This window comes from Corvus cornix, chromosome 20 (genome assembly GCF_000738735.6).
Source record: "Corvus cornix cornix isolate S_Up_H32 chromosome 20, ASM73873v5, whole genome shotgun sequence".
NCBI lineage: Eukaryota > Metazoa > Chordata > Aves > Passeriformes > Corvidae > Corvus > Corvus cornix.
The window spans coordinates 9572749-9625028 of record NC_046349.1 but is presented as its reverse complement, the minus strand read 5'-3'; the positions used below and the strand labels follow the sequence as shown (position 1 = coordinate 9625028).

General features: G+C 47.2%; 1 protein-coding gene and 1 long non-coding RNA gene across 3 annotated transcripts; both read left to right on the top strand.

The window, feature by feature from the left end:
- Positions 1–2031: 2031 nt before the first annotated feature.
- LOC104687643 lies at positions 2032–10020 on the top strand. Its single transcript, XR_002045030.3, has 2 exons — positions 2032–3698; positions 7028–10020. It is a non-coding gene; the product is annotated as an uncharacterized LOC104687643 (long non-coding RNA).
- Positions 10021–25013: 14993 nt separating this feature from the next.
- Positions 25014–51492, top strand: SLCO4A1 (solute carrier organic anion transporter family member 4A1). 2 transcript variants are annotated; one of them, XM_039563603.1, is made up of 12 exons: positions 25014–25079; positions 37159–38137; positions 39372–39462; positions 40387–40508; positions 40806–40917; positions 45307–45461; positions 46145–46340; positions 46893–47058; positions 47653–47825; positions 48193–48257; positions 48801–48949; positions 49736–51492. In XM_039563603.1, exons 2-12 carry the CDS (start codon positions 37312–37314, stop codon positions 49883–49885), a joined length of 2205 nt encoding a protein of 734 aa, XP_039419537.1. In that variant the 5' UTR covers positions 25014–25079; positions 37159–37311; the 3' UTR covers positions 49886–51492. The 2 variants fall into 2 exon arrangements, with proteins under 2 accessions (XP_039419537.1, XP_039419536.1); XM_039563602.1 differs by having other exon boundaries at positions 46893–47319.
- The last annotated feature ends 788 nt before the right edge of the window (positions 51493–52280 follow it).

Below are 52280 nucleotides of genomic sequence, written 5' to 3'. Positions count from 1 at the left end.
ATTATGGGGTCAACACAGCTGGTCCTGAGCTGAATTCAAGCCAACACAACCTTGGAGCACATGCCAAAGGCAGAAGATGAGGAGGTGAGAGGAAACCTTCAGACCTCCAGCCACAGGTGCAGTGCCCTAAGCAAAATTCTTTTTTTCTCTTGGCTTGGCGTTCACGAAACCTCTGGAAATCCTCTGGGGACCAAAAAGCAAGTGAGATTCTACCCCAAATGTGATGTTTCCATGGAAGCCAAGTAAAAGCACTTCTGTGGGTCTGGGGAAAGGTCGCAGCAGGCTGAGCTGAGCATGGGAAGTGGCTGCCAGAAGAGATCGTGAGGTTGGAGCCTGTCAGCAGCAGACTCATGAAAGATTGTTCCTTGAGCCATCCTGCACCCACTGCCATGGTGACCCTGGAATCTGTGCTGCGACTGGCAGTGGTTGGGCTGAGGTTTTCCCTTCTACTGTGCCAGCTGTTTGGGCTGGTGACCTTTCTGGAAGGAGGGAACTTGTAGTGGATGAGCAGGAACAGGCACTGGGGAGTGTGAAAAAGCACAAAAATGTTTCAGGATCCATCCCTATCCCTTGCCCAAGTAAGAAATGAAGCTTTGGAGAAAAGAGCTAACAAATGCACCTACAGAAGTGAGGAGAACTTTAATTGCCTGTACAGCAGAGTCTGAACAAAACAAAAAGCTGGGAATGGCTAATTTATAAGTACAGATTCTTTCCGGAGAGTATGACTTAAACTTGGGGAGAAAATCCATGTGCCTGGAATACTAAAATCAATAGTTTTAACCTATTTAGAAAGAATTGAGTGGGAAAAGAAGGCACAGGAGGGACAATCAATATCAGAAGTGACATTTCTGCATTCTGAGCACCACTAGAAACTGAAGAGAAAGTGACCTCAAACACAAATAAAAACCAAAAGAAGGTGTTTCTCCAGACCATCAACCCTCACTAGAAAACAGGGATTACTCACTTCTTAGTCACATATCTCTAATACTTAAGAAAATTTCCCTGTGCTGTCCTGGGGAACTTCAACTCGAATGATGTGAGCTGGAGAGCTCACAGTGCTGGTTTGGGGGTTTTCTAAATGTGCTAGAAGAGTGTTTCCTAATCAAAACCAGGAGGATCCTCAACAGGATCATCCTGACAGCTGCAGGACTTTACAGACCCCAAAACTGGCTACAGCCAGCACAGAGGTGACCCCGTTTCGATCATACAGGCTGGGCACAGACAAAAAAGCCTGAGCTGACCATGGGTCCCTGTGCTTTTCAGAGCTGTGAGCCAGGTCACCTGGGAGGATTTTAAACAGAAAATGGGAGTCATATCTGGCAACTCCTTGTTTAAAGAAACTCTGGCTTCTAGGAAATCTAGTAAAACCTCAGCATTGGGAAAGAGAAGGTTATTCTGGCTGAAAACTGAAGCTCAAAGGAGAGTGAAAGTAGGTAAACTCCCAGAAAGAAAGAAGGGAAAGTGAATAAAAATGAACATAAACCAGCCCCAAGCAGGAGGCTGTCAGGTGAAACCTGTGGCTAGCAGAGCTGAGGGCAACAGGGATGTGCTCTTTAGATATAAGAGACTCAAAGTAGTTGTCTAGACAAAATAGCAGACATTAAAAAAAGAATACATAAAAGGCAGACACTAAATATTTAATTTCTCTATTTCGGGGGAAAAAAAAGCTGAGTGAAATCGCCATGTAATATGATGATGTGGAATATCTTCTGCTCCAACTCAGGATGTTAAACAGCTGCTACTACAGCTAGGGGATTTTTTTTTGATCAGCAGCTCCCAATATTCAGTGCCTGAGAGTTTTAAAACCTGTCCCAGGAGCACCCCAGGCCAGCACAGAGTTTTCCAGAAGATCAAAGCAGTGTTGACTTTGAGCCAACGAATAAATGTCGATGAGGAGGATGACTTGCGTAATTATAAATCTGATTGTTTGATGTTGATTTTGTGGAAAAAAAAAAAATAATGGAAGAGCTGATAAGGGACTTGATTAATAACAATTTAAGGAGAATAACTAATTACAATCAACATGAGCTAATGGAAAATAGATCTTATTAAATGAAATTGATATAATTTTTCAAGAATGTGATTATAGATTTGATTGATTTAGTACATTTCATCAACACTGTTACGTTTGACTTCAGCGAGGCATTTAACTTAATGTTGTCTCATTTATTAGGAAGCTAAAACAATGTAATATCAACACGGCCCGCGCTAAACGGATGAGAACCCTGGTGATAGGTTTAAACATATCCGAGGAGCATCCCAAGAGGCTGCCTTTCTGTTCAGCATTTTTAGCAAAAGGTAGAAAATCAAAACTCATTACAGTCCAAGTTTGCTGATGAGATTTGGAGTCGGACCATGGCTGGAATGTGGATGGGGCTCTGCCTCAGACCTGCACTGCTGCTGAGCCAGATGGAAGCAAACCCCAGTCGGTTTCACACAAAGCCACACTTCCAGGAACCGGGATTTCACTGCAGGGAGGAGGGATCCTCTTACATAGTGCTGGAAACTTGATAAAACAGTGGAGTGAAATATCTCTGGTGTAACACCTAATGGGACACTGCAGCTATTTCTGGTGCCTGCGACTCCAGAAGGATGGTGATGAATGGGAGAGGGCACACGGGAATGACTGAAGCATCACAAAACATGCCTTATAGTGACAGACTCAAGGACCCCAATGTGCTTAGCTTAACAAAGGGAAGGTTAAGAGATGGCTTAATGACAATCCAGATGTATTCAGACAGGGTACAGGGATGCAGAAAGGGAGAGCCCTTCAATCTAACAGACAGAGCGATAAAAAGAGCTGGTGACTGGAAGCTGACGCTGTTAAATTCCATCTGGGAAGGGTGTGCTTTATGTTTGGGAGAAGTAACAGCAGAACAACTTCCCAACAGATGGTTTCATCATCATCGGCCATTTCAGACTCGTGCTTTTTTTTTTCTTTTGGTTTTTTTAAGCCATATCCTGGATTCACCAAAGATCACTGTGAATCAACACACAGGCGCACATAGTGCCTGAATGGGATGGGCCTTTTTGGGTTTTTAATCTTCCTAATAATAAGTATTTAAGACATCATCCTCAAGCACTGAGTGGAACCATTCCCTTTTCCCAGAGTTATTGGTCTGGCCTTGGTGGGCACTCATGCAGACACCTCAGTGCGATTGGCACTTCATCTTTGCCAGTGGAGAGCCTGGAAGAGTCCTCTAAAACCCCATAAAACAAGCCCAGCCCATATCCCCCTGCTATAAAAAAACCCCCCAAAATGCAGTGCCAAGGAGAGCAGCTCAAAGCATGAAGCACATGCATTCCAGTGGTTCAGTAAAATCCTGCTGATCCCCAGCTGCTGCTGTAGCTTGATGGACTTTTCAGGGAAATGACACCGCCATGTTCCTTAAGAGTTGCTAAAATTGTGAGTGGAAAAGGTGCAGTTTGATAACAGATTCATCTACACCCAGGAAAACACAGAATGAGAGAGTGCTGCAGTCTTGGGGACTTTCTGCAGGAGCTCCACCACGTCTCTGCTCTCTGGTTTGGAAGCTGCTGAAATTTCTCCTTCCATGGAAGTTACTCAGCAGGAGTCTCAGCTACAGACCCCTCAATCAGGAAACTCCAGGAGCCACGCATGGACTTCTCCTGGCACTGCTCTGCAAGCCCCAGCTGACATCTTACTGTGCATCTAGATGTGCTTGGGGACCAAACAGGTATAAATATATATACATATATAATTTATTTTTTGCTTTTCCTTGTGTACTGGGACATTATTTCTGCTTTTTAAGCTTGGAAAACAGTGTCACAAAAAAAATTTTCGTTCCCAAGAAATACTGTGATTGGTAGAGGTGATGAGATAAGAACTGATATCCAAAAGTGGATAACTGAATTTGTTTCACAATTGATTTCTATATAAGGGACTTTATCTTCTGGTGAGGTCTTTACCTTTAAAAGCAGGTCTTTACCTTATAGAAAGGATAGAAAAGAGAGGTCATTTGTTATCTTATCTTGTAATGAGATCAGCAAAGAAAGACTTTTAGGGCCCTCCACAGTTTATTCATGACATCAGTGTGGTTCTTCAATTGCAGAATCAATCCAGGTGTAAATTGGGATGCTGGGACCTCGTCTCATCCCTTCTGCCCACACCAAGGAGCCAGATGGGAATCTGGGACCATGTCCGTGTGTCCTGAGCTGTGCTGGATTTACCTCTGGTTTGATTCAAGCCCTGGCTGCTGCCCCCACCACCTGCCACCTCTCTGCTGCTGTCACCACAGTTGATAACCCAGATTATCAGTGAGTGGGGAGGAGGCAGCACTGCAGGATGTTGCCTGCCACAGTCACTAACCCTGCCCCACACCTTTGTACCTCCTGCTCAGGGCAGAGGCCACCACCCAGAAACTTCTTCAGCAGTTCCAATTCAGTCTGCCAGAGCCCTTTGCTCCTAATGCCATTTAATCCAGTTCCTTGTTAGCCAGCCAACAAGATTTCCACTGATATCAGGTTTTGGCCCAGGAACAGTGCAGAACCTTTTGAACTGAACATCTTAAGCACAACACTTATATTTTGTCGGAAAAAAAGCCTGAACCAGCAGAACTCTTTTACAGCCAGGGCAGCATCATTACCATAGAGGCAAACACTAATTTAATGTGGTTCACAGTAACAACACACCATTTATTTAAATACTTCACCATTTAATTTATTCAGCATTTTATATTGAAGAGTATTTTCATTAGGATTCCACTGCAAAACCAAAGAAGGCATTAAATCATTTAATATACTGACAACTCGCTTAATTTATTTAAGCACAGGAGTCTAATTCAAAAAAGCCAGACCTTATACAGAGCCCTGTCTTTACAGCCCTGGCACACAAGGGCCTATTAATTTCAGGGTAGTGCGTTACATGAATTTATTTTGAGATCCCAGTATGTGCTCTCCTGTGGTCAGCAGCCTGCTGCAGGGCCGCACCTGCCAGAGCTGCCTTCAGGAATTCCTCCCAGTGCACACCAGTCCAGCTCCATGCCTTTTGCTTCTGCTGATGCTGGTGAGCATCCAGCCCTTCGCATTTGTCACCTGGCTGGGTTTGGTCCTTGACGTGCCACAGAGTGTCTGGAGCAGCAGAGATCAGCAGGGAAACAGGCAAATCAGCAAGCCCTGGGGTCATCAGTGATGTCTTCAGTTTAACTCTCATTAATTGGCATTCAGAGCACTTGGTAAAGTCTGGGGGATCCACTGCAATGTATCCCTGACTTGGCTGGTATTGAATTAGCCAGAGACACTCAGTTCTCCAGCTCTGGGGTCTCTGTGGCGAGGCCCCTCCAGCCCTGCCCTGAAGGTGCTGAGTGGCCTCAGGACTGCCCACAGTTGTCACATCAAAGCACTCACACCCTGCCTCAAGCAAACCCTCCCCTTGATATTCTGGGTGCTCAGCTCCTTGGGCAATCGAGCCCTTGTGGCTTATTACTGATGTCCCCAGATGTCCCATAACAAATGGCAGAGAAGAAAATTGTCACCTATGACAAAGCTCTGGGTGATATTGGGGTCCCCAGTGGCTCCTGGTTTGGCTGCTTTCCGAGAGCAGTGCTGAAGCAGAACCTGAGAAACAATAGCACATTTTCAATAGGATGCACAGGGCCACATTAATAAACATTAGGGGGCTTGATATGATCAGGCAAAAGCAGCACAATGAAATGAGGTACCAAAAGCAGGCTGGAGAGGAGGCGAAGGCAACTGAAGAGGGAGTTTAATGACTCACCCGGCTGCAAAATGCAGCTGGGTGCAAGGCTGGGATAGAAAACCTTTTAATGAATTCAACATGTGTGCACCCTTTGAAGGCTTAGCTCCCCATTCCCCAGAGGTGTTTGACCCACCTGAAGATATGGATCATATAGAAAATAATAACCAGTAAGTAATAATAATAATAGTAATAATAGGAAGAGCAGGATCCTCATCTCCAATTCATATTTATAATCCAGCAAATATCTCACCTAAAGCCACAAGATTTATGGGTTTGCATCTATAATTAATATCCTTCCTTAAGCAGGAAAGGGTATGTTTTCCTACAGATAAATCTGGTGCTCTAGACCTGGGTTTTGAAGACTAATATTTAAATCCCCTGCAAGACACAGTTATTGATTGTACAGATGTATACAACAAAGACACAGCATGCACATTTATAGAGATAGCATTGTACAGCTATTTTAAAAAGAAACAAAGTTTCTCTTCTAAATGCAATATATGAAGCTTAATCAGGAAAGAAAAGGATGAAGATGAGGAGGTTAACTTGGTGTCTGCTCCAAACTGTCCCTACTTCCCAAAGATTTCATTTGCATCAGGCCCCTTGCTAAAAGCAGGGCTATTCCTGGGCGCCGAGACACATAAAGGGCTTTGAGACAAAGGTAATCGATTTGGTTTTAGTGTTATGGGGAAAATAAACAGTTAGGCTGATATAACAGTAGAAGTGTCAAACAGGGTCAGGGCTAATGAAGTGACTCACAGCAGGTTGGAATTAAAACACCCTTCCTTTTCTCCATCCTCCCCTGCGTACCTCCCCTCCAGGAGCGATCCCTGTGTATGCCCAAAATCACACCTGTGGGTGACAGCAAAGCATCAGCCAAGGGTTGTTTAGGGCTGGGCACTGGACTTGCCGTGGCTGAAGGTTTCCATGTCCAGCACCAACCTCTGAGCCATGGAAAATTCCATCCAAGGCAAGCTCTGCCCTTCAGCTCCACATCATGCACCACAGCCACTGCACATTGCCAGGGAGGCTCAAAGGTGCCCAGAATCATCCCACCAGAGCTGAACTGGCCACTGGTGGTTGGAGGATCCCTTTAAGGCTCTGTGTTGTAGGCTTGGAGCTTTGCAACCTCAGGACTAGATTGGGTCTCATGGGATAACCACCTTGCTATCCCACAGTGGGTCAAAACCAGCTTGCCCAGCATCTGCTGGCTCTGGTCTGCACTCCAGAGATCTCCTCACCTTCTGAATATTCTCTACAACCAGGTTTCAAAGGGTTCATTTGCTCTTCTTTTTTTTTTTTTCTCAGGGGTTTCTTTTCACTTTTGTGAGTTGTAATGAGCAAAGTAGGAATGTGCTGGGTGAGGAACCAAACCTAGGAAAATACAGCTTCTCTGGAGCAAATATATCTGAAAAATATGGAGAATTACTGGAAATTCAAACGTAGGCACTCATCCAAGGTCAAGAGTGGAAACATCACCTCACTTAATGGTGAACTTCTCAACAGAAGCAAAGCACTTCTGCTGTTCTGTATCCAAAGAGTAAAGACATGAAGAGAGCTCAGACACTTGTATTTGTACTGTCCTAAGGCATATAACACCCCTGTTTATTGGAGATTTTAGTTAGTAATGTTTAAATACTATTCATCACAAATTTTAAAAAAGCCTTTATGCACTCAGTGATTTAAGAAACTCATCAGTGACTGCATGTGAGAGCCTCATTCAAACCTCATGGGGAAAGAGCTTCTTCTCCCCAGATTATGGGCTCCCAGAAGGGAGATTATACCCAGGGGAAGGAGAAGAAGAAGGAGGGAAATGGCAACAACATTTGTGTTGCACCACAAAGGGGTGGTGAGCTGCAGGCAGGCTGGCTGCACCTTGCTTTGGGGAGTCAGCTCCATCACCCATGGACTGGAGATGGTCCTTCACCCAGATGTTACTTTCCAGTGTCATGAAGCCTCTGTGGAAGGAGGGAAAAGAAAAAGCAAAAGAAACCTTCTGGCAAGCACTGTGCTGCTCCAAAGCCTAGCGACCATGGAAGAGCTTTCCCTACAGACAAGCTGCCCAATGCACTCCCTCATGATTTTTATCTGCGTGAAGAACACGGGCTCTGGGTGCCCAGGCACTGCTCTTCTCTGCAGCTCTGAAAGGGAAAGAAATTCATGGCTGTTGCTCTGCAAGGCCAAATACCAGTAGCACAGGGGCTTGGGAAGCTGCAACCAGGGTGGGGTACTCAGCCAAGGCAGAGCTTTGCTGCAACTTGGTTTTCATGATTTAGCATTCCTGCTGTAAATAATTGATACTAATGTAAGTGAGATAAGAGACAGACTGTCTGTGGGCTGGGAGGAAGTGGATCCTGGTGACATCCACCTGGAAATGCGCTTGCAGATTTATCTGAAATAAAAACGTTGAAAAGCCAAACGCAAAGTCCAAGAGGTGGGGAGGGAGCAGGGATGGGAAAGGCAATCAGTGATCAGCTCTGAGCACTCTCATCTCTCTAAGAAAAAGCTACCAATAATAATTTCCTTAATAAGAGAATTCCTGTACTAACAAGCACTTCCTCTCTCCCTGAACATGGCTCTCACACTAGTCCATAAGCTGTGTTCCTGCACTGCCAGAGAGCCGGGTGGGTGTTAGCACAATTTAAGGAATTAAAATGTCATTAAGGGGGTGCGTGGAGCACACCCTTCCCTGTCGGACACCATGCCAGCAGGAAAATGCCAGTGAGCTCAGCGTATCTGATGCCTTTGGCTTAGGTTATCTACAACCAGCTGAGTACCAGGAAGGAGCTCTCCTGAATCTCAGGCTTTGAAACTGGAGAAGGCAAAATTATATCTCTGGTCCTGCGAGGGCGGCCGTGAGACGGGCGATGGAGACAATCCTGCTGGGTGGAGAAGGGGAGATTTCCCTGCTGGGAACCTTGGAATCCAGCACGTCCCCGGGACCATTACACCATATCCATTTCTAAATCCTGATTTGGAGAGTGCTATTGGCATTTCACATCCTCTGAGGAGTCTGTGCCCGGCGGCAAACCGACATTCACTTCCCCCCGCATGACATAATGCCTGTTTTCGTCCTGTCTAGTGGATATAAAAAAAGATAATTTCAGCTGAAAAAAAAAATGACATCACTATTGAGCCACTTTACAGCTCTCTGCTTCTCTCTCTTATGTCTCCTTCTTCACATCCCACCTGCGTTACCTGTTGCTCATCAGCCCAAGGACCTTCCTGTAGCCACTGCACAAGGTACGTGTGCCTGATGGTTTCAACTTGCTGGACGATTCAAGTGCCAAAGTGAAAGGAATTGCAGTGGCAATTCCTTCATTTCAAACTATTTTCTTGTAAACAAAGTGGAGGGTCCCTCATGTCCTCTGTCTCCCATGCCAAGAGCAGGCAGCTTGTTGTACTCCTCTCCTGAAGGCCGTGAGTTTACACATCACTCTGGTAAGCACATATTCAGGGGCTCTAAATTTGTTTTAAAATATACTTCTTAACTTAGAGATTTCATGCAGAAAGGCAGAGGAAAAAAGCTGCTTTGGAAATGTTAGGAAGGAGCAGCATTGACTCATCAGTGATATGAATGGAGAAAGCCAGAGGGACCTTCTCATCTCTAATGTGATTTTATGATTCAGTGAATAATGCATATTAGCATAATACTGACTAAAAAAATCCATACTCATCATAGAATCACAGCTATCAACATTATCCTATTATTAATTATTAACATTTACACTATCAATCAGCCCCTGGCTTACTGATAGCTTAAAATCTTGTATGAAGATTGTTACAACAATAGCCACAGTACATCACGTAATGTGCTTCACAGTCAGGTTGTCATATCCTCATCTATAAAGCTTTTTACTAATGCACTTTACAACATATCTTACAGTACATGGATGAAGAATGTGGCTGCACCCAGTAATAATTCCATTAATTATGAATAAAGCATTTACAAATGACATCCTTATTTAAAATTAGTGATGAACACATTTTGGTTTAATGCAGATGCACTGTGTAATTTGTAATTGGGTAAAAAGCAATGCTGGCAGCACGGGGTAGGGAAAAAGGGCCAAGATCTTATGATTTTTGCATCAGCAAGGAAAGGGGGGAAAAAAACAGTGGAGAAAATGATTGACAAACAACAAAACATTGGCATAAAGCTGACCAAACTCCAAGGTGATAGTTGAAAGCAATGATTAAAGGTGCCCTGCAAAGCTGAAAGGGAAAAATCTTTGCCCACTGACCTTGCATTGCGGTTGTGTTAATAAAACTCACTCCTATATTAATAAAGTCTATGTTTTCATTGCTTTCTCTCATTTCAGTGTTTTCAGCTGGCTGGCAGCTCACCAAGACTCGTTAGCCACATACAGTTTGCCTTTGCAGTACCTTGGTACCGCTTTGTCCTGTAGGCTCCCAGGGATGGCAGAATATTTATTACATACAATATTTCACTGAGGCTACTTACGTCAAGAGGCTATAAATACATTACTCTTCCTAGTTTACTTAAGGGATAAAAAGTGAGTAGCTAAGTTTACAGAGCAGGCTCAAGGTCTATTAATGTGTGGTCTGTTCATTTTCATATAGATCTCAATTGTTTGAAATTATTTTCCAGATTAATGCTGTGAGTGATTCTTGCCTTGCTCATCATTTCCAAGTACTGCTGGTCTACTTGTGCAATGGTCATATTCAGGTTATTACATGCATTATGGAAGAAAGGTTAATTTAAACTCATCAAGCTTTTTGGTAACAAAGCTGTACATATTTATGTGGTCATAGTTTTCCACTGAGAGCCTTGTGCCAAGAACTTTTTATACTGAGGTTCAACTATTTAAATGTGTCCCATCTGGGGATCCAAAAATCCCAGCAGCTCAGTTCTGGTCACACTGGTGGGGGGACAAGAGCTTTGGCGGTCAGCAGAAAGTCAGCAAACTTCTTTTAATTACTTTTTCCCTGAATTTCCCCAGTGTTTACAGCAGTCTGGATCAACAAGGTGCCTGGATAATGCACAGGCCACAGTGTCACGTGTCTGTCAGCATGGAGCCAAAGCTGTTCATGGTGCTGGGTGCTGAGGACAGTGCAAGGTTCTGCAGACTCAGAGAGTCAGAGAAAAGAGACCTGGATCCATCACATAAAGTTAAGGAAAAAAATTGCCTCAGGAAGGACCTAGTTTTGGGTTCAGGCAGACCTTTCTGCAGGTTTTCCAAGGAGATGAGATTGCAAACCAGAGCCAAGCCAGGCAGGAATTCTGTCTGAATTATTTTCACATTCTCTTTTAATGTCCCATCCATGGGTAATATCTAGTGCAAAGCATGACACCTGACATAGCCCTTTCCCCATATTTTCAAGTTAATAAATGTAGTAGAAAATAATATATAGTGTTTATTGCCAGCACTGTCAAGGAGGACACTGTGCATTCCCCCTCTCCACCCAGACCCAGGCAGTGTAGGAGAGGCTGCTGTAATTACAGGTCTCCTTGTGCAAGACTGCTTTGAAATTCCCAGTATTTCTCCAAACCACCAGCAAGCTGGTTTTCGGAGCTGCCAGACAGAGAATTTATTTATTAAGGTCTTGGCTGTTTGCAGCAGTGGCTGGGCAGCAGCAGTTCCGCAGAGTTATCAAAAATCTATTTCCTTGCAGAGTCACAAGTAAAATATCAAACCCCCTTTGAAAAGCCAAGTGCAACATTTACATTTTAATCTCCCCAAACACTTTCGCTTCTGACAAACTGGGTTTTTTGGTCTGTGTGTTATGGAGAGGAAAGGCAGGGGGGCTGGAGGAGGAAGGTTTACAGCCGTGGGAGGGAGCATGGGCTGCTTTGTGTGTGTGACACAGCCAGAGTGGCACAGTGACCTCCCTGTGCACAGGGACAGCAACGACTGTCACCTTTCAGCACTGCTGGGGCCAGGTGAAAAAAAAAAGCAGCCTGGCCCCAAAATTTAGCAGTGCAGGGGCATCAAACACTGAGCTGGGTTAGCAATCACATGTACATGTGTAACAAAGGTGCAGGGCTGGAGGAGCAACAGCCCTGCGCTGTGCTGGGCACAGCCTGCCCTGGCTACCAACAGCCCACACGGCGGGGTCAGCGTGGGCTCGTGTGGGGCTGGCAGTGGCCACTTGCAGCCACTTATCTATAGGGGCAAATAGCCCTTGTGTCACTCTCTGCTCACACCTCTGCCTGCAGGTTAATTGGGATGGAGTGATGGGCCAGCTGGACCCGAGCTCTACAGTTTGCAGTCTGGCAACAAAAGCAACTCTGCCTTTCCCTTGTTATCAGCGGGGCTGAGGTCCTGTGCTGCCTCTGTGGAGTCGCTGCAGCAAACCATGAATTATGGATGAAATGAAAAATCCCAGCCCGGTGCACAGAGGGAATATGCAAAGTGCAGAGCCATCACCTTTGTGTGCCAGCCTTGCTTTGTGCCACCTTCGCATGCACGAGGCCCAAAATGCTGCTCTCTGCTTCAGCCGGAGACTCCCGAGGCCCACAGGGCTCAGGATTCCCTCCTCCCGAGGGATGTGGGTTTTGAAATTACATTCATTAATTTGAAAAGAGTGCCCTTGTGCTTTGTGGGATCTTCCTGGGAGGTAGTGAGGGTGCTGCCTGGATAACCTGTCTGGAGTTCACACACAGAGGTGCAGGCAGCAGGCTGGATGGGTGTCTGGGACAGGCTTGCCTTGGGGAAATTTGGCCCGGTGCAGATCCCTGCTCCAGGTGTGTTCCTGAGCACATGAACGCACATTTGCAGGTTAGGTGATGCAGGAGTTCCCACCCAGGCTGGCTTTGGGAGCTGAGCCTGGCACAGCCTTTCCACACGCAGAGGAGCCCTCAGGGGATCTGCAGAGGCGGCAGTTCCCACCAGAGCTCCCTTTTCTTGAAGCAAAGTGTCGGAAAAGTGCTTGACAGGCTCTGACTTTAAGACTCCGTGATTTGGGGAAGCTCAGTCTCTCTACTCATAACTTCTTCTTCAGAGAAAAGATGCCTTTCAGGAGGCATTTTTAAAATGTCTTTTATTTTTAAATGCTTTAGTTCCTCCCTTGCAAATCCAACTCTCTTCTTTGTGCACCATCTAATAATGTGCTTCCACACAGCCATTTCTGAGTGTGCAATATCAACATCTGTGCTAAAACCAAGCAGAAATTTCTCCCTGAAGCAATATTTTGCTCAGTATTATTGTTACTTTTTTCCTATTTAAAGGTTTGCTTGTCATGGGGCCTCTTCAGCCTCTTATTTTCAGGAAATGAAGGTACTCTGCCTCCACCTCCCTGTCAAAGACACCCTGGCAGGCAAGAGCATCATCACCCGTGTCCCAACTTCTAAAAGCATTTGACTTAGTGCTCACTAAAACTGTGCTGCAGTGAAGCACCTCACTGAACTGGGTGCCTGATATGCAGCAGGTTGGCAGAATTAATTTATTGGTGTTTGTACAGCCTTCTGAACTTCCCGTTACGTAGGTGTCAATAACAATAATAAAACCAAAAATATTATTTGATTATTATTTTTATTGTTATTCTGACTTTCCATCATAACCAATGATGAACATTCCCCTGTGCAGGTATTTAAGCTATCCAGTGTGAGATGCTTTGTTCTTAATTTTGATTATTTTAAGAAGTCCTTTAGCACATCAAATAATCTCCCTAGGCAAGGATTTATAGGAAGGTCTTGAGAGCTCTCAGAGTAATGTTTTTCCAGCAGCAAAAACTCAACCTCCTCTTTGATTTTCATTTCTGTTTTGTCCTGGGTGTAGCTGCAGCGAGTGCTCGGTCACAGCCATCAGGATGGAGGAGATGTGTTGTCAGTTGTTTTATTTTTGATCCCATTTGAATGTGTCAGTCAACTGCCTCGAATCAAAGAAAGTGAGAAGGAGCCTTTAACAGCTGTGATTGAAAACTTCAGACTTACCTTTTTTTCTTACTTTCATAGATACTAAGTAAATGGTTGGCGGGCTCTTGTGAATCATAACATTTCTAAATATATCAGAGGCTCTTTGCCAAGCTGCTGGAGAAGGTGGTGTCTATTCCTATTGACTCCTTTCTCCCCTTCAGATTACTTCTGCATTTAATAATTTCAAATTATAATGCAAAAAATCAGGGACTCTTAACTAGGCTGGCTAAGGCTGTGATTAATGAAAGTGTAATGCAAGCTACTGTACAGCCATTAGAAACCAGTTAGCTAATTAGTGTAATCACAGAGGTGGAAATAATTAAGAGACCATAAAATAGAGGTAACCTAATAACAACATTTTCCTCTGACCCAGAACTGGTGAGAAAAGGATGGTTTGTTAGGTTAGGAACAGAGAGGAGTGAAGATGGAATGTTCTGTGAGTAATCACTGTCAGGGAGGTCTCAGAGCACAGACAAGTAGAACAGAGCAGGTTTTACACCAACATAATCCAGACTGTAGCAGAATCCTCTGGCAATGGTGCTTCACACCTCTGCATCCCTCTCCCATCTTATGCTTCGCCACAATTCAGTGACAGACAATCAAGACAGGGTGAGGCAGGATCTGGCTGCCTTGCTCTTTCTTACTTTTTTTTGTTCCCTTTCTTCATTCCCAGGTTATTAGCAAATGTAGTATTAACTTCAGCTTGCAGTGCCTGAGCGCACCAGGTTTGGTTTCAGGAAAGAGAGAAATCAGTGTCCTAAGGTGTTTAAGAAGAAAATCCCGTTAGAAGATTCCCTGTATTCATAGAGCTCCTCATCTATTTATGTATGGTATTCACTATAGTTTCACAGGACTCTACAGCTGGTTGAAACATCTCATGCTAAGAGGGACAAGTCTTTCTGGCAGAGGAGAGCAGTGCAGTGATCAATGAGGGTGGCAGAGCTGCTCCAGGAGATGGGTGCCAAGCAGAGGTGTCACCCCTTCAACCCTCACCTGCTGCCTTTGTACCCAAGTTGGTGCAGCTCTTTGGGCAGTACCAGCAGACTGGATCCTGAACAACCCCAAAATGTGCCCCAGTGCTCCCCATGCAGGACTGTCCAGGTCAGTGAGAGATATGGGACATTGTGACGGGCTGGATCTCACCCTTGGGGATTAGAAGTGACCTACCCCTGGGTGCTGGATGAAACAGCTCCATGTAACAGGCAATAAAAATTCCTAACCTGCAATTTTCCAGTTGGAATGGGTCTTCACTATGCCCATCTCCATTGGTTCTTAGCATTTCTGCCACGGTTTGTGTGTGTTTCGTTTGACCTGGGTCTAATGAGCAGAGAAGAGGAACGGAGCTGCAGACACACAATCAAGGCTCAGCCGCCGATGCTGATGAGTCTGCCGAGACTGCTAAGTGGGTCTTCATTAGCTATTCACATGCGAAGAGCAACCCTTATTTATTCTTCTTTCCTAGGTGAATCTATTTTTGAATATCTTTTGTAGTGATCTTGTCTGGGAGGGTGGTGGGGAGATGGGATGGAGGGCACCACTACTGTCGGTTAACCAGATTACTGCCCTGGAAAAACAGGCTGTGACTCCAAGCTGGCAGCAAGCTGCAGAGAAAAAACAATGCGATGCCATTTAGAGAAGGAAGGAATCATTCTCCCCAGTGACATCTCTTGTGGGAGGCAGAACTTTATCTTCTCTTTGCAGCTCAAACGAAGCATCACAGCAGTAGCATTAACTGTGCTTCCACGTTTCCAGCTTGTCTTTTCATTAACTTTTTCCTGGTTTTTTTTTTTTTTTTTTTTTTTTTTTTTTTTTTTTTTTGTTGTTTTTTTTTTTTTTTTTGTGCTGTAGCAGGGAACACGATTTCCAGGGAGGGTTTGCGGGTGAGTCACTGGAGCTGCAAGTCCAGGATGTCCCAGGTGGGTCCCCAGGCTGTGGCACACGTGGTACTGTTGCAGCCAAATGGATAAGCCTGGTGGTCTGCAGTGAAGAAGGGAAACATAATTTATGTCTACAAGTCTGGTGGAGAGGAGATTTGGGAGCAGCAGGTCACGGTGAACCTTGCTCCAGGTGTGCTTTCATCCCACCATAAGGACGTGTGGATCACGTCCTGGGACATCCTCGAGGATGCAGATGGGACGGTGCTTGACTCCCGGCAGAGCCAGTGGCTTCATGTTTCATCGGAACAAGCCCCTTTTCCACACTGGGCACTTAAACGCCCTCCTTTAAGCTTCTCCTGGGCGGTGCTGGGCCGGTGGGGTGCGGATCCTCCCTCCCTCACCCGCCCGTGGCCAAGGCTGCCCTCTCCCGACACGCCGGGATGCGAGCGGGGCGGCGGCTGAGCCGGGGCCAGCACCCTCCGCCAGCGCCCGCCCTGCTCCCCCTGCACCGCGCCCAGCCCAGCGCCGTCCCGTCCCACCAGCACAGCCCAGCACTGCCTCGGGCATCCCCCGAGGTGCCCCGGCCCCATCGCCGGCTGCCTCTGATGCTGGACAACCTGCATCCCTCTCTGGCATCATGGGGAGGCTGCTTGAGGAACCTCCTGCCGATTTCCTTTTTACCTGACCAGTCTTTTCCTTTTTACCCTTCCAAACCTGCCCAGTACCTTTTCCTTTTTGTTTCCTTTTTATAATCTGGTAGTGTAGGTGTGAATCCCGTACTCCTCTGAGTTATCTTTTCCCAGCTGAGTCTGTTTGTGCTGCAGACTGTGTGGGTGACACCCTCGGAAAAGCCACGTTTAGCAGCATGCTGCTCCAGGAAAGTGTTTTTATATGAACAGAGATGCGAGACAAACGCACCTCTGGGGCTGGCAAACAGCTGATCCATGAGAGATGACTTTTCGCCCCCCCTTGTGATTTTGACCTTATTTGCTGAAAGTGAAACATCAGCCAGCCTTCCAGGAAATACCGCAAATCTTCTGTCTGACATGAGAACATAAATCTTCTGTAAAGGTTCATCCAATCTGCATCTCAGGTCTCTGGAACCGAGTTGTGGACACTGGAGTGGGAATCTCAGCCTCCTGAATCCAGGGCTGCAGAACCTGAGCCCCTGCACCTCCTCTACCTGGGGAAAAACACCCCCATGGTGTTTGGCCCTCACTGAGCTGCTTCTGCACCAGTTCCTCATAGAAAAAGTGTGTGCGGGGGGGGTTTGCCTGAATCACATTGAGCATCTTAAATTTTTGTGGGAGATGTGAAACCCTTCCCCTCCAGCTCTGTGGGTCTGGCTGAAATAAAACACAACTTTACAGCTCAGAGTAACCCACCTTTCCATGCCTCAACCTCCCCTAATCCCCTCCTAGGAGAGGCTGTTGCACTGCAGAGGTTTTGGGCTCTGCATCCCACGCTCAGCAGTGCAGCCCCAGCTCACATCTCCGAGAGCACATTTCCTGAGAGGATGACCTTGCCTATGCACCAGCCTTTGTGGGTTGTTTTTGGGGGCCCACAGTGGCCTTTCTGAGAAGGCAGGGAGCAGCTGTGGGGCTCACGTGTGGTTATATGACGGTAAGAGGTTATTTGTGGGAAGACGTAAAATTTTCCACCTCCCACCCTCCACGAGTGCTTTAGGAGATTGTTTTGCTCAAGAAGTTCGTGCTTTTACACCCAGACTGCTCCTCCCGGGCTGTATCCTTCATTGTGCAGACCTCTTTGCTTCATGGCTCGTTCCTGGAGTAGGGGCACCCCAAACCCCACTGGACCCGGGGAAGGACTCAGAGCCATCTTTGCACTTTGCTGTGTGTCCCTCTGGATCAGTTCAGTGACATTCCCAAGGTGGGGATTATGGCTTTAACTGAGCCCACAACGACACCCCTCCAAAAGCTCCAGAAAGCCAGTTTCTTTTTTTCGACCTGCACCACTTTTCCTGATTTTACCACTAGATGGGAGAGTGAGACTGGGCTAACTCGGCTGCAGCCATCCCTATCCCGTTAGGCATTCCGAGGGGAGAAAAGAACTGAGAGATGCCGCAGGTCATCCCGCAAATCCCCCCACCTCGGGAAGGGTGCGGGTAACTCCCAAAATGCCTGGTTGTTGCTTAACCCCAAAAGTGCGTGGTTAAGGGGCACTAAGGCTTGCCTGGTGCTTTCCCAAAATACCAGGAACCCTGTGGATCCCGCTCTGCCCTCATGGAAGGTGGATTCACTTACACAAAGACTGGATAGATTCTTCACATTTTTCCGCATATCCACTGTCCTAGAGCAGAGGGAGATGGGGGAAGCACTTGCAATTCACTCCTCTCATCCATACCCCAAATCCTGCTTCCCAGGAATCCAGGTGACCCTAACATTCTTTGGGGAGGTAAAAAGTCACAGAACCACAGAATGGTTGGGACTGGAAGTGACTTTTGGAGATCATCTAGTCCAACACCCAACAGTAAAATATAAATAAAGCAGCATTTTCTCCTCCTTTCCTTCTACAGGATTTCCTTTCTCCTATAGGATTCTTGTGTAACGATCCTCCCAGTGATACCATTCTCCTGCAGAAAATAAAATTGGGCTGTTGCAATGATTGCATGTGCAGGAGGAGAACTCATGCCTTGGTCTGACACCACTCGCCTCGGGAGCTGCTGTGGGTGAGGGAGGGGACAGCCCCAGGTTCATTAATGGCTCAGTAAATTTCCTTTAACTGCAGCACTTCCCAGCTCCTGAGACTGCCCAAGGTTTTGCTGAGACTGGGTTTATTCGGGAATTATATACTTGCAGAAGCAGTTTCTCAACCAAATCAGATTGTCCAGTTGGACTATTTTTATTATTGTTAGGTTTGGGGCTTTAAAAAGGAACATTTCTCCTCACTTCCTGAGATTTCACAGATTTTGCAAGAAACCTCACAGTAGACAAATTTTCCGACTGCCTGTGTGACTACATCAGAAGATGTAATTCCTGTAAAGTGGAAATTTTCTTTTTGGAGGGTTTTTCCCTGTGCCCAACCTTCTTAATTTGCAATTTCTTTAGAGAAGTGACTCAACTTACTTGTTGAATGCCTGGCACAGTTGAGCAATGAAGATGAAATAATTCTAATAACTTCCCTAACTGCAGTGACCTTGTTGCCTCTGTTGGGGTCTCCTGGCTTTGCCACCCGCTGACATTATCCTGCTAGACAGAAATAACAGCTTCTTTAGAAGACAAAGTCTGGGTTTTTACTGGACCTATCCACTCTTATTTTCCATAAGCAACAGCCACCCCACCCTGGGTGTGCAATGAGGCCACTGAGTCACTGTGAAGGAGTGACCAGCTCATTCACCTCCCAGGGGAAGACCCAAATTCCCCTTCAGAGAAAAGAAGAGACATCTTCCTTCAGTTGATAATTAGAGGTGAAAAAATGTTGCTTGGAAGCAATAAAAAAAAAAAGGAGACATTCCAGACTTGGATTTTCAAAACCAGCCAGAACCAGTGCGGTCAAGGCCTTCTCTGAGATAGTGATAGAAATAAGCCTCATGATTTCTTCTCCATGTTTACAGGGATAATATTTTTCCAAAGTTCAAAGTCTTCCTCTGCAGGAAGCATGTGATGTGCTTCGCAGTTACACCATATTTTGGTGCTATGAACAATTAAAAAAATCAATTTCTGGAGCAATATTTTCTATGTTTATAATCTCTGAACTAATTACAGGACTGGAAAATCGATAGCTGTCTGGAAATCTTTCCAATACAGCCAACTGTATGCTGCAGATCATGCTGGAATATATTCTTCCCGAACACGTGCTGCTCCTGACCATCTCCCAGATCCCATGGGAAGATGATACCACTGTCAATAAACCTCAGTACCCCACGGCACTGCAGCGGCAGCATTTACCAAAATCTGCAGGGGGCGTTGGGCTGAGCAAATTGCTGAGAGCTGGAGCAATGCTTGTGCCAGCATTTTAAGCCAAGAACAAAAAAAAGTTGAAAAACTCAGTTAGTTCAACAGGAGCCTATAAAATGATTATGAAAAAAAGTAATTAAAAGTCTATTGCCTTAGTTATAATGTTGTTTTTCATCAGACTTTATTAAAATAAAAAGTAGAGCCTTTGGTGACTGAAAATAAGCACATTCTCTAGTTTCCTAGCAAGAGAGAAGCAGTGCTAAGTGCGGTTTGATGGTGATTACACTTCAGAAACACACGTAAAGAGGAAGGGTGTTGCTCTGATGAACAGATCTCCTCTTGCTGTACAAACACAATGTGTTGACCGTGGCAACTCAGCCAGAACCAGAGCTCAAACCCTTGTGCTGGTGCTCTCCACCACTTCCCACACACCGCAGGCATTGCTGGGATCTTCTCCAAGATGCTGCTGCCTCCCTCGTGCCCTGTGAGAGCTCAGAGTGCTCTTCCTTGCTGTGCTGGAGTTTGTGCTGCTGATAAATGAGGACTAAATATTCCCACTGGACACGGTGCCAACGGCACAGCGAATGGATAAGGAGCACAGACCGGAGTGCAGGGGATTTTCCCCACACTCCTGTTTGCACTCCTGAGTGGTACAAGAACGTGGTGAATTCTGAGCTGTCACAATGCTCTGATTTTATATGTTTTTGTCTGATTATTCTTCATAGCTTTTCCCCCACAGTAACCTGAACAGAGGAAAGGCAGGACTGGGGCACATCTCTGCCCTCACTCCCTCCCCAAGCTGGGGGGATTCCCACAGCTCCCCAAGGTGGTGATCCTCATCCTGGAGTGCAGCTTTCGGTCTAGCAACCCATGAAGGTAAGGTGCAGCACATGCCTTGTCCCAGCCCTCATCTCAGGAGAGAGGGCATCGTTTATAGTCCCTCCCAAATAAGAACTCAGAAGGTTGGTCATGCTCAAAGAATTTAAATTTTGGAGCCAAGCATGACACATGCAATGATCTGGATTGTAAATATTGTTATTCATGCTTTCTGTTTGCATTTCTGTAGCACTCCCACACGCGGCTGAGGAGCTCCTGTGCACATTGGGACAGAGAAGGAGCCCTTGTGCTGCTGACAGCCTGCCCAGAGCAGCGGGCCCAGACCTGAGAGGGGCTGGGGGTGTTGATGGCAACAGCACCTGGAACACACCAGTGGTGTGGCTTTGCAAATCTGGGCTGCTTTCTGCCAAAAAGCAACAGTTACAAAAATATTGTGCTTATCAGTGAAAATTTCCCTTATAACTCCTAAGGCTGAAATGTCCTTGGTGGGGAGGCAGAGCTGCCGGGTGCCACACACTGCTCAGACTCTGTAAGGACAGACCTACGGCTGCTGCACTTGGCTACAGCGTGTTTTCCCTTCAGGTGATGGTGTTTTTGGACTTTGCTATCATTCTTGACAATTTAATGTCATATTTTCTTCAAATAAAACTCAACTGGAGTGCGAGAACTTACTTGTGTTTCTCTCTTAGGAGAGGAAGGCTGTGGTGTCTGCACATCACTTTCGGGGAAAGACCTGAGGAAAAAGAGCTCAGACCCTTCAGAAATCTTCCAAAGAGAAGCTCCAGCTCTCCCTTATCTCCTTTAAAATTAACACATCATACTCTGCACATGCTGAGCAATAAAGTTCCTAATATAGCTTCCCAATAACCCCCAGGCCCAGCGGGGCAGTGCTATTGCTTTATAAAGAGGGTGAGAACAGGACACTCACTGCCCTGGCCAGTGACAACCAGCACCTCAGGGGCACCCTGAGCTAGAGGTTTGCACAGAGATTATGAGGTTTAACAGCCAGCAAAGCATCTGTCACGCAGGAATTTGTATAATTCTTCCTTAAACACAGTTATGCTTTCAGCTCTGTGATGCCTCTGCCACCAGTTGCTATTGTTTAATCAGCAGCTACTTTAAATCTCCTACCTCACCCTTTCATTTACAGCAACCTTTGCTCTTGTAATAATAAAGGCAGCTCACAGACCTGAACAGATTCAGATGGTCCAGTTTGCAAAGCCAGCAGGGTCTTACAACAGGATAACACAAAGTCTGATAAAAATCCCAGGTGGGGATTTTCAGAAGTGCTTTTCCCACTGCAAACCAGCACCAGCACTCTTGAAAAATCCCATCTTTATTTGCTATTTATTACACGTCTCCTGTGAATGGATTTCTGGCTCAAATTAGAGTTACAATAAAACTCTAAAAAAATCTTCTTCTGGGAAAAAAAAAAAATCCAGATCCGTTCTTCCTTCCTGGAGATTTGCTGCTTGTTCTGCAACAGGAGATGTGAATCATGGAAGTATTTACAACAGCAGTATTAGGAAATGGTCATTCAGGCACCCGAAATCCATATGAGACATTATGCCTTTAAATAAATTGTTTATTGCTGTGTTAATCTAATCCTGTAAATACGTGCACACTTAACTATATTAAAAATGTAAATGCTCCCAGAAATGGACTTCACATGATGAATATACAACAACTCCCCTTTCTTGCCTTGTCAGCTCTGTGGGTCTTGGAAAAACAAGATTTGATGGGCACTGAAAAGGTTGACGTCTGCACAGGTTTAGCCAAAAGATTGTCACAATCATCTCAGCCCCCACGTGGCTCACAGGACTGAACTTGAAGGAACGTCTTTCAACATCCGCTCACGACAGAGCGATTCCAGCTCTGGGAGTGCCTCCAGCCAGTGACTTCCCTTCTGTGGCACTGAATTTGCATTCATTAAACCTAGAGTTTTAATGATTTATGGAGATTTATAAAAAATGGTAGCCCAGAGCTGCTGACACTCCCAAAGCCTCTGACAGGAGTACAACACATCATAAATCCATCCTGGTGTGAAATATTGAATGAAGACCGGTGCAGGCTTATCTGCAAGTGTTAACACGACTCATAAAATCAGGAATTCAGACTAACTAAAATTATGAATGTGCCCCAAACCTGAGGAGATAGTGACATATACAATACCAATCGTATAATAATTATAATGTTAGTAATAACACTACTAATGCAGTTATCAGTCTCCTTGTTATTGTTTATTATTGTCACTGCCCTGATAATTCTCAGCTCCAAGGATGGACAGAGGCAGACACAGCCCCATGCTTTCAGAAACAACTTCTGTGCTTTGGGAAACAAACTCCAGCTTCTCCTATCCCTTAGAACAGCTACCAAGATCTTTGGGATAAGCCCCAAAGGCTCTGGAGCAGCCTTCTGCCACTCACCCAGCAAGGTGTGCACTGGCTCATGCTGAGCCCTGGGGTTTGAAAAACTGGAGTTCAACTAAACCTGCCCCTGGGACAGACTCTTTTTATTTACAAGTGAATCAGTAGAGATGGCAAGGCTGATTTGCTGTGCCTGCCCAGCATCTCTTAAAGACTTAAGTAGGAGACAGACTTCTTCCAGATGTCCTCTGTCCTGCCTCACCACACCTTCTCCCTTGGATACCTTATCACAGTTGCTATTAGCTCATGGAAATCCACAGCACATTCTCCTTATCTTTACATCTTCCTCACCCAAGAGGTAACTGACTTTGAGATGCTGAACAAAAAGAAAAAATCACGAAAAACTAAGTAAAAAAATTACTCTGCACGTCTGAGGACAGCTTCACCCAAGGCAGGATGGACCCAAATGAATGTGGAGAAGTGAGCAGAGCTGAGGAGCAGGATGCATCCTGCTGCAGCCAGAGCCAATGATTCATGCAGCTCTGCACTGTGGAACAGGAAATGTTGGGGGGATTCCCCAGCTCGGATGCCTTTGACACACTGCTTCACCTTTGCACATCTGTTGTCCTTTCCACCTTGTTTATTTAGAATATAAAGGGTTTGAAACAGGGCCTTATTCCTCAGTGAGTACACAGCACCAGCAAAAACAGTGCCCCAGCTTCGGTGTGCAGGAAATGATTTGTATATAATAAAGCAATATCAGGGAGTATACATGAAGCAAATGTTTCCTGGTTTTCCTGACCACAGCCTGTCGTAAACAACAGGCTCTCCTACGCGTCATTTTACTTTAAAAGCAGATTCAACAGCTCCCAGTTTAACCAAGCCCCACAAGGACCCCATCTACCTGCAGCTCCATGGGGAGCAAGGATGGCACAAAAAAGGCAGCACCTTCCAGCTCCATCTTGGAGCCACAGACAAGAAGGAGGAGGCAGTGATGTGAACAGCACATCACCATAGCCCAAGATGAGCTTTGATGAGCTGCTGGGTCTGCTTCTTCCTCAGCCTCTGCCCCAGCTCTTGGTTCTGTGTGTGTCCTGAGCTCTGGCAGCAGCTGTGGGAAAGGTGCCCCACTGCTGCCCCTGCACTGGGCAGAGAGGGGACAGCAGGGCTCGGCATGGCAGCTGGATGTCAGATGTCTGCCCATGTATTTGCCCTCCTCTCTGCCTCGTGCAGTATTAGCTGGGCTTATCCATTACCCAGGTTATGCTGTGCGCTCTGGGAAATGGAGCGGTGATTGCACTTCAGGAGCAAAACATGGAGGGCCTGAATTATTTATCTGTGAGCATGCAGAAATGAGCCAAATCCCCAAGTGACGTGGAACAGCTCTTGGAAGAAATGCAAAAGGGGCTGCAAAGGCTGCATGGGTGGGCATGCAGGAGCTGTGTGGTCAGAGTCTCACACGTGCACATCACATCTGCTGGGATTCTTCCTGCCCGGGTGGTTTATGGACTGGAGGGTGCGGCGTGCTCAGGTGTCGCTGCTGATCCGGAGACCCTTCTGTGAAACTGCTCAAGAGCCACCTCTGCACCTCAAACCAACCACAGTGACAGCAAGTCCCCAAAAAACAAAGAAAAACGCCCAAACAAATGTGTTAATGCAAATGCAGAGGGTTTGGGGTATCCCGCAGCTTTCCTACTCAGCTCCCTCCACTCTGGCAGGGTTGTGCTTCCCCTGCAACCAGTAACTCAGCCATGCCCAGCCTGACAGTGTCTGGCACGGTATCGTACCATGCAGATAGATAGTGCCTCGATAGCCGTGTTTGTCCTGGGTTCAATAATGCCCCTGCACCTGCTCCTCCACTTTCCCTTTTCCGCCAGCTCAGCTCCAGCAATAGCTGGAGGAAAGACCAAAGTCCTGTCGTTGCTCTCTGCCACCACAGACACGGATGCAGCTCCTTGAGCACTGTATTCCCCTCGGTCTGGCGCAGTGATGTATCCCAGAATTTCTCCATGAGCCTGCCGGGGCTGCAGGGAGGCTGAGATAGCCCCGGACGAGGGTGGGCAGCCCGAGCCTGGGGGCTGCGAGGCTGCAGGTGCGCAGGGGGCCGGCAAATAGAGCGGCTTTGATGTGATGCCGAAGCCCTTACCCTAACCCCCACCCCTGCTCTCTCCTCACCCCCCTTCTTCTCGCTCCTCCATCCCCCTCCTCCTTTTCTTTCCCCCAGACACAGGACCCTCTCCCGCTCTCCAGCCCCCATCCCCATCCCTCTCCCCGCATCCCCCCCGCCCACACCCTCTGCCTTTCCCCCGCTTTCGCTTCGGCCTCAGTTTCCCCACCATTGGCGGGGCGGGCGGTGCGTCCCCGGCGATTGGAGGAGGTGTCCGTCCGTCAGGGCGCTGCCCGCCCCGGCCCCGGCCCCGGCCCCGGCCCCCGCCGCAGCTCGGCAGCGCGGGGCTGGCGGAGCGCGGGCAGCGGCGGCGGCTGCAGGTACCGGGCACGGGGCATCGCACGGGGCACTGCAGCGGGCACCGCGCCGGGCAGGCGGTGCGGGGAGGGATGCGAGCCCCGGGGATGCCCGGGAGAGCCTCTCCAGGACGTGCCCGGGCGGTGCCCGCGCGGCCGCGGGGGAGCTCCGAGGATGCGGGGATGGGCGCGGGGGATGAGGAGCTCACGGGGGGCTCGGCTGGGGCTCAGCCCCGCTGCGGGGGCTTTTTTCTGCGCTCGGTGGGCTGGTGGCCACAGCGCGGGGTCCGTACCGGGAACAGCCCGGTGGATGTCAAGGGGGCAAAGTCACCGAAATGGCCCAACTCATTGAGGTTTTCCGCTCTGCGATAGCCTCCGAGGATGCTGCAAGGCTGGGTTGCTGCCTGCAACTGTGTTCGGGCTGAATCACTGCGGTTTGGGGTTTTCTTTGTAGCGTGACTGTGTCTTCTTATGGAAAATTTAAAAGATGCTGAGAAAAGACGGGAAGTAAGGGAAGGTACTAAAATGGCATGGCAGGATCCTTACAACAAGAAACAAATGTTACGTTAACGATAAAATAATCGCAGTTTCACAGGAGCAGAACTGAAGTTAGTAGTGGGCAGGATGCTGGGTGAAACTGGAGCACTTTAGTTGCTTGCCTTATATTACTTTTATAACCCATTTGTTCAGATGATACAAATCAAAAGCTGCTATAATAAAACCATGTTTTTCAGCTCTGAGAGCCTAAAAGGCACAAGTGGACCTTAATTATATGAGTTTGTTGCATTAACGTTTTATTGCCATATATATTTCTGGGTTCCTACTTTCTTTAGTGCCACTTGGTTGTAAAAACATACATTAAAATAGCATTTGAGGCAGAAATGAACACAAAGGAGATCTTTAGAAAAAGTGTACCAGAGTGCTTGTAAACGTGAGAAAGGATGAAACTGCGGGGGGAGCAGGTTACTCAAATAATGAAAAGGGGGAAAAAAAATGTGCCTATTTATATGCAAAGAGGTCTGGCTTGCAAACTGCCGAAAGTGGTTGGAAACTGAAGCAGCAGCTCTGTGCACTGGGCGGGCTGGGGGGGACAGATCACAGCCACCTGCCCCGCCAGGACTGCACCAGAGGCGTGCGGTGAGTGATGAGCGTGGTCAGGTGTGACAAGTGCCACCTGAAGCCCTGGGAAGTGGCCACTCCACCGATACTGCCTTAAGTTGTCCTGCCCGTGGGGCAAACCTGCTAAGTGACAGTGGCAGAAACATGAAGTGTGACCCTGGGATGAGAGATGAGACCGGGAAGCAGCGAGTCCTGCGAGGGTAGGATATTCTTGGCCAGTGAAACCAGGAGCTACCTGAGCAAGTACTCGCTCCAAGTCTTTACAGAGATTAGGGATTTTCAGGCAAGGGGGAAGATGGGATCAGCCACTAACAAAAGAAATACCCACCGGCTTAGGGAGATCAGCATCCAGCTGCTCGGTGCCTCATGATTTCCGACTGCAAACTCCTCCAGGCAGTTTTAATCTTCTTTTCGTGCGTGTCTTTTCAGCACGGAGCGTGCTTTGGGAGGATCCTGCCCTCCCATTTGGGGCTTTACACCCTGCGGTAGCAGGGAATCATGGCTATGCTTTATGCTGCTCATTTTGCTCAGTCCACCCCAAAAAGCATCACTGAGCACTTGTTTTGCTTTCCTTTATTTTAATTGAGTGCACCAAGCCCAGAACTCTGCCTTTGCTTGAATGAAGGTGCTCATATGCAGGACTGCCATACACTCTGCTTTACCATTTGGATTTTTTGTCTTCCTCACGTGGTTCCTTGAGCTGCTGCCTGTAAGTTGATTATTCAGAGCTTGGGATGTTTGTATCTTGCAGAATCTCAGTGAATGGTGGAAAAGTTTTGCAAGACTCTGCACGCACGGAACAGAGCTGGCAGCTTGTTGCTGGTGGGTTAGTGAGATGATTTTCAGGGGAAGTGTTTCCCCTTTGGGCTTTGTGCTTAATGAATTGAGGTCACTGTGTTAAGGCAACGTGTGAGAGTTATCAACCATGCACAGGCTGTTATGGGTGTGAGCAGATCTGAAATGCATTGTGCAGGATTTCTCTGGCCGCCCTGAGGTGTCCTGTGCTTCCCCAGCACAGTTAAAAACTGCATTGTCTTGGTCTGTGAGGGGCTTATCCTTGTGCAGAGAAGCAGAATTTGGGAGCTGTGGCAGCCCAGGGCATGCCACAGGCAGGATTGGGGGCTTTGTCCGCAGGGTCGGTGGCAGCGTTGGCTCTCCCTGCACCTGTCCCTCAGCAGGTTCCCGGCTATCCCTGCCCTCTCTAGCTGCAGGATCTCCTCTCCTGCAGCCACTCTCCTTTCCCTTTTCAAAACTGATTTATTGCTAGACTTCCCCGCCACAGAATTAGTTTTGTTCCATCTTGGCCTTGAGTGACCTCCTGGCGTGCGAGCGCGGATGCTGAACGGCAGGACTTGAGAACAAAGAGTTTCTGCACGCACAGTCCGGGGAAAATGCTCAGAAAATGCTCTGAGAGAGGTCAAAGACTTCATCTGGTTTATGAATCCCAAACAGAAGCATCCATTCTACTTCAGTAGATGGGATAAGTGAGTGTAGAAAAGTACTCGGAGAGGGCCACTAACTTCAGTGCATTTTATGTCAGAGCTCTCGCTAGTACAGTGGAGAGCATGTGATGAGGCAGTGAAGTGTTTAATATTAGCAGAGTAGTGTTGTTCTAACCTTAAATATCTCTTCAGTCAGAAGTACCCCTAAACCTGGGGTTCTACAATGCTGTTGCTGTTAAAAAATAGTGTCATTCCACCTCTAGATTGTAAATGAGCTTGAGCACTGAGAAATACTCTGTTTATTCTGGTTCACCTCGTTCAGCAAAGTGCTGAGCCTTTCCAGCAGCTCTTGAAATTCCTGGAGCAGTGAAGTCCCCTTTCTTCTCTTGTGCTGTTTCATTGGTGTCTGTAGAGTTACACTGAAACTGAATCGAATTGCTATTGTTAATGGCATATTGCTATATGGCATTGATAATCTTCAGTCACTGGAACTCCCAGAGCTTGGCTTGGTTGCTTCAAGAAAAAAAATGAAATGCTGGCAAGCTTTGTTTGACTGTGGCTGATGGTCTGAAGGAGTTAGGGAGCTGTTGAGAAAGCAAGATCAAATACTTTTTTTCCTGAAAAATACTTTGATTTTGTAATGTTTTGGCTGAAAAAAAATCCAAGAAAAACTACTTTTTGTCATTTCTATAGCTTCATATTTGTCAATTCAAGTGCTTGGGATATCCTCTGTGATAGAAGTTTATTTTTCTAGATAGCATTAAGAGATAAAAAAAAATGTTTAGATTCTAGAGTTTAATAAAAAGTCCCCAAAATATCTGAAGGACTTGAGCTCTTTTAGACTTTTTTTTCTCACACAGCCTCTCCTTGAAAAACTGCATCAATCTTTTTAGCTTGCCATACTCCAAACAAATCAGATTTGAAAATTTAATTCAATATTCTTTTGCTTTAAAAGCTCCGCAGGAAACAGAATCTCAGCTAGTCAGAGCAGGGCAGATGCCGTGGAGTTTTATGTTAGCATAAGGATTCCCAAAAAAAAAGGATTTCCTTGCAGTGCTTTCAAGCTACTTTATGGTCTCCTTGGATTGCTGGAGTGAATTCAGTTGCTGAGGATTTAGATCTTTGAGCCAGATGTGGGTCTTGGTTATAGCAGAATCAGCCTTTTCTGGAGTCCCCGTATAACCCTGGCTAACCTGGGATCCTTTTAATGTTGCATATTCTCCTCTTATTTGGCAGAAAACCTTGAAAAGAGCTTCTTCATTCAGAGAAACTGAAGTAAAAGGAGTGAAAAGTAGGTAACCAGGCTGTGATACACTGATTACCTGTCTCCAGTTTTCTTGGTTTTATATAATTTAAATTTTGAAATGCTGCCTTTTTTCAAGAGGCAGTAAAAAGACTTCCTTGCCTACCACCACAAGCCAGCCAATTTTTGTTCCCTCGAACTCCGTGTTGCTTTCTTTGAGCGATCGAGCCCTGCTTGGATGCCTTGTGTGAACAAACATCACCCTGGGTAAGGAGCAGTGGCAGGATGAAGACCATAATTTCTTAAGGAACACGGGTCAAACTCAGTCCTCAGTGACCTCCTTCGAGCCGATGACCAAGGACAAGGTTATTCTGCTGTGTCCGTTTCTCGTGGTGTGGGGACTGTGGGATGTGAGCAGGTGCTTACCAAGGGAAGTAGAGAAGTTCCTGAGCCAGAAATGGAAACCACACTATGCTGCTGAGTGGAAGTGGGAATCCCTTGAAGGCAGTTTCCAGATTTTCAAGTAAATCCATCCTCCAGCAGCTGCTGTTGGGGGCTGTGATTCCTGATGCGTGAGAAACGGGAGGCGCAAGGCAGAGCGCGTCTCCCCATGGCGCATGGACAGCAAACCCCTCCAAATCCCAGCAGATGTTTTGGGTTGACAGCGGGAACATTATATGCCTGTTTGTTCCTTTATCTCAGGAAGAAACACCATTTGGCACCAATTTGCTCCCTGGCAGCTGGAATGAATTGCTGACCTGGCTGAGCACTGTCAGATGGAGGAGGTGCCAGCCTGCAAGAGGGGTGGCCTGCAGAGCCTGTGGTGCTTGCAGGGACTGTGCACTCACCTCTGAACACCTCTTGCTCTGTCCCTTAGTGTGGGTATTGATGTGTGTGTGCGTGTGGAATTGCTGTTTCGTACTGAACTGGGGTTCTCAGAGGGGCCTCTTAATGCTGAAGGATGTGGCTTAGCGTTTTTCCACCTCTCAAAGGAGTCAGTGGAGTCTCACCTCTGCTGATCAGGGGGGATTTGTATTTATTTATTTAGAGGCAGGCAGCCATGGGAGAAGCCAGCAGCCACGAACAGCACAGCCAGGATGCACCTGCCCATTTGCAACCCCTTGTGCTTTGTGGCCATGCTTGAGATTTTCAGTGCTTTCTACGTGAGATGTTGCTGCACCCTCTGTTGGAACTCACAGCACAAGGAGTTGCCATTGGAATGAGTCTGAGGTTTCTAAGGAAAGCAGCATGCCAGGTTGGCTTGTTCCCACCCGTCCTTGCTGGCAGTGGTCAGCAGCCCTGCACGCTGCCACTGTGCTGATCTCATGCTCTGCCCCAATTCCCCTTTGGGCCTCGGTTCCTGCCCTTCATCTCTTAGCTGCTCTAATTTTTGGTTGTGGTAGTGGTTTGGCGTTTCGAGTCAGAGAATGAAGAGAAGTCATCCCTTTGAAAGTGTTCATCATTTCCTCTCGATTACACAAATGGGGATCTGCCCTCCTCTGAGAAATCCCCCAAATTGCCATAGCCTGTCAGGATCTAGGGTATTGCATGAGCAAATGCAAATTATCTGCAAGCTGACATTCTGTTTATCTAAAAGGATGAAATAAAATGAAGTGTGATGCCTATTTAGCTCATCTTTGGGGGATGAATGGGGAGTACTTGGTATCAGGAAACTTAGAGGCAGCAGATGCCACATCAGACATCCTACAGCCATGTGAGCCTGTGCCAGTGCTGGACCAAATTCCCTGTGCCACATCAGATTTGTGCTGAATGGGTTAATTTTGCACCATCTGGCTTTGTGCTAGATCAAATATTGTTTCTGTTGTGGTAGCCAACATGAGGCCAGAATAAGCTCGGGGTAATATGCTCAGCTAATCCAACAGAAATATGATTATGTACCTGTTCCTTCTCCAGATCATATCTGCAATAATGGGTGATTTAGCAACACAGAATAGTTCTTGTGGAGACAGGGGAGAAGGCTGAGGGTGGAGCACTTCTGCTGAGAATACAAGCTCTGAGAGCTGGGGTTGTTCAGCCTGGAGAAAATACGGCTCCAGGGAGACTTCAGAGCCCCTTCCACTGCCTAAAGGAAGCTGGAGAAGGACTTTTTACAAGGGCATAGAGTGATAGGACAAGCAGGAGTGACTTCAAACTGAAAGAAAGCAGTTTTAGGTTAGATATTAGGAAGAGTTCTTCCCTGTGAGGGTGGGGAGGCCCTGGCACAGGGTGCCCAGAGAAGCTGTGGCTGCCCCTGGATCCCTGGAAGTGTCCAAGGCCAGGTTGGATGGGGCTTGGAGCCACCTGGGATAGTGGAAGGTGTCCCTGCTCATGGACAGGAACTGGATGGTCTCTGAGGTCCCTTCCAACCCAAACCGTTCTGTGATTCCGTGACTTGAGGGCTGTAGGTAACCTGAATGTGATTATCTCCTTGCAGTGGGCAACAGAGACACAACAGGAACATCTAACTCAGATTAGGTACTTAGCTTTAAACAAGTCATTATGAGACAAAAAATTGCAGTCCTAGTGCAGAATGGCTTCCTAGGGAGTCACTCGAGACACAGAAATGGAGGTGATTTAATTTTGCATTTTGCAAGCTGCAGTGACCTCCAAGGTGCTAATCTGAGGTTAACCAAAGCAGAACAGCTGGAGTTCTACTGCATTTTGAAGTATTGCACATTTCAAGCAGTGAGTTCATTCAAGTGCTGTCTGGGAGTCTCTGCTGTTCCCCTGCTTGGCAGGAATCTCGAGACTAATACCTAAGAGGATTAGGGAGCATCGCTGGGTGTTAAACAAGATCCAGGCTAAGCGGTGTGCACCGGTGAGCTCGTGCTCCCAGGGCTGTTTGGGAAAGCTGTTACTTGCTGATCTGGAAAAAAAAAGTGGATTTGTGGGGAAATACCCTTTCCTCAGCTGAATCCTTCCTGTGTGTCTCTCATGCTCCCACCTGGCTCCGTGTTTCCACCTGCTCATCTCGTGTTGTCCTGTGCTCCCTGCCAGAGGTGAGTGTTGCAGGGGATGCTGATGATCAGAAAGTATCTTTTTCTGTGATGTTTTTAGCTCTTCTAATGTGCTCACTGAGCTCTGTGTTGTCTGGTTGGACATGAATGGGTGGGCATCCAGCCCCCCAACACAGGGCTGGAGAACTTGTCATAGAAAGCTCAAGCTAAAGTCTGTCCTTGGCTGGTAGAGCAAAATGACCTTGTGGTATGTGGTTTTCCCCAGAAAGTGCCCTCAGTACAGAGAAGAGGGGTTGGAAGGCAATTGTGTCTCAGGAGAAAGTGGAGCTGTAGGTAGTTTCATGGTAACATTCCATCTGGTTTTCCCTTTTGTTTTTACTTCCAAACTGATCAAACCATGAGGATAAAAAAGTGTAAGTCCCTGTAAACCATGGTAGATGTCAACATTATTCAAATACATCTATTCTGAGCGCAGCATCCTTGTGTTGTGTAACACAGGATGTTGCATTTTTTGCATTTTTAGTGCTTCTATCTTTAGAAGCACCAGAGAATCACGTGTCTCACATTCTTTATTTGGGTTTTGCTCATTTTGTTTAATTTCTTGCATCATAAAGGATTTGCCTGTCTGCATCTTCTGCTTGGAAACAAAGAAGGGACAGCTGTAGGAACTAAGTGGTAATCCTTGGGAAGAGCTGACCAGCAGCTCATGCAGGAAGAGTGTGCTGAGTACAGAACATTCTCTAATGGGTTGTAAGAATCCAAATGATGGAAAGTAACACCATGCAGGGCTAGATGTTGGGAAAATGCTGGTGGTGTATCTGGAAACGCCCAGCTCCATGGGCAGTGACAGTGATGGAGAGCACAGTGCTGTGCCAGCGTGGAAACCTCCCAGCACTGGCCAAATGCACAGGTAGGAAAAAGACATTAAAACAAGAGTGACATTAGGGAGGGGGAGTTAGGAATTATAGCATAAAAGACCTTTTTGTCTGGTTAATCTTTGCTATAGCAAAAAGCAGTGTCTGGGTTAAATCTGCTCCGTACGTTGGCACTGCAAGTTTTTAAAGATGGTCTGAGGCAGCTGCAGCCAATTGTATTTACACAGATAAGCTGGAACAAGTAAATAGACTCAGAAAATCTGGCTAGATTTATCTTCAAAGCATTTTCAAGCAGCTAATTGAAAATTATCCAAGCCACCTTCCTGATTTCTTGCATATTATCACAATAATTTCCCGGCAAATGGAAAGCACTTGGAAAACATACAAAGGGTTTGTGAGTGCTAAGCTCTACTATTTGGAATTTATTTAATTATAAATATGTCTTTGTTCGTGTGATAATTCAAAGCCAGTTTCTGCTGCTCTCTTCCATGCTTCAGACTCAGTAGGGCTAATTATGTAAAAGCAGGTCTCTGACATGAGGGGTGGGTCAGGATATTCCTACTGTCCCCCATTCTTAGGAACTTCCTCCCTCATCCTCTGTCCCTGCAGCACTGATGGTGAGCACAGCATTGGGTACACAGTCAGCTGGCTGCTCTCTGGGTGTGTTTCTCATTCCTGAAACTTTTCCATGTGTTCAGGACCACGCTGTTCCCACAGGAATTGCTTACCGAAGGCTCCAGTCTGGTCCTGGTGCCAATCCCACAACAGCAGCATCCTCTGTATTGCTGATCCAAAGGGATGCTCTTTAAAAGTGGGCTAAAAAATGGGAGGTTCACACTTGGTGTGACCTGGGTGAAGTTCCTCAGCTGCCAGGAAAACAGTTCAGTGTTACACAGGAACAACTCACTCATCCCATGCTTGCTTTTATCTTATCTCCCTTGGACTGAACCAGTGCCCTAAGGACAAGCCCTGTTCACAGGACTGGGATGTGGATTTATCTCACTTCTGGGAGGCTTCCCCACTCCTAAAGCAGCCAGTGCTTGGTCCATATGGTGTTTATCAGCCATGATAGAAGTAATGCTGCTAATCCTCTGAAGCCAAATTCTCCAAGGAAAACTCAGTGTGTGTTACCAAGAGAAGTTAAATGCACAAACCCAGATGCATTTGTCCCTTTCTGCAGTAACATGAGCTTGGTACTTGGATGTGGACTTTCCCAGATTCTAAGTACATGTTCAGTAAGGCCAGGCTCACTCACACATCGAGGAAAATAAAAATAGAGGAGACCCAGAGGAAAATAAAGGAGATCCATCACAGCCACTGAGCATTGCCTGGAGCTGCTCCTCCCGTGTTTGCAATACGATTCCTGATCATTTTTAATCCCCTATCTCTGTTCCTTAGGCAATATCTCCATGTGTGCAATAGAATTAAAAAAAAAATGCCAAGTCTACTCATAAACGGTGCTCAGCTATGGAAAGCAGAAATTATGTATAGATGTTATTTGCAACAATGACACCATATAAAAGTCAAAAACTGTAATGTGAAGGGGAAGATTAACTATTATTGGGCATGTTTCAGCAAATGGGATTATTTTGCATGTCAGTTATGAGTTAATTTGCAGCATTAATCTCATCACAGTCCTTGGCAGAAACACAAAATGTTTTTAATTGGTCCTGTGACTTTTTAAATGATCACCTGATGAAAAGCTTGTAAGTTTTACTATTGATTTAATGCTAAATGTTATGGGGGGTGGGAGTCTTTACAGATTTCATCAGGAAATACAAATCATATGCTTTCACTGCCTTGCTACTTCTGCTGTGTTGACTCGATAATGTTGGCACTCTGGAACCAGCTGTACAGTGGGAAAAAAATGTAGAAATCTTGCAGCAAAATGAGGAAATCTATGGCAGAGAGATAATAGCATTGGGACTGGTTCAGTGTAAGCAAGAAATCACCAGCTGAGTCATTAAAAACAGAGATGAATGGGAGGCAATAAATGGATGGCTCGGTAGAATATGAATGATTAGGAATTGCGTGAAGTTGCTTGGGTTTTTTCCCCTGAAGATTATATTTTGTCCTCTAAAGCGGCATATGGCTCCTGTGAAAGCTGATGCCCACAGTGAACGTGTCACAGGCAGTTTATAAATACTTTAAGGGATGCCAAGCAGCTTGGTGGACAGCACAGAGCAGGAGTGGGCTCCCTGCCCACGGCACCTGGGCACGGGTCATTAGCCCAGGTCCACTGGGACGTGTACAGGAGGTGGGTGTTAGGGCTGAGAAGGCTTCTGGGTGGTGGAAACATCTGCTGCCTGGAGGAGAGTCTGGCTGCTTTCTTGGAAATGTTTCACCCTGTTTGCTGGTAACTCACACTGAGAGGGGCTGAAGTTGAGGGGGGGATGATGTGGGCACCTGGGTCTGGTGGCCCAGACTGCTGCCACCAAGGAAATGAAACCTGTGATGAAGAGCTGTAATCTCTTTCCTGACTCATGAAATACCAAAGTATCAATATAAATTCATGAAGTATCGAAGGAGAGATCCCCTTTCTGATAAGGAGTGTTTCCTCCAGGGTGAACTGGGCCAGTTTGGGAGCTCCCGGCTCCTGGTTGCATCAGGTAATAACAGAAATGTGCTTTTTCTGTCTGCTGAAATCAGTGAGAGCAAAATCAATCCCCAGCCAAGAAGCCTTCTTTACAAGTGCAATCAAGTGTAACATCAGACACGAGTCTGATACAAGTTTGATAGGAGGAGGGTGCAGCTGCAGTCCTGGCTGCTGTGCAGGAGGCGTTTGATTTACATGAGCATGAACCATTCCACCCCTTAGAGCCTGATTCAGCACCTAATAATCACTCCTGACTTTAACAGAGTGCTAAAGCAGGCTTATTTATTGCTCCCAATATTGCATCCAAAGATGAGAAACAGATTTAGAGCTGCAAGAGTCATAAGAACACTGGAGAGGCAAAAAAAAGTGGAAAAAATAGAGCCCTGAACCAAGGCATCATTTTTTTTGTGCCAACACATTACAACAGTCTGTCTCTGCAGCAAAATTTCAACCCCTGCAGTCAGTTTTTGAATTTGCACTTTACACATCAAAGTTATCTGCTCTGTACTCAGCCAGCTAAGGTGGGAGTTACCTGGGGGAGTCCAGCGTGGAGCTGCAAAGCAGTGCCCTTCTGCCCGCCAGGCCCACTTGCCCTGCACTGTTACCAAATCCCTGCTGGAATCTGTACCTTGAAATAGGAAATAGTCCATGCACTCTGCTCCCTAGACAGGGTAATTAAGATAAAATTATTCGCAAATGAAAGTTGAACCTCATTTTTTTAACCTACTTTAAGGACCAGACGTGTTGTAGCACTACTGACATGAAAGTTTAAGATTTGGTGGCACACGTGTGCTGTCCTCTGCTCTTCTGGGGCATCACCTTCTGCCACGTCCTCCTGCCCCAGTTCCTGCAAGACATGCTGGTACAGAGAAGCACATCTACCTAGCAAATGTCAGTCATTTTTTTCCAGCAACACACAGATAAGTATTAAATTCCTCACCAAAGATGCAATATTCCCAGGTTACAGCCATCTGAATATCGTTCATTTTATCAGGGAAAAAACCACCCTTTTTCCCTCTTCCATGCTGATGAGGCTGGCATCTCAGGGGGAACATTTTTATGGGATCCTCTTGAACAGATATTGGCAAAATTATTGAGAAATGCAGGATGCTTTGAAGATGCTCTCTAATAAAACAGTTTTTGCCTAGCATTTGTTGCATATTTAAGACCAGCATTCAAGGGAGAACCTTATTATTTTCATCATTTATAGTTCAGCCAAGGCATTTAAGGAAAAGTACTCTTGGTTGCTGGCACGGTCAGGTGCTGCAATGCACAGGAACAGGGTGAAAGAAGGCAGTCTGCATCAGTAATCAGGTTAGAGTCAGCTGCCTCTGCCCTCCAGCCTGCTCTGTAATGGCATGTAGTCTAATTAGTTATAGAAAGGATTTTACTGAATAGCTGTAAACAGATCTGAGGGCTTGGAATAAAATCAATCTGACTGTGGAAACTTTTCAGGATAATTATAAACTGTTACTGGCAGAGTGTGAAAGAGAGACCAAAGGACTTCTGCAGTGGGAAACTTGTAGCTGTGTGGGCTGTTCTCTGCAGGGGGAAGGAGAGGGATGGGGGTTGTGGGGGTCTAACCAGCTCTTCATTAGAGGAGGGATGAGGGGCTTCAGTTGGTGGGGAAGCTGCCTTAGAGGTGCTTTTCTTTTAATGCTCTTGAATGTTTCATTCTTTTCTGTAATGTTAGTGATGCCCTGACACCTGAGGTACCAACACATCCCATGGTGGAGGGCACATGACCAGGTGAACTGCACAGTGAAATGCTTATACTTCTTGGAAAAAAGGAAAAGAAAGAAAAAAGGAACAGTATTTGAGGGGTTTGAGCATGGTTTTATATAAAGGCATGTAAAATTCTCTTTGCACAGATCAGAATGGTCTTGGCTCAGACCTTCACTGTCTCCCTACTGAAGTAAGCACTGAAAATTGCATCTCCTGGAGGGGCTGGTCCTCGCTGCCCCACAAAGCCACCCTGGCCATCAGCCCACCTCAGTCTGCCACTGGACTCTGCATTCCCGTTCATGGCAATGCCCCAGAACTCCACCAGAGAAAATGGCTTTTGTTTCACTCAGCCCCTCGACTTCTCCTGCCCATCCTCTCGTCCCGGTGAGGCCGGCCAGACCTTGGGTGCGGTGAGTGGGAGGGATGGCTGCAGCACCCCCCTGAGCAATGGCATCGCATCCTCGGGCGCTCCCAGCCCCTCCGACTCCTGTGCCGAGCCCCTCTGCACCCCCACCCCGGCAGAGGAGGAGACGCCGCTCGAAGAAGGGATTAAATACGTGTCTGCTGATGGGGAGGAATTGGCCTGCGGCTGGGGGGGCTTCACCCCCGGCTGCTTGCAGCTCTGCAACACATCCAAAGGGGTCTTGTTCTTCCTCTGCGTGGCCTCCTTCCTGCAGGGCATGACCGTGAACGGCTTCATCAACACCGTCATCACCTCCATCGAGCGCCGCTTCGACCTGCGCAGTTACCAGAGCGGGCTGATCGCCAGCTCCTACGACATCGCGGCCTGCGTCTGCCTGACCTTCGTCAGCTACTTTGGGGGAAATGGCCACAAGCCCCGCTGGCTGGGCTGGGGGGTGCTGGTCATGGGCTTGGGCTCCCTGCTCTTCGCCCTGCCCCACTTCACCACGGGACAGTACGAGGCGCGCTCGGCAGCCGAGGTGGGCATCTGCGGGGGCAACCAGAGCCTGCCCTGCTCCCAGGCTGCCTCCAGCCTCTCTGGCTACAGGTTTGTCTTCATGCTGGGGCAGTTCCTGCACGGGATGGGAGCCACGCCGCTCTACACGCTCGGCGTCACCTACTTAGATGAAAACGTCAAGACCAACTATTCCCCTGTGTACATTGGTGAGTGGGGCTGAAGGAGAGCTCCAACCCATGGGCAGGGTGATGGCAGGGACAGATGATGGTCCCTCTGCCTTGTCCAGCCCACACTGGGAGCACCTCTCCCAACACTGCTCAGCCTTTTGGTCTTGTTGAGGGACGAGGGGGAAATCAGAGGGAAGTGGCCGCTGTTGGGGAGGTTTTAAGTATTTACCAGGAGGAAAACTGTGAGCTCGGTTGGGTGTTTTTCCTCCTGCAGCTCATGCCTTGAAGATGGGGAGTGCCTCCTGCTCCTGGCATGGGGCCAGCCCGTGTGGCATTAGCATCTCTGGCAGACAGCCATGAGGCCATACCCCATCCGTGCAAGGAGACATAGAATCACAGCATGATTTGGGTGCAAAAGGACCTTTAAAGGTCATCTAGTCCAATGAGAAGGGACACCTTCAACTCGATCAGGTAGCTCAGAGCCCTGTCCAGTCTGACCTTGAATGTTTCAAGGGATGGAACATCCACCACCTGTTCGGGCAGCCTGTGCCAGTGTTTTATCACCATCATTTATATTTAATCTAAATCTTTATATCATCACCCCTGTAGGCCTCAGCACAGCAGGGATGGTCTCTGGGCTGCTCAGCTACTGCTGGTGCAAAGCACAGCCAAGAGAAGATGCTCACCTCACTCCTCTGGATCACTGGTCACTCAGCAGCTGCCAAACACTTACAGTCCTATTGGTGAAAGTGACAAAAGGGTGATCTTTTAGCAATTTCAAGATGTTTCAGTCTGCGCACGCTGTATCAGAAGGCTGTGAAGTGTGGGAAGGAGGTCACAAGGAGATCATCAGCAAGTTGATGATCTTTCCGTGTGTTGTGGTTTGAACTGCAAACTGAAATAAGTGCCGGGGTGCTGTGTTTAGTGTAGACATTGCGTGATGTCTGTGGGGAGAGAATGCTGCTGCTCATTGCTGTGGCAGTCAGGATGTGGCAGTGGGATCAGCTGCATCCTTGCTGAATACGGTTTTCTACTGAACCGATTTTGCCTGCCCCATACTATAAAACTTCCCAGGCTGGATGCAAAAGCTTCCCTGGAACACAGGCGTGAGAGGAAAACTTGTTGGAACAATCTGGATTTGTGCCTTGGTGGTTTAGGGGACAGGATGTGAGGCAGCCAGAGGCTGAGCATCCTGCATCCAGGAGGGAATCGAGATGGGGATCCCTGGCTGACGTGCTGCTGGTTGTCTAACACGCCTTATTTTCCCTTTCAGCTGTTTTCTACACTGCTGCAATCCTTGGGCCTGCAGCGGGTTATCTGGTAGGAGGAATGTTTCTAAATATTTATACTGAAATTGGCAGAGAGTAAGTCGTTAAAAAAAAAATCTCGTTCCTTTCCCTTTCTGCTCTGTGTTTCCTTTGGGGTAGAAAAAATAATAACAATGATCTGGAGCAATGAGCTGGTGGCTGGGTGGAAATGTGCCTGGGGTGTTGGGTGGTGTGTCTGCAGGGCGGGGGAGGCTGGAAGGGTGGTTAGCATTAGTGCTGCTGCTGGAGGGAAATTGCTGACAAACCTGTCAGCTTAAATCCTTCCTCACGCTGCACTGCCTGTGTTAATGAGGCTACGAGCAGCAGGTGAATTTTTTGAATGAGTTCCCTGATGAGGCAGTGCTCCCAGCAGTGCTGCTCGACCTCCCAGTCATCCCACCAGGATGCTTAGTCCCTCCTTGCTTTGTAGCATTTGTCATTTATTCTTGATTCCTTACAGGCTCTTTGGTAGATCATAGAATCATAGAATGCTTTGGGTTGGAAGGGACCTTACTGATCATCTAGTTCCAACCCCTCTGCCAGAGGCAGGGACACCTTTTACTAGACCAGATGAATGGATTAAAAATGGGGAATGGGTTTCCAGGGGAAGAAATGGGTTATTTCCACCAGTTTTCTTGCAAAGGGTGTTTCTGGGCTGGAACAAGGATCTTGGCAACCCTCAAAGCACGACCGAAAAGGGGTGAAGTGAATGTGCAAGCCAGAGATTAAATGAGAATGAAATGGTGTGATTTCCTGGGCTTGTGAAGTGTTGTGCTCTCTGGTGAGGAAGGCAGTGCTGTGCTGTGGCAGGAGGGATGGTGGACGTGGCATGCCCATCAGATCACTCCGTTTCCTTCGCTGTCACCCCCGCCGTGTGTCCCCTGGCCCCTCCAGCCTCAGCCAGAGGCATGCGGAGCTGCCCCGCTCCGTCTCCAACCACCGCCTCTCTGCCTTGTGTCCCTTTGCCTTCGCTCCTTGCAGGATCGACATCGCCCCTGAGAACACGCTGTGGGTGGGGGCATGGTGGATCGGCTTCCTGGGGGCCGGAGCTGCCTCCCTGCTCATCTCCATCCCCATCCTGGGCTACCCCCAGCGCCTCCCAGGTACTGGCTCGGCAATTGGGGCTGGGGCTGCGCGGTGCTCCCGCTCGCCCTGGGGCTGGCATCCTCATGCGCGGGTGTAGCTGGGGACTCGGGGGCAAAGGAACAGCTTCCCGTGTAATTCCTAAATGGATTTCACCCCCTTGGCTTTCCATCTGCCGCTGTTACGGCTTCTCGCTTGCAGCTGTTGGCGGAGGGAGGATGTCACGTTGCGTTTTCCCCCTGCAAATCCACTGCTTCAGTAGCATCCACATCCCGTGTCTGACATGCTCCTCGATCCTGTTTGCCTCTCATTTTCAGGATCCCAGCGCTACATCGTTATGAGGGTGTCAGAGGCTCATCAGCTAAAGGATGGGAGCCACAAAAAAGCGTCGGATCCGGACTTTGGGAAAACAGTGAAAGATCTGCCTCGGTGAGAAAACCACCCCACGCAGAAGTTAGGGAGCCCTCTCCAGAGGGGAGAGAGTAATGAGCCCAAGCTGAGCTTCCTTTCAGCCCTGCCAGCTCAAAGGTTTTGCCCATCTTCAAGCAATGACACTTTCTTGCAGAGGATGTGTGAAAGTGCCTGGTCTTACAAAGGTCTGGGAGCTCTTGGCAAAGAGGCTGAGCTAGAACTGGTGCTGGGGATCACATGTGGGAGCAGGGGACAAGTGGCTGGTCTCATCTGGGTTTTCAGAAGCTCATGTCCACCTGCAGTCCTGTGCCACACGCTGAGTTTCACCAGGAGTGGCTTGATGCCAAGCTTTAGGTGATGGGAGGTGCCCTGGCATTGCCAGCTCCCTCCCTGTGCCCAGCAGCATTATTTCTGCCTGTCTGCTTCTGCCTGGCCTCACCTGGCCCAGTTTCGTGCTTTCCAACGGCTCCTCCTCCCCAGCCCCTCGGGGCTTTTTTCCTTTCCTCTATTTTCACTTGTGTTAGATCCCTGTTTTGTCATTTTTAATGAGGAACAAGATGAAACAGGCCCTATGATTCTCCCAGCTCCGTTCCAAATCCAGGGAACAAGATCTACCACACTGTAACTTCCAGTTCCTTTTCTCTTTTATTCTTAGTTTCCTGGGTGTTTTCTTTTGCCTTCACATCTTCCAGCCACCTTTTGTGTGTTACTACCTTCTTATCTCTCCAGCAAGGCAGTGACACAGCAACTTGCTTAATCCTGAGCTGCTGCTTGGCTCTGTGATGGGAACAAAGCAGCGGCCAAAATAAAATGTGATCTTTTAACCACATATTTTTGTTATGGATTTTTGAAATATTTTACGATTTTTTTTGTTGTTGTGTTGAGTTGTATTTAAATGGAGGGCAGGGGGGAGAGGTGCTGCTTTATTTATTGCTTGGGGTTAGCTGGCATGGAGGCTCTGGATGTTGCAGAGGTACCTGGGTATTAATTCCTTTTGGAGCTTGCAGTCAATAAGGGGATCTTCCTTATTTTTTTTTATTATTTCTCCCAGGACCGTTTTTAGGGAGGAGATTTTATCCATGTGTGACGGCTGCTCCCTGCAAAGGCAGATGATTTTGCCAAACCCTAGGCTGCTGCCAACAATTATTTCTGAACTTTAGTTGTGGTCTCTGTTGTGCTGGCAGAGGAGGATGGAAGCAGGTGCTCAGAACAGGAATTTTCAGCACTGGTCGAGCTGTGTTGTGTCAACACAACGACTCACACCCATCTGAAATTCTTGGAGACTTCATAGGAAGTTTACCAGGGGTTAAGGCAGTTTTTTGAAGAATATTACATTGAACAGATTTCAGTGCTGTTATTAAATGGCATTCTTGACTGGGTGCCATTTTCCGAGGTCATGGCTTGTTCTCCACACGGAAATTGAATTCAAAACCTGCATTTAAATAACGATATGGCTGTGACTAAAACAAACACAAACGGGGCAGCAGAGAGGGATGAAATCCAGTGGCTGATGTTTCTCTTGCTTGTCTGGAGCAAAGCTCCCACTGCTTGTGCTGTCTGACAGCAGGAACAGAGACAATCCTCCTCCAGGAGCATCTTCTTTCCCACCTCGTTCCTGAATAACAAATAACTATCTTCTGTCAGATGATCCAGACCAGCCCAGACCTCAGTGTGGTTTTTGTTTAAAAGCAAGAACCCAACAGACTTTTGTGGTCCCTGGTTTTGATTAATAAAAGGGAAGTGCCTTCAGGGCTTTCTACTCTGGAAGCTTGCATTAAAGTGGAGATCCCATCTGTGCAGGCAGCTCTTGGGGACATGTGGTCCAGGCTGGAGGGTGAGGCCAAAGGACACTCACTGTTCCTTTTGTTTCAGTCAGGGATCGTGTGCACATTTTCTCACAGTACAGACAGTAACAGTCTCACAAAGATAAGCAGAAATACCGATGAAATAAAATACTTTTCCATGCCATCAGGTCCTTTCTAAGTGAGGTTAATGAATTGCCATATTCACAGGGCTGCCTGAGAGCAGGAGCTTACAGGAATGCAGCCCATACAGCTTAATCGTCTACCCTGGAGAGACTTCTGTCTTAACTCTTGGGTTGAAAAGGCCTGATAAAACAGCATTTTCCTTTCTCTGGTTCCATATGATTGCTCTCATGGGGTGACCCCTCCTGTCAGAGCAGAGGCACTCAAAGGAAGGGCATGCAGAGCTGGCATGTAGAGCTGTACCGGGAGAGGAAGCTTTATCCCAGGAAGCTTCAGAGGAAGCATTTGTGAGGATCAATCCCTGGCCTGGCAAGCCCTGATCTACAGCACGAGAAGCTGTGGTCAATATTTCACTGATCACTCTTGGATTAGGTGCAGAGTGGGACTTAGTTTCATTTTGTGGCTTTTCTGCAGCTTCCCTGCTTTGGGAAGGGAGGTTGGTTTATGTTCCTGTGGGATGCACATGCTGCCCCCCATTCCCTTGGTGGTGGTGACAGTGGGTGTCCCTTTGTGCTGGAAAAGCCCCCATTCCTGTGCTGTAAAATTGTATAAATGTCCATTTATTAATGATTCATTAGCTTGTGTCTGTACTCTGGTACAGTCTGGGGTGTCCTGGGCTTGCCAGTGGAGCAGGCTCTGATCATACAGTGGTCCCAGCCTACCCAGAGAACCATTATGTGATGAAAGAGTTCCTATATGTGCCCATATCAGTGAAGACTTGGAGGGTCAGCTTTTTTAGGCAGTGGGATTCTTCTCTGTGCAGTGCTGGGCCTCCTGAAATCCCTTTGGCTGCAAGAACTGAGCACTACCGAGGCTGTTCAAGAGTTAGGTTATTTCTGGTGTGTTTAAAGTCCTACTGATGTGATAAAAAGGTTTGTGTTGTCTTTGGCGAGGTTTTATGTGCCATAGCTCCTCACAATTACATCTTCTGTCTTCAGACAGATTAAGTGAAGTGAGTAAGTCCTTATTCTTAGTGCTGAAAGGAGTTCCTTTGCATTTTCCTACTTGCAAGTCCAGCCTGTAACCTTTGGGCAAAGGGCACAAAGTCACACTAGTGCCAGGGAGCAGCTCTTCTCTGTAAAAAGGTGAAGGCATTGTCTGTTTTCTGCCTCAACCACAAGATCTGCAAGCATTTTCTGACTAAAATATTAGGCGTTGTGCTTCCAAATTAAGCACAGTCAAAAAGATCTGGAAAATAAAATAGTACATTAAACTAATCCCCAGAGCTAGGCAGTGTAAAGGCCTCCTGTAATCAAAGTGTAGGAATGTGTGGTATTTCTGTCTTTAAGCTCCTTTGTTCTTTTGATGTAATGAAATTCTCCACTTCATGTGAGTAAAGTTGCATAAATCTGACTCTGACTCTGAGGACATCTCTCACTCACTTGTACCAAGGCAGCTTTGCTCTGATCTCACATTTCCACCAGAGCAGGAGGTGATGGCTGTGCTTTTCTGCTCAGTGAGCATCCCTTGGTGTCCCTGTTGCAGGATTTGTGCCCATCCCAGGAACGGGATAACCCATGGCACAAATCTGGGCTTGGCTTGGCGAAAGTCATGGGGCAGAATTTGAAGCTCGTTACAGATCAGTCCTCTTAGTCCAATATCCGAGATAGTGAGAGATAATTGAGACCATTCCCTGTGCCTGAGGGCCTTTCTGCATCTCAGGGATGGAATTGTTGCTGGATCTGCATACAAATGACACATGGCAATTTTTCAGGCATATTTGCAGCTCTCTCCTAAATCCCAGTGGGTCGAAATAAAATGGAGTTACTCAATTTATACATTAAGCTTCAAGTAAAGCCATGCTTAGATAGTGGCAGAAAGATTGCTTTCTGCTTCTCAGGTGTCTTGGAGGTGTTTCTTCCATATAGAAAGGCTTGCTTGGTATTTCCCCTGAGTTACAAAACATCCAGGGTTATCAGTGGTTGTTATTGTTCTGAGAGCGTGGGGGCACGAGTAACGTGTGTGTGTGTGTGTGTGTGTGTGTGTGTGTGAGGATGCAGCACAGCTTTGCTCTTTGTTGAGTCAGGAGTCCCGAGATATCTTCCAACAGGGACTAATAAAACCTTGAAATGATGGAGATTTGGTGAGGAGTAATGTCCTTTCAGTATTGCCCCATTTCAGAAGAGGAAATACTCAGCCTGACCCTAAATGTTGGAAAATTACTGCTGTAATCATCCGTGCAGAAGCCGTGGGTGCCCTTAGTGTGAATTACATCACCCCACACACATACACTCTTCCTGTCATTGACTGGAAAAGCTCTTTCCCAATTAGCTGCCTTTTGGTATTTTTCCTTTCAAAGAGTTGCAGGATGATGGGATGCTGCCTCGTCTTACATGTGATCCTTCTGACTTTGAAGACAGGGGGACAAATCAAAATGTGCCCGAAATCAGTAATTCAGTTCCAATATATTTATCTTTCCCAGATCAGTCCTGCTGCTTCTGAAGAACCCCACCTTCATCTTCCTCTGCTTAGCAGGAGCAACTGAAGCAACCCTGATTGCTGGGATGTCCACGTTTGGACCCAAATTCCTGGAGTCTCAGTTTAGTTTAAGTGCCTCTGAAGCTGCCACCTTTTTTGGTAAGGAAACCATGGTTTTACAATGTTTTCCAATTTTGCCAACAAATAGAAGAGCACTTTTAGCTCATTTAGAGTGGGGGCAAATGCTTTACAGTTTAATTATGGACTGGCTATCCTCTTCAGCTCTTAGATAGGATCGTTTCCTATCAGCACACCTACACCCAGTGCATTTCCAGAGCTGCATCTACTGACATCAGGAGGAGAAAATGTGTCACTTCTGTAGCCATCTGTTACCCTCTAGAGGAAGGCAAAATAATTGTAGTTCCTCTTAGTGCATCACCAGGAAACACTGGCAAAACATTTCCTGTGATGAGAGATGTTGGAGCTGAGGGAGGTACTTTGTCAGCATCTAGAAACTGGGAGGATCCTCATGTAAATGCCGTAATGCAGACCAAGGAATGTTGTCCAACAAGCATCAGCACTCATGATGTGCTCCTCAAAGAGGCAGTTTTAAGATCTCTGGGTAGGAAAAGCTGCCTCACCAGGCTCATGCCCCATTACCTGAGCTGTTACAGAGGACCACCTACTACAGCAGCATCTGCTGAACTCCCACCAAGAAGCTACACAGAAAACAAGGGGTCATCTATATGCAAAACACGCTGCAATTAATGTATTCAAACCTGGAAACTCCTTGCTGACATTTCTAAACTCACTTGTGGGGGTTTTTTTCCCTTCTTTTTCAGGTTATCTTGTCGTGCCAGCCGGAGGGGGAGGCACATTCCTGGGAGGATTCCTCGTGAATAAATTTAAACTGCGCTGTTCAGGAATCATCAAGTTGTGTTTGCTTTGCACAGTGTCAAGTCTGCTGGCCATATTCATTTTTTTTATCCACTGCCCTAACATGCCCATGGCAGGAGTAACCCAGATGTACAATGGAAGGTAACAACAACCACTCTGTCTGTCCCAAGGGGCTCTGGTCAGAATAAAAGGATAGCTCCAAACACACAATGCTGGTGGCAGTCATGTGTGGATGTGTTGGGGGTGAAAGTTGGTGTCTGGTCAGTCCTACAGGCAGATGTTGAGGTTGAGACACAGACAATAGATGTCCTAAGTTTTGCACTGAGATGAAGTTTATGGAAGAGACTCCTGAGGTACTAGGGGAGGGAAGATCAGCAGCACCAGAATGGGAGGTACTCCACTCTTCAGCTGCCTTTGCAGCAGCCCCCATCTCTATCCAGTGGGATAAACTGGACCAAAAGTGGGAATCTCTTCTCCAGATGGAAGTGTCACCCTAAGATCCGGTCACTTAAACTCCCTTGGTGGCTGTGGGAAGAGACAGCTCCAGGGCATGGTTAAAATTTGGTGGGATGAAAGCCTTTCCAAGCCTGGCTTCATGTTCCTTGGGGATCCATCACAACTCCCACTGTCCCTTCCTCTTCCCATTGCCTCCTGTAAAGTGCTGCTCACCCACTGCTCCTGTGTTTCCCTCAGTGCTTTGCCAGGTGGGCATCTCAACCTGACAGCAGCCTGCAATGCCCAGTGTGGCTGTTTGCAGGAGACCTACAGCCCTGTCTGTGGCACTGATGGCATCATGTACTACTCCCCCTGCCACGCTGGGTGCAAGACAGTGTCTGAGAACGTCAGGAATGGCAAGAAGGTAGGTCTGAAAGCACTGTGGATGAACAGGGTGGTGGCACATCTTCAGAGTGACTTGGCTGGCTCTGCGAAAGGTTTGCTGCAAATCAGCGTAAAATCATCCAGGGCAGGGTGGATGCTCTCAGGTACCACGTGGGATGAAGGCAGAAGGTACCCTGAGGTCACCCTGCTTTGCTTCTGTGGTATCCAATCATCTTTGCCTCATTCTGGGTCAAACTGTGCTGAAATCTGTGGAAAATCACCCAGGCACGCAGGGAGCTTGGTAAGCACCTGATTTCTGTCCTAGTGCTAATTTTGGGTCTTGAATGAACATGATGCACCTCCTCATCCTTCCAGCATGTTGGTCATGGAGGCAGGCACAGGCTTAGGAAGGGTAGAGATGATATTTAGCATTCAAGGGCTGCCTGGCAGAGTTAATTTCCCTTACTTAATGGACCTGTTTGGAAACAGAGGTGTGTTGAGAATGCAGCTTGATTTCCACTTCATTCTGGGATTCTAACCAGCTGCTTTCTGTCCCCCTAATTTCTTTATTTTTAAAGCTTTGACTGTCACCATGCTCTCCTCAGCAGAGCCCCCACCAGCCTTTGTTTCCCAGGTCTACCACGAGTGTGGCTGTGTTGACAAAGCCCTCCTGTCTGGCCGTAGCGAGGCAGAGCCAGGGAAATGCACCTCCTCCTGTGCAAAAAGGCCCTTGCTCCTGTGCTTCATGTTCGTGGTCATCCTCTTCACCTTCCTGAGCAGCATTCCTGCCCTGACTGCCACTCTGAGGTAAGCACAGGATGGCCTCCTCCTCTGCCAGTGCTGCAAGAAGCCTCAATATCCTCCTCTGATTTATCCTGCTGGATCAAGTGTGGGAAAGGTGTGATTGGAACCAGTGAGTTAGTGGTAGCCTAGAGACATCAGGACTAATTCCCATCCCAGTCTAGCTAGGAAAGCAAATTTCAGCATTGGAAGCTTTATCCTCTGACGTGGGATACAGACATTTACTGCAGTGGTGGGGGGACATTGCACTGGGGTGATCCTAAATCTTCAGAGGCGATGGAGGTCCCAGATGTGCTGGACTCAAGGATTTGGAGTTGTGAGGCAGGGAGGTGCAGCCCGGCAGCATTTTTAAACAAACCCCTTTTTCCCCCAGGTGTGTCTCCGACAGACAAAGGTCCTTTGCACTCGGGATCCAGTGGATTGTGGTACGAACACTAGGTACGGAGCAGAGGGAGTTTGCGCACCAGAATGGTCTGGTGGTTCTGGGAGGCATGTGCCAAGCTGTCACCCAAGAATAAAACACACTGTGTTGGAAAAGAAGGGAGTAGGTCACACACTGCTGAAAGGAGGATGCTTTCTTTTGTTTGCTGTCATCCAGGACAGCCTAATTCCCTTTGCATGTGATTTGCAAAGTGAATGGAGGGTTCTGTAACAGTCACAGAGGTTCAATGTCCTCCCAATGTGCCCTTATTTTAAGGAAAAGGAGCAGAGGTGTTGAAGCTCCTGTGAGTGTCTTTTGGCTCTTGTGCAACATGCAGGTTAGGACGGCCAAAAGACCTGCTGGATTCTCAGATCTTGAAATTCAGTGTATTTTTGATACCTGGTGGCTCTGGATTCTGCAGGACGAGTTCTCTTAATCGTGGTATCAGCAGAGCCTGGTGCTTTTCCGCAAGCACCTTGTGACTTGCAAGGCTGGTGCAAGTCAAAGTCTTGCAAGGCTTGGTGCTGCCCATACTGAAGGTCCCCTCTCTCTGCCCACAGGAGGCATCCCTGGCCCCATCGCCTTTGGATCCATGATTGATAAATCCTGCCTGCTCTGGCAGGACCAGTGTGGTGAGCAGGGTTCCTGCTACGTGTACCAGAACTCAGCCATGAGCCGATACACCCTCGTCGCTGGACTGGTCTACAAGGTGATGCTGCTGCTTAACTCCCTGATAAAGCAACCAGGTCTTTAGGATGTGATGTTTTGCTCTGGGAAGAAATTTTGCTAAATTGGGTTTTCCTGATCTGGCCCACCCCCAGACTAAATTAAATTTTCACACAATAAATTTCTCAGGGAAGGCAAAAGCCCTGTTTGCCTCTCATCAGGTAATGGTGCTCCAGACACCATCATTCTGTTAAATTCCCATTATTTGCTGGGCTTACAGCTTCTATTGCACCATATGAAATACCTCCTCCCAACAGCAGCCAAAATGATTTTTGCTAGAAATGGAGTTAAATATCTAAGTGCAGTGTGTTAGTGAGAGTGAGGGATGGCTTTGTGGGCAGGCTGTAAATAACCATTCCCCACTGCTAGAAAATAAGAGAGCTTAGAGCTGTGGGTTTTATTTATTAGCAGAAAAACATCATTTTAACTGCTCCCAAACAAGCACTTGCCTTAGATAGTAGTGTTTAGCAGCTGCTGTGATAAAGAGGTTTTCAAAAGCCTTCCAGCAAAAGGCTGAGGCAGTGTTAGCTCATGCAGCACTGTGCTCCGGGTGTCTGTGTGAGGCTGAACTTTTCCAAATTCCCATTGCTATGGGGCTGGCTAAATTCAGATTTTTGACCCCATCTGACTCTGTGTGCGGCTCTGCTGCCCAGGCTGGCCAACATCCCCTCCTCCCCAAAGCTTGGTCAGCAAAGCTCACTGGAGATGTGGGGTGGGCACCTGGTTTTGGGAGAGAGCAGAGAGTAACAGGGTGTCTCCATGGCTGCAGGTGCTCGGGACAACCTTCTTTATAGTAGCCTGTTTACTCTACAAACCCCCACCGCCAGAGTCAGCTCCAGGCAGCTCGGATGCATCCGAAAATGGCACCAGTGACCTCCAGGAGCACAAGCCTCCACTGCCAGCTGAAGAGGATATATAGGGCTGTCCACGTGCAAGTGACTTTCTCAGCCTCAGAAATACCACAAGAAGATGTTATGCAGTCTCCCAAGGGGTTTTTAAATCAACAGTAATATTTTAATTTTTTTTTTTTTAAGATAAATAATTTAATTAACCACTGGTGTTCTTTGCTATTTTCTTAACGGCAGAAGCACATTTAAAGTTGTGCGCTGGTGCCACGTGCAGTTATTTAATTTTATTTAAAGAAAGGGCTACTGTAGCTTTATTCTGTGTCTGTGACAAGCCAGTACCACGTTCTCCACTCGTGGAAGTAATCACTGGTAACTCCAATGGAGCATGTGGGGTTTCAACCACCAGAGGATCTGGGCCAACTGTATTGAATATCTCAATTGTAAAGCCAACTGTAGCAAAACTCCTGTTGGGACTTCCCAAGCCTGGGAGGAGCACTGCTGTCCTGCAGTCTGCATTGCAAAGGGGTCAGCTGGCCCTTGAACTGCTGCATGCAAAGCAGACAGCCCTGGCAGTGCCCTCCTCCTTCCTGTGGCACACAGAACCACTCTGTTCAGGAGCAGCTTCCCTCATTATGCAAGTTCCTCTTACTGGGAGAGGAGATTTGATTAGCAAATCCATCAGTACACTATGGGCAGCCATCCCCAGAGCTGCCGAGCACTGTACACTCACTGCCTCACTCATTGCAGGTTTTACACCATGGTGGCACTTCATTTTTTTATTTTTGTGGTTTAAAAGTGATGCCTTTTGTAATGTACTGTGCAAAACTTGAACTTCTTGCTGTTTGCTGGGCGTGGGAAGACGTGAGATACAGATCTATGCAATGCTTCTCTTGGGTTGTTCTGTAAAAACAGTGGGTTTGGGTAAATGGAAAGGTTGGAGTGAATTTAGTTTGTGTCTAGACCAGTAGCCTAAGGGATAGGACTGCCTTGTGGAAAGGGGATGCTGCCTTGTAACCGGCCTCCTTGCAAGTAGAGAGGGCAGCGTTCCTGAAATGACCTTTGAATGTGCTCTTGCAATATTGAGCAGGACCTTTCTGGGGGGCAGAAGTGGAATTTGGGCATGTGTGAGTCTGGCTTCCCTCTCAGTGCAGATCAGGCCGGGTTCGTGCTTGGTCTGACAGTGTTTGCACAGCCACATGATCCAGGTGCATCCCCAGGGGAGGCTGTGAGCAGCCCCTGGAGTTGTGCATTGTGTAACCGTGTTCACAGGGGACAGGACCTACGTCACTGAGCTGCAAAACTGGTGCTTCCTTTGTGCCAGCTCCGACTCAGAACTACTTTGTAGATGTTTTTCTATGTTTTGTGTATTTATGCTTTCACAAACGGACACAGAAGGGGCATTTGCTTCCTTCATTAGCAAAGGACTGACTGTCAGAGTGTTCCTGTTGCAGACAGGGATGGTGGTGTCGATCTTCAGGTCAATGGTGGAAAGCAGCTTCTTCCATTCACAGATCCCCTCCCACCAAAGCCACATGGTGACCTTCCTGCTTCCAAATCCCTTGTTTTCCAGCCCCTGTTGAGTGCTGGGACAGACTGTGCATCTCCTGCCCCATCCCTGAAGTGCTCAGTGCCAGGTTGGATGGGGTTTTGACCAACCTGGTCTACCTGAAGGTGTCTCTGCCCACAGCAGGGGGTTGAAACAAGATGATCTTTTAAGCCCTCCCAACCCAAACTTTTCCATTTTTCCATTTCTATCTCTAGTAACTGCTGGAAAGACTAAAAGTGATAAGGGCAAGATGGATGGTGGCTTTTGGCTGCTTATGGATGGGCAGCTGGTGCAGCTTTGATGGGGCACAGGAGATGTGCAGGAGAGCCCTGTTTTTCCAGGGAGGCAGGATTAGACCCACTGCTGCAACCCCAACACCACCCCAGCACCTTCATCTGGGTCTAGAGCCACCTGCAAACATGAGCCTGAATCCAGGCCTTGCCCTTCCCAGCTTAGACACTTTGGGTACAAGCAGGGATCTTAGATGGGGAAATGCATGAATGTATTTTGGGAGCATATTTTATGATTGATGTATTTATGGAAGGTAGAAGTTTTTCTTTATATATATATATATATATATGTATATATATGTGTGTATATATATATATATATATGGATATTGCAATGCAATTTTAGTGTTCATGAAACGAGCTTTATCTGAGTGTGTTGTTTCCAGAGCTAAACAAAAGCTCGTGGGATTCTGGGCATTTATGATGTTGCTGTGGGACTGGTAAGTCAAGGAGTTTAGTAAGCAGCAGCATGGCATTCCTGTTCCATAAGCAGGCTGTACAGGTGTACAGGTAACTTAAAATACTTGGAAGTATGTTTCCCAGTCTGATATGAAGTATTATATTGCTATAAAAGCATAGAAATATAACCACTATTTCACAGGTACTTGTGTGCGTGTTTTTCATCGGTTG

Bases quoted from the DNA above. Each gene is read 5' to 3' on its own strand.
- SLCO4A1 (XM_039563602.1), top strand. From the start codon at position 37,312: ATGGCAATGCCCCAGAACTCCACCAGAGAAAATGGCTTTTGTTTCACT. The intron at 45,462-46,144 runs GTAAGGAAACCA...CTTCTTTTTCAG, and splicing joins TGAAGCTGCCACCTTTTTTG to GTTATCTTGTCGTGCCAGCC. The intron at 47,826-48,192 runs GTAAGCACAGGA...TTTTTCCCCCAG, and splicing joins GCCCTGACTGCCACTCTGAG to GTGTGTCTCCGACAGACAAA.